The sequence below is a fragment of the Grammomys surdaster genome, unplaced genomic scaffold, assembly GCF_004785775.1.
Source record: "Grammomys surdaster isolate TR1022 unplaced genomic scaffold, NIH_TR_1.0 323, whole genome shotgun sequence".
Classification (NCBI taxonomy): domain Eukaryota; kingdom Metazoa; phylum Chordata; class Mammalia; order Rodentia; family Muridae; genus Grammomys; species Grammomys surdaster.
Genome location: NW_021604742.1, coordinates 426,183 through 480,397, shown reverse-complemented (window position 1 = coordinate 480,397; position 54,215 = coordinate 426,183). Strand labels below are relative to the sequence as shown.

Sequence of the window (54,215 nt, the reverse complement as noted above, 5' to 3'; positions counted from 1 at the left end):
TATCTATCTATCTATCTATCTATCTATCTATCTATCTATCTATCTATCTATCATCTATCTATCTATCTATCAATTATCTATCTATCATCTATCTATCTATCTATCATCTATCTATCTATCTATCTATCTATCATATATCTAAAATTTTAAATTATGTTTCTATTTGAGTAAACTAGTGCTGAAGGAAGCCTAAAGACCTCAATACTGACAGGTGAATATTACAGCCCACTGTTGGTACCAACAACTGATCCTGGTTCCCTTGTAAGAGCATTATGCTTTCTGAAACACTGACCTGCTTCTACAGTACCCCAATGAGCATTCATTACCTTTCCTTGCATGTTTGTTGCAGTTATGTTCATATCATTTAAATATCACATTGAGCTGGATGAACCTGGAGGGTTTTCATTCAGCAACAGCCAGGGAATAAGGAAACATATGAACTTCTTATAAAATGGAACCTAAAAAAAAAACTGATCTCAGATAAAGTAAAATTAGATAAAGTAAAAGTCATGGCAGTATGACTATGGCTTTGAGAGTGTACAGTGAGATTAGTCATCAGGTATTTGAGCAGGATTAACCCAAATAATAAGTTGTATGTGTGTTGGCCACAACAAATAACAATGTATTATGTTCTTCATGCATAATAAGTAAATCTTATGATTTATCTTCTCAAACAATAACTGTGTGGTCATTCAACAATCTGGTCATGTATTTGAGAACAAGATGGTTGACTGGATAAATGCCATCATTTTAAATATCAATTCAGTACAACTATAGTAAGAATGTTATTTAAAATGTAGAAGGAGAGGAGGAATACAATTCTCAAAACCTCGTTGGTAGTCCTCAGAGAAAGATTTGACAGAGTGAGTCAGATATAATATACAACAAACTCTCAAAAGAACACACAGGAGAGGAAGCGTTCAGTGAATGCAGTCAGTTCAGTTGAGCAGAGTGGAGTTTGATCAGTTGAAAGGCAACATGGTGGAGTTGAATTTGTGGAAGATCAGTTTGTGGACTTCATAAGTATTTTTATTGGCACATCTATAGAAAGACTGGTTGCAAAGAAAATAATCTAGACATAAGTGAAGTCTTTGAATCAATTAGCTTGGAGAGGAGTTTTGAACAAAACAGATGAATTGAATGAGTTGGCCAGAGTTCAAGAAGAGCTAAACAGGATTGAAATATATGTATATATATATATATATATATATATATATATATATATATATATATGAGTTTATTCACTTTGAATGTCCATTGCAGCTCCTCCCTCCTCTCCTCTCAGTCCCACCCAAACACTCTCTACCCTTCTTTCATGCTCAGATAGAGGGAAGGCTGCCCCAGGAAACCTCCAAGATGTTAGTTTTTAAATTATAATCCAAATCTATGATTAACTAACTTTCGTGAATCCTTCTCACTACTTGGAAAACTTTAGAGGTCTTAATATTTTTTTTTACCACATACATATATAACTTATAGTCTCTAAATAACTCAAACAATTTAACACAGTAAGAAGAGTAATGATATCACTTCAAATTGGAAGAAAAACATAATAGATTTGAGGTTGCCAGGTACTTTTGAATTTCTTTTTTATATCTGTTTGACTGAATCAGGATCAGCCACTTTATTTGGGACCATCTTCACAATCAATTGAGAATTGAATGGTTCCATCAATTTTGAATTTCTTTTTTATATCTGTTCTGACTGAATCAGGATCAGACACTTTATTTGGGACCATCTTCACAATTGAGAACTGAATGGTTCCATCAATATTTGTATAAAATACATTCAAAGAGAAACCTATATATGATTTGTAAAATAGCTAATTATTGTTATCTTGTTGACTTTCCATATTAAAGTAATATTTTTCATCATTATGAAAGACCATCGTAGGAAATTATTGAAACAATCCCATTAAAATTAGGAATTAGACAAGGCTGCTCACTCTCTCCCTATCTATTCAATATAGTACCTGAAGTTCTAAGTAGAGTAATTAGACAATAAAAGAGGTCAAAGGGATACGAATAGGAAAGGAAGAAGTCAAAATATCACTATTTGCAGATGATATGATAGTATACTTAAGTGACCCCAAAAATTCCACAACAGAACTCCTACAGCTGATAAGCAACTTCAGCAAATTGGTTGTATATAAAATTTACTTAAACAGATCAGTAGGTTTCCTTTATTCAAAGGATAATCTGGCTGAGAAAGAAATTGTGGCAATGACATCATTCACAATAGTCACAAATTATGTAAAATAACTTGTTGTGACTTTAACCAAGCAAGTGAAAGATCTGTATGACAAGAACTTCAAGTCTCTGAAGAAATCAAAGATGATCTCAAAAGATGGAAAGATCACCCATGCTCATGGATTGGCAGGATTAATATTGTAAAAATGATCATCTTGCTGAAAGCAATCTACAGATTCAATACAATCCTCATCAAAATTCCAAGTAAATTCTTCATAGAGGTAGTAAAAGCAATTCTCAAGTTCGTTTGGAATAGCAAAAAACACAGGATAGCAAAAAGTAGTCTCAACAATAAAAGAAATTCTAGAGGAATCACCATCCCTGACTTCAAGCTATATTAAAGAGCAATAGTGATAAAAATCTCCATTGTGTTGGTACAGATACAGGCAGATAGACTAATGCAATAGAACTGAAGACCCAGAAATGAACCCACACCTCTATGGTCACTTGATCTTTGACAAAGGTGCTAAAACCATCCAGTGAAAAAAAGACAATATTGTCAACAAATGGTACTGGTTCAACTGGAGGTCAGCATGTAGAATGCAAATCAACCCATTCTTATCTCATTGTACATAGCTCAAGTCCAGGTGGACCAAGGACCTCCACGTAAAACCAGATAGACTGAAATTAATAGAGGAGAAAGTGTGGAAGAACCTCAAACACATGGTGCATGTTATAAGAATACTTACTTTTATATCTGGTGGAGAGGAGAGGTATGAAAGAAACTGAGGAGTAGAGGGAGACAAACCTTCAGTCAGGATGTATAAGAGAATAATTTTAAAAATAGAATGTTTACTATCATTGTTGTGACTTTAATTGTTCAGGTGAGGTGTTGTGTGTGATGATTCACCATTGATGTTACCTTGGTCTCCTTCTTCTTTATAACTATTTAGAATTAAATACAGGACATACTCTAGAGAAGATGATTTCAGGGACTCTCCATATTTTATTGGTTCTTTGATTCTATTTCAGAGGTGGAACTTTGTTTTCACTTCTTTGATTAATAGTTTACTTATCTTAATATAGATGTACGGATAGTCTTTAAAAGTAGCAATAGAATCTCAATAGCATGTTACATATGTTTTGGGTCAGAATATAAATGTTTGGAAGTTAGAACCTCTAGATAATGGTTCTGATATATTTATCCAAACACTAATACTTTGGTCTCATCAGTAGTAATGTACGAAGTTTCTTAGCCAGACCCTGGGTAACATAGTAAATCCTTGTGTTCGGCATCATATAGAGTTCTTAAATTCACTATTTTATTTTCTGATATCAGGATTCTACTAAACTAATCAATTTCATCCCCAAGGCTTCATCAATCATTGCTGGTGTCACTGCAAAAAGTTCACTTAGAAGCTTCAGCTTTAGAAGAACAGGTTCTCTTTTCCTTTTGAAGCTGCCTCATGTACATGACCCATTAGCATGGAGTCCACAGTCAACACTACTCTTCTGAATTACACTTCTCTATCTGATACATAAGATACCAGGTTATTCCTTTCAATGGTAACAGAAAGTCCCAGAGGATTAGTACTGGGAGCCCTTGTAGGCAGCAAAAGCCACAAGAAAAGTACAAACTGAAAATAATAGAAATCAGCTGTTTATGGGAAGGGTTTATGAGACACAGAACCAAGTCAGGACCTGACATCAGGTGAAATGTGTGCTCTGGTGCTTGAGATTTTCTTGAATTCATGGTGCACAGTACACCTAAAGAGAAAATAATACTTGGGACTATGAAGTTCAAGGTAAATTTTAAGAGGGAAATATATAAAAATGAAATGGAATCTGTCAAAAATGATAACTAGCTATAACTAGCTATACTCTTTATACATCACCTTCCTTTAGAAGAAGAGAACAATGAATATTTTAGTTTCCCAGATACCTATCAAAAGTGACAAAACTTCAGCGAATCTGCAGTTTCTCCATCACATGTACAAAGATAAAGAATATAAAAGACAGATTACTCAAAACTCCCAAGCTTTCTTAATGAAATCACAGTCAGTAAATGTCATAATTTCAGAAACCTTTTCAAATATAAACATATATATAATATGTGCCATTCTGCCTATTAATAATTAGAAACTGTATAATTAGAATATTTGTGGGACAAAATATTTAGTAGTAGTGTATGAAAAATAGGAAGGTTGATAGAATATGACACTGGAGAGATGCCTCTAGGGTATTTACTTGCTGAATCAAATCAAATCAAAACAAAATATGTGTTATCACATTAAAGCATGCTATGCTGCACAGGCTAGAACTTGCTAGCTTCTGAAGTGATTCCAACTGATTAAGGTGACTTCACAATGATCTTTGGCACCCCCTGCTGGTCCTGAGCTTCTCTGTAGGGAGGTTTTTGTGTAGGTTCACACTGTAATTTCTTCACTGTGTTTCTAGCACAGTAGTACCTGGCTGTGTCTTCAGTTTTCAGACTGGTCACTTTTAAGAAAACTTGGCTCTTGGAGGTGTCCCTGCTGATGCTCAGTCGAGATTTTAGAGCTGAATTATAATATGTTTTGTCATCCCATCCCATGGCTCCCACCCACTCCAGTCCCTTTCCTGGAGGCTGGCGAACCCAGTGTACAGTATTACTGGTTAATGAGAATCCAGAAACAGTGCAGGTGAGAGACAGGGTCTGTGAGGGTTTCACAACATCAGGTCCTGACTCCTTCAGTTGTACCTGTGACAGGACACCTGGGAACAAGCAACATCACTGTCAGTCATACATTAGATAGATCATATACCTGGAACCCTCTCCTGAAACACCAAAACACTTACAGCTTGGAAAGGTCACCAGGCAGAGGAGCAGCACCAGGACAGCCATGCTTTGATGGAGGCTCTAGTGGGAAGGAGATGTAGTTCCACAGCTAGACCTGAGCTTTAAGCCTTGAGGCTACTTTGCATTGGGGGAGGTTCCTAAGGGGATAAAATGAAGCACAGAGCAAGGTTTCTAGTTTTCCTCCAGGTGACTTCGATTTGCTCTTTGCTTTTAAGAGGAAATATAATTATATACTAGGGAACATTTTCTTAGTCAAGTCTGAATTTCAATGTCAGTTTAAAAAGAAATTATATGTGAAACATTGTGTAGGCCTTAGGGAAAAAAAAACATTGGAATATTTACAGTAAATGAGTCAACATTCATGTTGTGCAAGAGATCTGGGCATCATGTTCTATGTGCATAGGTATACCTCTGTAAAGCCCAGAAAATTTTGGATGTAACTGGGGCTCTTATGGTTGCGAACAGATTTGTATGAACTGAACTTCTTCCCTAGTAATCAGGTCCATATATATATATATATATATATATATATTACACTAGGTTGAGAATATGTTTACCGAAACATAAATGAATTTCCATGGTTGTTTCAATCTCGTTTCTTAGGAATGAGATACCCTGAAAATATATGTCAAATTAGTAATCTCTATTAGATAGTAATTTGTGGGAGACTAACTTTTAACACTTTGCTGTAACTGAGCTAAAACCTGACATGATGTTAAACAGCATTTTTGTAACTCCCATTATTCCTTCCATTTACAAGACTCTTGCTATGAAACAATGAAAACAGGCCAAAGGCAATATTCATATTAAGTTACAAGACTATTGAGAACTAGCTGAAATATTTCGGAGAGGACTTGCTTCTTGGATCCAACCTGCCATCTCTTTCTGAAAATTCCTGTCATTAAAGACCATAGCAAGATAAACTGAGAAGTTATTGGTCACAGAACCTGATTAATGGAATATCACTGTGTGCCACCAGTACTCCTAGCTCTCTGGACAGCATGGATCTAATCAGGCATCACAGTTACCTAGTACTTTTTGAAGAAGAACTTTACTCCCCCCCCATCTGTTGGAACACCTGAGAGGCAATGCTACAGATGAAAACTGGGATTTCCTGATATATTACAAGAGATACATGTTTGCTATTCACCATCCTAAGCTTTCAGATCTTGACATTTGCCTTTTACTTCCTGTTGCTCATTTAACACAGTGATCTATGGAATAACACCAAGTTAGATTAAACATCCCTCAGTATCTATCAGGGTTTTGTGTGAGGATTTATGAATAAAAACAAGACATGATCTGGAAAGCAAATTTTCATGAATCTTATAATTCATTTGAGGCCTCTAGACCTCCTTTCTGGTCACTTAAACCTGGCTAAACTAGATCATACACATTTGAATGTTACTTTCATGGTTGAAGCAACAGATGTATTTTGTCACAATTCCAAAGTCCCATTTAAGCATGTAAACTAGGTACTATGGAACATGGTTATGTGTCAGTATGGGTATGCATTATTGTGTTCTAGTTTCATTCTTGTTGCTCATACAAAATATAATCACAAAAAGAATCTTAGTAAACTTGTCATATGATTCCTTCATGCACCATGATTTTGGGGGAATTTGGAATAGTAATATGAAACACGTAGTTCCATCCTCACCTTTCCCTATCTGACATAAAATATTCCTCATTATGACTCAACTTAATAATTGGAAGTATGATACCCTTTAATAGACTTGTGATTCTTGGGATGTATATTAAAAGTCAAGAAGGCTATAATATAAGGCTCTGGAATAAGAATGAATATTTGAAATTATTCCTCAATTTTCAAAAAATGAAATTTTACCCAGGATATCATTGATATTTCAATTCAATAGCAATCTTGCCATATCATAGAAATTACATCTTGAGTTAATATATAGATAAACAACTGCTGAAAGACATTGATCCAATTATGGTAAAAACACATTCACATCAACATCAACAGGAGCTGTAGAAATAAGTTATGAAATGGGAACACTGCACCCTGAAGCTTGTATGCAAATTGACTGGGAAATTTGTCCATAAATTGAGAATATATTCAAAGTACTTTTATTCCTATACTTGAGGAATTTACCCTATTTTCTCATTAAGTCCTCCATCTAATTCTCCCTGTCATCACAGACTCATGGAAACTCACTTTTCCACCACAATTTGGACAAATTTCATGGAATAGTGTTATTTAGAGTGTTTTATAGAGTAACAGCTAGTCCTCAGATGTCAGTCTGCTGGGCTTCTTGTAGGCTGTGCTACAGAATGTATCCCTAATCATAGAGACCCATCCTTGAAACTTCTGAGTATAACCTGCATTGTGATTGCTAAGGTTCAGCTACCTCATCTACTCTAGCCACTCTCCAGGCATCCACCTTACCCAGTTAATACTGTAGCCTGTAAAAATATAACCAGAAGCATTGCAGGATGGCTTCAGTGAGGCACCAGACCTCTTCAGCTCAACTCTAAACTGCTGTAGCTGGACCTTGGAGTGTACATCAGTGGAGAGAAAGCAAACTGATGTCACTGTCACCTGAATGTCTAGACCACCCACAAGGACTAAGTTGGGGATCCACTTAAATGTAGCCATTGTCAACAGGAAGAAGATTTTCCAGCTCTAGCCCATAGTAGAGACTTGTCAACTCAGAATATTTGGAGGTAAGGGTTTTTAGGTAGTACTGTGTGATAAGAGATAGCATTGTATTGACCAGAACATATTCACATCATTTACTTATTGATGAGGCCAAGAGTTGACATTATTAAGACTGTATCCTGATTAAGTGAGGTAAAAGACACCTGTGTCAGACTGTATGGCAAAAAGGAACAAGTCTTAATCCTGTATGAGGAAATCTATCCCATATTCCTTCCATGAGCTCTTTAAAAACAGGCTTCTTCCTTCTGAGACTAAGCTCCTGCTCAGAAAAAGTCACAATAAATGGCCAAAACTTTATTCAGGGGACAAAATATCTCTGGTTTTGAGAAAAATGCTTTGAACTGACCCTGGGCTCATGAGGCATCAGTAGAGAACGCTGAAGAGTGTTGCTGATCATACCTGGCTTGCATACACTTTGTTCATCTACAACAAATTGTTTCATTACAGATTTATGTGGGTTCTTGGGTGTCATTTTTACACTTGTAATTCAAAAATGTTTATTCATGTAAAAATTTTGTGAAACATACTGTTTATTGTAATTATTCAGTAGAAGAAAAATAAAATGTAAACACATGGCAACCTTTATACTGTTTGAAAGATTTTACTGAGATATATAACCAGTGGGAGAAAACCTATAGATATTGGAGCTTAACTCCATCCACCAAAAGTGTATATATGTATATATGAATGTATATGCATAAAGTTGTTGGAGCATATAAAACTTGTTTCAACTATCAAATTATCTGTGTGTGTTTGTGTGTGTTTGTGTGTATGTGTGTGTGTGTATGTATGTTATTACACCTTTTATTGCCCACCACAGGGACTATTTTCTGATAGACAAGAAAATTAAAAACTATCTTGAGGCAACTCTAACAAAGCAAGTGAAACATGTGTATGGTAAGATATTGAAAATGCTGAAGAAAAATTTTAAAATGCTATCAATAGATCAAAAATCTCTCAGGTTCATGCATTGATAGGATTAAGATAGATGAAATCCCCATCCTACAAAAAACAATCTACAGATTCAATCAAATTCCAATCAAAATTACAACACAATTGTTCTTAGGAATTGAAAGGACAATTAACATTGTCATATGAAAACATCACCAAAAGCCTCAAAATATCTAATGCAATCCTAAATAATATAAATGTTCTGCATGTATCATCATCATCACTGACATCACATTTTATTACAGAACTGTGGCGATAAAAAGGCATTTCAATAAAAATAAAAAGGCATGTCAATGATATTAACATAAAAGCAGACACATTGGTACACTCTGTTTTACTCACATTGAGTCATTTGCTCAATCATCAGAGAAGATTTCCTTCACTAGATGGGTATCAATGTTAGAGAGCCATGATCATAAAATGTGCAGAAATTTGGTCTGGTCTCATACTGAAGTCTTCTCACTATGTACATCTCTTGCACAGTAATAAAGGTCAGTGTCCTCAGCTCTCATGGTGTCCATCTGAAGGCAGAGGATGTGTTGGGAATTATCTCTGGAGATGGTGAACCGACCCTTCACAGATGCACTCTACTCTGTTGTGTAACCATTAGCTTTGTTTCTACTTGCAGCAATCCACTCCAGTCCCTTTTCTGGAGCCTGAGGGATCCAATCCATGTAGAAATCAGTGAAGGTGAATCCAGAAGCTTCACAGGAGAGTCTCAGAGAACCTCCAGGCTGTACCAAGCCTCCTCCAGATTCCACCAGCTTCACCTCACACTGGATACCTGCAATAGTTGAAAATTCTTGTCATACACATCTACTGTCCCTGTTACACACACACACACACACACAGACACACACACACGCACACGCACACACATACAGGAACTCTTGTTCCCCATAAATTACCATTTAAAAGTGTTACAACGAGAACCCAGTTCAGCTACAACTTCATAGTGATAGTTATGTGTCTTGTGCTGATCTCTGAATGTGAAAATTGAGAAACTCAAGACTGGATCCCACTGCTAGATTCAGTCTGGGCTAGTTCTTATGTGGTGAGGGAGACCTAATTTGCATATCTTTCTACCATAGGATCAGTTCTAGGGTTGAAGCTATGGAGAGTGAAATTATTATTACAAAATACAGGGATATAGTGAATGAGTTAGCTATCAATAACAGTCTTACGAAATTATTTCTTATGTGTATGTAATAACACTTCAATATTTTATTGTGAGTTTACAAGTTCACCTTCCTACTAACAATATGTAAGGGTTCCTATTCTTTGTATCTTTACTGATATTGACTTTATTTTCTTGTTTTTCTAGTTTTTTTCACTAAATTAATTAATTTGTTTTGGCAGAGTGCAAGACAAACCTATGTGCTCTATGATAAGATAAATAGGAATGGATACATTGTACTCATGTATGAAACTTTTTATTTTTTTAAATTTATTTTCTATCCAGCCTTTGTTCCCTTTCCTGATGCCCTGTCCAACAGTTGTTCCTCCCCTTCCTCCTCTCTTCTGTCTCAGAGAGGATGTTCCCTCACCACCAAGCCTCTCTCCTTCCTGGGCCTCAAGTCTCTTGAGGATTAGGTGAATCTTCTACTGATGCCAGACCAGGTCTTCCTCTGCTATATATATGTTGATGGGCCAAGGAACAGCTCCTGTATGCTGCCAGGTTGGTGGCTCAATCTCTGGGAGTTCCCAGTGGTAGGGGTTGTTTGCGACTCTTGGTATTCCTATGGGGTCATCCTCCTCTTCTGCTTCTTCCATCCTTTCCCTAATTCAACCATAGGAGTTCCCAGCATCAGTCATATGGATGGATGTAAGCATCTGCATCTGTATCAGTAAGCTGCTAGTTGGGCCTCTCAAATGATAGCCATGCTAAGCCCCTGTCAGTATGTGCATCATAGCATCAGTAATAATGTAAGGCCTTTGTGTCTCCCCATGAAATGTATACTCAGTTAGGCCAGTCACTGGACCACCTTTCCCCCAGTCTCTTCTTCACTTTTTTTCCTTGCAGTTCTTTTAGAGAGGAACACATCAGGGTCAGAAATTATGAATGTGGGGGATAACACAATCCCTCCTCATAAGGTGGACTCTTTGAGTTCTTTCTCTTAACTGTTAGGCATTTTATCTAAGGTAACTCCTATTGAGTCCTGAGAGTCTCTCATCTCCCAGGTCTCTGGTACTTTTTAGAGAGTCTCTATCTCCCACCTTCAGAGGCTGCATATTTCCATTCATCCTGTTGACCCTCTGGACTTCTTTCCTGCTCTCCTAAGATTCCTGATACTGTTCTCCTTCCCCCCTTCCCTCTCCCACCATAATCTCTTCCTCCCTCTGCCTCCTGTGATTATTTTCTTCCTCCTAATAAGTGGGAATAAAGCACCCTTTCTTGGTGTTTATGTTTGTTAAACGTTTTAAATTCTGTGGGTTGTATCCTAGGTATTCTGTACTTCTTGGATAATATTCAAAGTGCCTCCATACCACGTGTGACCTTTTGGGTCTGGGTTTTGTCACACAGAATGATATTTCTTAGTGCCATCCATTTTCCTATAAAGCTCATGAGAAGAGCCTAGCTAAATGGCCAGCTCATTTGTAAGTATATTTTGAGTCTGAGTCATATTTCTGGAAGCATAGGGCTGGGAGGAAGAACTGAACCTTAACTTCATAATTTATTTTATTCACATTGCATCCCAACCTCAGCCCCTCTACTTCTCTCCTCCATGTGCCACTCTTACTATTCCCTTCCCCCATTACATCCTCTACTTCTACTCATAAAATGGGAAGTTTCCATTGGGTGCAATCTTAGCCTGGGATATCTAATCCCAACAGGACTAAGCACCTCCTCTCCCACCGAAGCCAAACTACCCAGACCAGCTATGAAAATAGGATCTGTTGACAGGCAACAGAGTCAGAGACAGCCCCTGTTCCAATTGTTAGAAGATACATATGAAGACCAAGCTGCATATCTCCTAGAAATGTGCAAAATGCTATTTGTTTGGTTGTTCAGCCCATAGACAGAACAATGGGCTCAGATTAGTTGACTCTGTAGGTCATCTTTTGGGGTCATTTACCCCTCCAGCTAGCTAAGTTCTAGCTCTAACACTTGTAGAAGTTATCCCCAGCATCACCTGATTTTTGGCTATGAGTCTTTATATCTATTTCTATCCCATGCTGAATGAAAGAAATATCTCATGAGACAGTTATATGAGATTCCTGTCTGCAAGAATAGCAGAGAATCATTAATACTGCAGATGTTGGCCCTCTACCGTGAGAAGGACCCCTTGATCAGCTAGTTATTAGTTGTCTATTCCTTCAATCACTGTTCCATCTTTATCCTTGTATATCTTGTAGGCAGGAAAATTTTGGGGTTGAAGGATTTGTGGGTAGGTTGGTGTCCTCCTCCCTGTGGGACTGCATAAGTGTATCTTGGTTCATGGCTGGACATGGGCCTAGAATCCCGATACTCTAAGTGAGAACTGGCAGGAGTTTGGCCACATCCCCAAAATCCAGGGTCCTGACGCACAGTCTCATCTCCATAGACCTACATTGTTCAGTCATGTAGGCTATTACAGCCCCTCCCAAAGTGCACAGGTTGAGGGTGTGACTATAGGCCTCAGGCCCTAGGATTTACATACTAATGAAAGCCAGAGGGCAGAGCAAATTAAACATTCCTCCCCAGATCCTCCACAGATCCTCCCCCTTTCTCCCTCCCTATTTAACTCAGGACTGCCCTTAGTTTCACGGAGGCATACATCCAGATCCGTCCACCATCCGCCATGACAATAAACCCTTTTGGAACCAAGGACTTCCTCGTGTCATTGGGGCCTGGAGTCACCAAAGCCTCTAGCCTCTGGAACCCTAGACTTTCTCCTGCATGTGAGACCAGCCATGTGGAAACCCACTGGGCTGGGACTCCTCCACCAAAGCAGCCTATTATTTTCCCACACCTCCCACCACTGGAAGATCTCTCTGGCTACAGGACATGGCCACTCAGTCTTCAGAAACCCTGAAGACAGGAATATTAGCTGGGGTCACTCTTGTAGAATCCCCAAAGCTGCCCCTATTCATGATCTACAGCTGGTCCCAAAGATGCCCCCAGACGAATTTTCATGCTCACTCAAAGCTTTCTCATGCTGCCTTCCCCCACACATTACACCCATCCTCATATCTCTGTTTATCCCTTATCCCAGTTTCCTCTGTCCACCCACCTCTGTTAACTATTTTGTTTCCCCTTCTGAGTGAGATTCACAGATTCCACTTTGAGCCTTCTGTATTGGGTCTAGTTTTTGTGTGCCTCTGGATTGTAGATTGATTATCCTGCACTTCATGCCTAATGTCCACCTATAAGTAGGCACTTATCATTTAGGTCTTTCTGGATAATTTAAGTGCTTCTCTGCCATTCAAGATTCCTTCTGATCCTTTCTTTAAGGTAGCTGTACTGGCTGGTTTTGTGTATCAAAAGGCAAGTTTAATCTTACTAAAGAAGACCAAGAACTTTTTTTCTTACAGACTTGAGTTTAATTAATTTAGCAGTAAAAGGATAAAAACTTTTTCTTTACTATGAAATAAAGGTTGAAACTTATTTTTCATCTAGAGTGAGTGAGTTCTGTCTGCACTGATGCTTGGCTTTTGCTCAGTATGCATATGTATAGCTATTTTTGTGTGAGGATGTAAATTGAGTGTACAGTTTGTTGGGAACAACAAATAAGTATCTGATAATGAATGTGTATGTATGAATGTATGATCACCAGCTGGAGATATCACAGAGAAAAGAGCTTCAGTTGAGGAAGTGCCTCCATGAGATCCAGCTGTAAGGCATCTTCTCAATTAGTGATCAAGGAGGGAAGGCCCATTGTGGTTTGGTGCCATCCCTGGTCTGGTAGTCTTCGGTTTTATAAGAAAGCAAACTGAGCAAGCTAGGGGAAGCAAGCTAGTACTAACATCCCTCTGAGACCTCTGCATTAGCTCCTGCTTCCTAACCTGGTTGAGTTCCAGTACTGAGTTTCTTTGGTGATGCACAGCAATATGGAAGCCTTTCCTCCCCAACATGATTCTTGGTCATGATGTTTGTGCAGCAATAGGAATCCTGACTAAGACAATTTGGTATCAGCATAGTAGGGTATTGTGGGACTGCGTAAGGGTATTCTGGGTCATGGCTGGGCAGTTGCCTAGAACCCCGAGACTCTGCATGAGAACCGGCAGGAGTTCGGTGTGCCCCGAGAACCCAGGGTCCTGAAAAGCAGTCTAGTCTCCATAGATTTACATTGTTCAGTCACGTAGGGCAGACAGCCGCTCCCAAAGTGCACAGGTAGGAGGTGTGACTAGAGGCCTCAGGGCCTAGGGATTTACATACTAATGAAGGCCAGAGACCAGAGCAAATTAAGCATGCCTCCCTCAATACTCCCCAGATCCTCCCCTTTTCTCCCTCCTTATATAACTGGGGACTGCCATGAGTTTTACAGGGGTACAACCAGATTCATCTACCATCTGCCATGACAATAAACTACTTTGGAACCAAGGACTTCCTCCTGTCATTGGAGCCTGCTGCTGCCAAAGCCTCCAGGTCGCTGGAACGTTAGAATTTTCTCCTGCATGTGGGACCTGACACACCACGTGGAAGCCTCCAGGACACCACCACTGTGGCCTATTTTTTCCCCACAGGGTATTCCTGTGACAACCTGATCATATTTTGGGGAGGACTGTGGAAGGACTTAAGAACTTTGAGCTAGAAGAGTCATTGGTTGTTAAGAACTCTGTGGAATGTCCTTTAGGAGCTTGGAAGATAAGGTTGAGAAGAGTGCAGAAGATGAACACCTGGTTTGTGAAATTTCAGAAGGAAGATTAAAGACTCTTATCAGGGCCATGTAGATTCCTGACCTGCTTGAGTTCCTGTCCTGACTTCCTTTGGTGATGAACAGCCATGTGAATGTGTAAGCTGAATATATCCTTTCCTCCCCAACTTGCTTCTTGGTCATGATGTTTGTGCAGGAATAGAAATCTTGACTAAGACAGTAGCCTAGGGAAAGAACATCTATAGGGGCAATACTGAATTACCTCACTCCAGATGTTATTCTCAAATTCCACTAATTTGTCTGCCTATTTCATGATGTCTTTGTTTTTAAGAGCTGAATAGTATTTCATTGGATAGATGGACTACATTTTCTATATTCATTCTTCAGTGGAGGGATATCTAGGTTGTTTTCAGTTGTGACAATTGTAAATAAAGTGTTATTAACATAGTTGGGCAAGGGTCTCTGTGATAATCTAGGGCATCTTTTGGCATATTCCCAGTAATAGTATACCAATTTTCTGAGAAAAGACCAAATTAATTTCAAAAGTGGTTATAAAAGCTTACACTTTCTCTAGCACCAGAAGGATGTTCTACCTCCTTGATAGCATGTACGGTCACTTGAGTTTTTGATCTTAGCCATTCTGTGGGTGTAAGATAGAATGTGAGAGTCATTAAGATTTGCATTTTTTTCTGATGTCTAAGTACATTGAACATTTCTTTAAGGGCTTTTTGGCCGTTCAAGAGTCCTCTGTGGAAATGTTGGAGGCCACCTATGGAGTTCTGGTTCTTTCTTTAAGGTAGCCTAGGGGAAAGAGCATCTCAGGGGACAAGACTTGGTCTTGCAAGAAATTATTGTTTCCTTTTGATGTAATGATAGCTTTTGTGTATCTTTATGATAGTTTTTGCACATCTTTATTCTAAATTACTTTGCAGCAGTAGCTGCCCATCCTACCTGAGTTTCTCTGATGCAGACACTGCAGATTCTCTAGTGTTTATCAATTGTCATAAAACAGTAGGGGATTAAGTAAGGATTAATTGCTAAGGCTTTTTTCTCTCTTGCCAAGAAACCTTGACTCTTACTTGTCAGGAAGAAGGGATATTTGGAGCAATAAACTTTTATTGAACCAGGAAAAAAAGAGTCATGCTCACTTACTGCAGAAGGAAAAACATTTATACATACAAATATGCATAGACATACATACATTCATACATACACATTCATTATCAGATACTTATTTGTTGTTCCCAACATTCTGTATAATCAATTTACATCCTTATACAGTAATACCTATACATATGTTTATTGAGCAAAAGCCAAGCAATAATGCAGAAAGAACTCACTCACTCTAGATGAAAAATAAGTTTCAACCTTTATTGTATAAAGAAAAAGTTTTTATCCTTTTATTGCTAAATTAATTAAACTTGTCTGTAAGAAAAAAAATCTTGATCTTCTTTAGTAAGATTCAACTTGCATTGCTGTTACTAAAGAAAAAAAAAACCAAAACAAGGTAAAACAAGAAAACCCTGAAACAAAAGACAAAAATAAAAATAAAAAAAACAAAACAAAACAACAACAACAAAAAAACTGTTCCATCTTATAAGAAGCTTGCCTGCTCTTTCTGCTGTCTTTATAGCTCCTTCTTTGTCTTTCTTTATCTCTTTCTTATTCTTTGTTATATTTTGCCATACTCAGCTGTCCAACTTCTGTCTTAGTTTCTAATTTCCTTTGCATTCTACATTTTGCTCTCACCTTCTGCTCTCTGCCTAATGTCATAATTCCTAGTATTTTATACCTTTTCTAGGAGAATAGATAACATGACTTCTCTTAATTTTTAAATTATTTTATCTACTTATATTCCAAATGTTGACCCCCCTTCCTGGTCTCAGCTACAAAGTTTTTTTACCCCACCTCCTTCCCTTTGCTTCAGAGATGGTGCTCCCCTACTCACCTACCCATATCACTCTGCTAGTATCCTCCCGGCCTAAAACAGCAAGTTTCTACAGGATTAAGTGTATCCTTTCACACTGAGGCTAAACAAGGCATTCTGCTGCTACATATGTAGTCAGCAGCACAGATCAGCCCATGTATGCTTTTTCTTTGGTGTCTTAGCCTTTGGGATCTCTGGAGGGTCCAGGTCAGTTGATACTGTTCTTCCTATGGAGTTGCAATCTCCATCAATTCCTTCAGTTCTTCCTCTAAGTCTTTTCCATAACAGTCCCTGACCTCAGTCCAATGGTTGGCTGTAAGTATCTGCATCCGTCTCACTCAACTGCTGGTTGAGCCTCTCAGAGAACAGTCATGCTAGATTCCTGCAAGCATAACATGACATTAGTAAGAGTGTCAGTGTTTGGTGCCTGTGCTTGGGATGGATTAGAAGTTGTGCCAGTCTCTGGATGACCTTTCCTTCAGTCTCTGTTCCCTTTTAGTCCCTGCTTTTTCTGTAGACAAGAACAATTCTGGATGAAGAATTTTGAAGATGGGTTAGTGACCTCATGGCTTGAACAGGGGCCATATCACTCTACTGGAGGTGTTCTCATTAGGTTCCTTCTACCCGCTGTTGGGCATTTCAGCTAAGATCATTCATACTCACTGGGGCCTGAGAGAATCTCAAATCCCTGATGTTTTAAACTTTGTATAGAGTTTATTCCTGCCCCAACCACACACTGTTACATATTTCTATTCATTCTCCTGTCCCTCTGGACTTCTCACTAGTCTCCTCAATACCTGATCCTGCACTCTTCCCCCCTCCCCCTTTACACCCAATTTCCTCCCTCTGCCTCTTAAGATTATTTTTCCCCCTTCTAAGTGAGATTGAAGTACCTACACTTGAACCTTCTTTCTTGTTAAGGTTCTTATGGTCTGGGAGTTGTATCATGGGTCTTCTGACTATCTTTTGGCTAATGGCTTTTCCAAGCATACTTTTTTTTATAAAAGTTCACTAAAAGTTAATACATAAATTCAAATCATATATTGAATAAGAAGTTTGTAACAGAGATGTTTGCAGATGTTATCTTTAACAGTATTTATCTAATTAGATATTTATTTTCTGTCACTAGCTCCATAGCTTCATTGAAAGTTAAAAATCATAATTCTTCTGTATAAAAATGATGTTCTATAGAGATAAATGCAGTTAATATTTTATCTTCTGTACTTGCACCTACAATAAAACATTGTTCTCTTTTTATGAAATTTGATTAATTGTTTTAAAGCTTTAAGGGAATTATTCAATGTAATAAATGAATTCTGTCTATCTCAGAAGCAATTAACTAGTGACACATGAAGACTGGCAGAGATTTAATTGCAGTTTTCATATCATAGAGGGCTTTAATAGAAGTCTTATTATAAAGGACTCAATAATTAGTAGTATAATTTTAGGAATTAATATATGATTATCATTAGGAATTAAGACATTATCTGTTTTTCTCTATAGCATCAGTATAAGACAAAGCAGTATTATAGTTCAGGAGAAAATCTGCCCAATAGTGTGGGATAATGTACAGGAATTACAAATTCTATAAGAACAGAAAAGGCATATTAGCTATAGGAATCAATTCCTGAGATTTCTTCTTTGGGCCTTGCCTCTAAAGACTCATTCATTGTAGTTCTTTGGTGAAACATCTCTGGAAGATCACTTGCTAGCCCTCAACCTTTCCAAGATGGCTCCTGATAAGACTCCAATTGCCTTAAGGTAAGGTTAGAATAGCATAATGGTGTTTCTGATGTGATGTACTTATCCACTTGTTTTTTCCTTTTATAAATTCACTTTGTCTGTGGGTCTGGATGAGATGATCTTTTGCTTACTATACCATGGAAATGAGAAATAACAGAGGGAACTAACATAACTTTCTTCTTGCTCAGCTGTGAAATTCAAATATAAGCAGCAAGAATAAATGCATTTAATCTATATTTGAACAGATTCTTAATCTTTGGTCTTTCTCTGTGGATTCAAGCACCATGTCATTGATGACATTTCACCATCTGTAGTCTGTATTAGTTCTTTTGGAAATATAAACACCTAACAGCAAGGATGAAGCTTCCAATTCAGTCCCACCTTGATGTCTCTGTGTCCTGTATCCGGATTGTATGACTTCCCAAGCAACAATGTTTTACATCTAGATATGGTGAATAACCTAAAGCTATAGCAGCAGCCTGTATCATTTTGGATGCTCTGAAACTATGATTAAAATAACAACAACAGAAGCTTGATGATTTCCATTTTCTTACTGATCTTGGTAAGATTTCAAGCACTGTACTCTTACAATATCAAATTTCCATCAAGAAAAGGCCACAGGATCAGTAGTGGTGTGGAGGTTATGGGGAAAATGAATTACTTTCTGGTTATATTTAAGGCCTGTCCTGAAGGAAGGATTTCATGCTTAAGACTGTAACCCCTGTTGAAAAAAAGCCCATGGCTTAGGAGGCTATTCACAGATCCTGGAGATGGAGAAACAAGTCTTCTAATTTTGACAAATAGCCACACCATCAATCAACCTTCTGTATACATATGTTTACACACTTAGGTTTGTGCTGTCATCAATCTTGGTGAGAGAACTTTTTCCTCCTATGGATCTGGGATATGGTACAGGGATATAAATGGTTAAAGTACTGAGAGTATGTGCTGTTTTGCAATCAACAATGATGAGAAATTTCAAGTAATAAAATTGATGCTATGAGGAATTTGTTATCAACATTCTTAGAAGTAGTGTTATAAAAAATGAAAATTAGGTAAAGGAAGACTATCACTAATATGTGTTAGAAATGTTTGTAGCATAATGAAGTTTAGATTTGCAGAGAAATCAGTTCTGAAAATGTCTGTTTACCAGGGCTGACCTCCGGTGATACTCCATTCCCATAACAAAAGTAGACAACCTTAATAAACCTAGCCAATAGGCCTATATTCATATCAAAGAACGCACAACATCTCAAGGCACAGTACAGGAAGACACCATCATTAAATTCTGGTTAACAGATAAGTCTTCTTCAGTATGAGAAAAATTATGCAGTCAGAAAAGATGACTATTTTTAAAAATCAACATGGGTGTACTCAAAACATGATACTGACAATATCTTTGCTGTGTAAATTTCAAATATGCCCAAACATTTGGTCTGTTGTCTATGTTTAAATTGTCAGAGTGTTATTTATCATAAATTGCATTCTATAATAAACTAAAACATTAATTCAAATTATAAAATTCACAAATACAAAAATGAATCATAGATGGTTCCCTGAAGAAATAAGAATAGGTAGATGTAGCAGGAATGGCAGAGCCACCTCTATGTAAATACTGGGGGGGCATGCAGTTGCAAAAGCATCTCCTGCAGGGGGATCTGACTGAGGACTGCTTGTGACACCAACATTCCTATAGGAGAATTTAATTGAGAACTGCTTGAGAGACCAAGGATGGCTAGTCCAAATAATGCCCACCAATCAGGAACTGCTGTTTAGAATACGTATTTTCTTGGGGCCAATGAGGGCATGGATGGAGGGTATTCAAGTAGCTTGCAACAGTGCTCAGATGAGCTTGCTGCAGAATTTCTCACCTGCTCCCAGAGACTTGAGTCTATGTAGTTGACTCTGCATCAATTCACCCCCAACCTCCAAGAGCCGATGGGTTCAGGCAGAGAGATGTCTAGGAATCAGGCAACAGGTAAACATATATGAAGCAATGTTTAATATAATATCCTTAGATGTCAGAGAGAAGAACATGAAGTGTGTCATTGCTCCATCTGCCTCCAGTTAGAATGATTTTCTTTAAGAAGATAAATGTCACTCCTTCTAAGAAGGACTGAAGCACCCACATTTTGGTCTTCCTTCTTCATGAGATTCATGTAGTCTTTGAGTTGTATCTTGGGTATTGCGTGCTTCTGGGCTAATATCCAATTATCATGAGAGCATTCCATGTGTGTTCATTCATGATTGGTTTACCTCACTCAGGATGATATTCTCTAGATCCACCCATTTACCTAAGAATTTCTCAAATTCCTTGTGTTTAATAGCTGAGTAATACTACATTGTGTAAATGTACCAAATTTTCTGCATCCATTCCTCTGTTAAAGGGCATCTGGGTTCTTCCCAGAATCTGGCATTTATAAATAATGCTGCTATGAACATAGGAGCATAGGTCCTTCTTATATGTTGGATCGTCTTCTGGATATATGCTCAGGAGTGCTACAGCTGGGTCCTCAGGTAATACTATGTCCAATTTTCTGAGGAACCACCATACTGATTTCCAGAGTGGTTGTAGGAGCTTGCAATCCCACCAACAATGGAAGAATGTTCCTCTTTTTACACATCCTGAAGGAGGAGTCATCTGGAGAGTCTTCCACCTGGATATCCATCCCATGTGCAGTCACCAAAAGTAGACACTGATGTGGATGCCAGGAAGTACATGCTGAGAGGAGCCTGATGTAACTGTCTCTTTAGAGGTCTGCTAGAACCTGACATATACAGAGGCGATGCTCACAGCTTACCACTGAACTGATCATGGGGTTCCCAATGAAGGAATTAGAGAGAAGACTGAAGGAGCTGAAAGGGTTTCCAGCCCCATGGGGAGAGCAACAATACCATCCAACCAGATCTTCCAGGGTCTAAATCAGCCTGGGAGCACATTGAGGGGGACCCATGGTTTCAGCTGTATATGTAGGAGAGGATGGCCTTGTCAGGCATAGGTGGAAGAGGAGGCCCTTGGTCCTGTGAAGGCTGGATGCCACAGTGTGGGGGAATTTGAAGGTGAGGAGGTGGGAATAAGTGGGTTGGGGCACATCCTCATAGAAGCAGGAAGAGGAGGGATGGAATAGGGGGTTCATGGGTGTGGGGGGAATGGAGAAAAGGGATAACATCTGAAATGTAAATAAAATATTCAATAAAATACATACATACATACATACATACATACGCACATACATACATAAAATAAAATAAATAAATTGAAAAAACAATGTCTTGGACCATGTGTCCATGTGGTGTGGTGGGACATCTCTTGTGTATATGTCCAAGAGTGATATATGTGGGTCATCAGGTAGATCTATTTCCAATTTTTCTGAGGAACTGTCAGATTGATTTCCAGAGTGGTTGTACTAGTTTGCAGTCCTGCTAGCAATGGAGGAGTATTTCTCTTTATCCAAATCCTCACCAGCATGTGATCTCATCTGAGTTTTTGATATTAGTCATTCTGATTGGTAAGGTGGAATCTCAAGATTAGTTTGATTTGCATTTCCCTGATCTCAAAGAACTTTGAACATTTCATGAAGTGATTCTCAGTCATTCAAGATTCCTCTTTTGTGAATTCTCTGTTACCTCTGTTAAATAACCCCATTTTAAATTAGGTTATTTGGGTTTTTCGATGTTAGTTTCTTGAGTTCATTTTATATTTTGACTATTAGCCCACTATTGGATCTGAAGTTAATGAAGACTTTTTCCCATTCTGTAGGTTTCCAGTTTGTCCTATTGTCTGTGTCTTTCACTGTCAAAGAAAATACAAAATGAAAAAAACTTCCTAACCCAAAACATCATGGAAATTCAGACACATTGAGAAGACCAAACATAAGGATGATAGGTATAGAAGAAAGTGAAGATTCCCAATTTTAAAGGTCAGTAAATATCTTCAACAAAATTGTAGAAGAAAACTTCCATAACTTAAAGACAGAGATGCCTATGAACATACAAGAAGCCTACAGAACTCCAAATAGACTAGATGATAAAAGAAATTTCCCCTGTCACATAATAATCAAAACACTAAATGCACAAAAGAAAGAAAGACCATTAAGAACAGTAAGGGGAAAATGTCAAGTAACCTATAAAGGCAGACGTATCAGAATTACACCAGACTCTCACCAGAGACTATAAAAGCCAGAAAATCCTGGACATATGTCATACAGACCCTAAGAGAACACAAATGCCAGCCCAGGTTAGTATACCCAGCAAAACTCTGAATTACTATAGATAGAGAAACCAAGATATTCCATGACAAAACCAAATTTACACAATATCTTTCCACAAATCCAGCCCTGCAAAAGATAATAGAGGGAAAGCTCCAACAGAAAGAAGGAAATTATACCCTAGAAAAAGCAAGAAAGTAATCTTCCAACAAACCCAAAAGAAGATAGCCACACAAATATAACTCTACCTCTAATAACAAAAAAGAGGAAGCAACAATCACTTCTCCTTAATATCTCTTAATATCAATGGACTCAATTTCCCATAAAAAGAAATAGACAATGGACTGGATAAGTAAACAGGACCCAACATTTTGCTGCATACAGGACAAAGATAGACACTACCTCAGAAAAAAGGCTGGAAAATGATTTTCCAAGCAAATGGTCCAAAAAATCAAGTTGAAGTAGCAATTCTAATATCCAATAAAATCAACTTTCAACCAGAAGTTATCAAGAAAGATAAGAATGTATACTTCAAAATCATCAAAGAAAAAAATAAAGCAATATAAACTCTTAATTATAAACATCTATGCTCCAAATGCAAGGGCACCCACATACATAAAAGAAACTTTACTAAAGCTCAAAGCACACATTCCATATCACACAATAACAGTGGGAGACTTCAACACCCTACTCTCAAATCAATGGACAGATCATTGAAACAGAAAATAAATAGAGACACAGTGAAACTAAGAGAAGTTATAAACCAAATAGATTTGGCAGATATTTATAGAACATTTCAACCAAACACAAAAGATTATACCTTCTTCTCAGCAGCTCATGGTACATTCTCCAAAACTGACCATATGATTGATTGGTCACAAAACATGCCTCAACAGATACAATAAAATTGAAATAATCACATGCATCCCATCAGATGACCATGGACTAATTCTGGTCTTCAATTATGATAAAAATCAATGGAAAGCACACATACACATAAAAACTGAACAATGCTCTACTAGATGATAACTAGGTCAGGAAAGAAATAAAAAAAATTAAAGACTTTTTCGTATTTAATGAGTGAGGACACAAAATATGAAAACTTGTGTAACACAATGAAAGCAGTGCTAACAGGAAAATTCTTAGCTCTAAGTGCCTATAAAACAAACAAACAAACTGGAGAGAGCACACACTAGCAGCTTGTCAGCAAACCTGAAAGCTCTAGCACAAAAAGAAGTAAATGCATCGAAGAGGAGTAGACCACAAAAAATAATCAAACTCAGGGCTAAAATCAACCAAGTAGAAACAAAAGGAACTATACAAAGAATCAAGAAAACCAGGAGTTGATTCTTTGAGAAAATCAACAAGATAGATAAATCCTTAGCTAGACTAAACAGAGGACACAGAGTATTCAAATCAATAAAATGAGAACTGAAAAAGGAGACATAAGAACAGAAAATGAGTAAATTAAAAAAAATCATCAGATCCTACTATAAAAGCCTATACTCGACAAAACTGGAAAATCTGGATAACATGGATAATTTTCTAGACAGATTGCAGGTACAAAGTTGAATCAGGAGCAGATAAACCTTCTAAAATGTCCCATTACCTCTAAAGTAATAGCAGCAGTCATCAAAAGTCTCCACACTGACACCCCCCACCAAAAAAAGCGCCCGGGAACAGATGGCTTTAGTGCAGAATTCTATCAGACCTTCCAAGAAAACCTAATACCAATTCTCTATAAACTATTCCACAAAGTAGAAACAGCAGGAACCCTACCCAATTTGTTCTACAAAGCCATAATTAAGCTCATAACTGAACCAAAAAAGACCTAAAAATGAAACAGAACTTCAGACCAATCTCCATTTTGAATATTGATGCAACAATACTCAATAAAATTCTCACAAACTGAATCCATAACACATCAAAACAATCATCCACCATGATCAAGTAGACTTTATCCCATGAATGCAGTGACGGTTTAATAGTCAGAAATCCATCAATGTAATCCACTATATAAACAAACTCAAAGAAAGAAAACACGATCATCTCACTAGATACTGAGAAACATTTGACAAAATTCAACACCCCTACATGGTAAAAGTCTTAGAAAGAAAAGAAATTCAAGTCCCATACCTAAACATAGTAAAAGCTATATGTACCAAACCAGTAGCCAACATCAAACTAAATTGTGAGAACCTTGAAGCAATCCCACTAAAATTGCAGACTAGACAAGGCTGCCCACTCTTTCCCTTCCTATTGAATATAGTACTGGATGTCCTAGCTAGAGCAATAGACAATAAAAGGAGAACAAAGGGATACAAATTGGAAAGCAAGAAGTCAAAATATCACTATTTGCATATGAAATGATACTATACTTAAGTGATCCCAAAACTTCCACCAGAAAACTCCTAAAGCTGATAAACATCTTCAGCAAAGTGGCTGGATATAGTATTAACTTAAACAAATTAGCACCCTTCCTCTCCTTAAAGGATTATCAGGCTAAGAAAGAAATTGGGAAAATGAAGCCCTTCACAATAGTTACAAGTAATATAAAATATCTTGGTGTGAATCTAACCTAGCAAGTGACAGATCTGTATACCAAGAACAAAAGAAAGAAATCAAAGAAGATCTGAGAAGATGGAAAGATCTCCCATGCTCATGGATTGGCAAGATTAATATAGTAAAAATGGCCATGTTACTGAGTGGAATCTGCAGATTCAGTGCAATCCCCATGGAAATTCCAACTCAATTCTTCACAGAGTTAGAAAGAGCAACCCAGGATAGAAAAAACTATTCTCAACAATAAAAGAACTTCTGGAGGAATCTTCATCCCTGACCTCAAGGTGTACTACAGAGCAATAGTGAAAAAAATTTTTTTATGGAATTCGTACAGGGATAGGCGACAAGATCAATGGAATATAATTGAAGACACAGAAATGAACCCAGACACCTATGGTCACTTGATCTTTGACATAGGAGATAAAATCATTTGGTGGAAAAAAGACAACAATTTCAACAAATGATGTTGATTGAACTGGTGGTCAACATGTAGGAAAATGCAAATTGATCCATTATTATCTCCTTGTACAGAACTCAAGTCCAAGTGGATCAAGGACTTCCACATAAAACTGGACACATTGAAACTAATAGAAGAGAAAGTGGGGAAGAGCCAGGGAGGAGGTCGGAGTTGCCCGAACAAACGAGGTCCCAGAAAGCTCCACCTAGTTCACAGGATAAAACCCCACAGCAGGACTCAGCAATGGCTAAGCCCCAGGTGGTTGTGGCCCCGGTGCTAATGTCTAAGCTGTCGGCGAACGCCCCCGAATTTTACCCATCAGGTTATTCTTCTAATTATACAGAATCCTATGAAGATGGTTGTGAGGAATATCCCACTCTATCAGAATATGTTCAGGATTTCCTGAATCATCTTACAGAACAGCCTGGAAGCTTTGAAACAGAAATTGAACAGTTTGCAGAAACCCTGAATGGATGGGTCACAACAGACGATGCTTTGCAAGAACTTGTGGAACTTATCTACCAACAGGCTACGTCTATCCCAAATTTCTCTTACATGGGAGCTCGCCTGTGTAATTACCTGTCCCATCATCTGACAATTAGCCCACAGAGTGGCAACTTCCGCCAATTGCTACTTCAAAGGTGCCGGACGGAGTACGAAGCTAAAGACCAAGCTGCAAAAGGGGACGAAGCGACTCGAAAACGATTTCATGCATTTGTTCTGTTTCTGGGAGAACTATATCTTAACCTGGAGATTAAAGGAACGAATGGACAGGTTACAAGAGCAGATATTCTTCAGGTTGGTCTTCGGGAACTGCTGAATGCTCTGTTCTCTAATCCTATGGATGACAACTTAATTTGTGCAGTAAAATTGCTAAAGTTGACAGGGTCAGTTTTAGAAGATACTTGGAAGGAAAAGGGGAAAACTGATATGGAAGAAATAATTCAGAGAATTGAAAATGTTGTCCTAGATGCAAACTGCAGCAGAGATGTAAAACAGATGCTCCTGAAGCTTGTTGAACTTCGATCGAGTAACTGGGGCCGGGTCCATGCAACGTCAACATACAGAGAGGCGACCCCTGAAAATGACCCTAACTATTTCATGAATGAACCAACATTTTATACCTCTGATGGTGTTCCTTTCACTGCAGCTGACCCAGATTACCAAGAAAAGTATCAAGAGTTACTTGAAAGAGAGGACTTTTTTCCAGAATATGAAGAAAATGGAACAGATTTATCAGGGGCTGGTGACCCATATTTGGATGATATCGATGATGAGATGGACCCAGAGATTGAAAAAGCTTATGAAAAGTTTTGTTTGGAATCAGAGCGCAAACGAAAACAGTAAAGTTTGAGGATATCAGTTTTTTTTTTTTAAGTTTAGGTATGCTGATTTAGCCGAACACAGGAAAGCAAGGAACTGTGTCAGACTTATACCAAATTAAGGATGTTGAGTTCTGTTACTAATGTATGCAACTTTTAATTTTGTTTAACACTACCTGCCAAAATAAACTTTATTCCCTGTAACTTAAAATGTATATATATATATATATATATATATATATATATATATATATATATATAATAGTTTTATTATGTACAGTTAATTCACTGTTTTGGCTGCAATAAAATCGATTTTGAAATTAAAAAAAAAGAATTGACAAATGGGACCTCATAAAGTTGCAAAGTTTGTGTAAAGCAAAGGACACTGTCAATAGGAGAAAGCAGCAACCAACTGATTGGGAAATGACCTTTACCAATCCTACATCAGATAGATGGCTAATATCCAAAATATACAAAGAACTCAAGAACTTACACTCCAGATAATTAAATAACCCTATTAAAAATGTGGTAAAGAGCTCAACAAAGAATTTTCACCTGAGGAATATTGAATGGCCGAGAGGCACCTAAAGAAATGTTCAATATCTTTACTCATCAGTGAAATGCAAATCGGAACAACCCTGAGATTCCACTTCACACCAGTCAGAATGGCTAAGATTAAAAAATCAGATGACAGCAGATGTTGTGAAAGATGTGGAGACAAAGGAACAATCCTCCATTGTTTGTGGGATTGTAAGCTGGTACATTCACTCTGTAAATCAGTCTGGTAGTTCCTCAGAAAATTGGACACAGCATTACCTGAGGACCCAGCTAAACCACTCCTGGGCATATATCCAGAAGATACTCTAACATATAACAAGGACACATGCTCCACTATGTTCATAGCAACCTTATTTATAATAGCCAGAAGCTGGAAATAACTCATATGTCCTTCATCAGAGGAATGGATACAGAAAATGTGGTACATTTACACAATAGAGTATTACTCAGCTATTAAAATCAATGAATTTGTGAAATTCATAGGCATATGGATGGAACTAGAAAATATCATCCTGAGTGAGGGAACCCAATCACAAAAGATCGAACATGGTATGCACTCATTTATAAGTGGATATCAGCCCAAAATCTCAAAATACCCAAGACATACCTCAGAGACCACATGAAGCCCATGAAGAGGAAAGATCAAAGTGTAGAAGCTTCAGTCCTTCTTAGAAGAAAGTAATAAAATACTCACAGAAGTAGGGGAAAACTTGTGGAGTAGAGATTGGAGTAGGTACCTTTCAGGGGCTGCTTTACCTTGGGATCCATCCTAAGTGCAATCATCATATACAAACACTGTTGTAGATGTCCAGCTGTGCATGCTGACAGGAGCCTGTTATACCTGTCTCCTGAGAGGCATGGCCAGATCCTGACATATACAGAGGTGATGCTCACAGCTAACCATCTAACTGATCACAGGATCCCTAATGAAAGAGTTAGAAAGAAGACTCTGAAGGAGTTGAAGGGGCTTGTGGCCCCAGGAGAAGCACAACAATACCAACCAATCAGAGCTCCCAGGGTCTAAAGAGCTAGCCTGGGGACACACATGGAGATACCCATATCTCCAGCTGCATATGTAATGGATGGCCTTGTTGGGTATCAGTATGAGAGGAGGGCCTTGGTCTGTTGAAGGCTGGATGCCCCAGTGAGGAGAAATCTGCGGGCAGGAGGTGGGAGTGGGTGAATGGTTAGGGGCACATCCTCATAAAAATTGGAGGAGGGAGAATGGGATAAGTGGTTTCTTGGGGGGGGCAAGGAATGGGGATAACATCTGAAATGTAGATAAATAAAGTATCCAATAATAAAAAATCAAAAAACAAACAAACAAAAAAGCAAAAACAAAACAAAAAAGCAAAAACAAAACAAACAAAAAAAGAAAAAACAAAACAAACAAAGGAAAAAAAAACCCCAGATAATGGAACTGGTTAATCAGAGTCAAACATTTGAGACATTTTGGCAGGAATTTAACATCACTCATGTTATTGGTATTTCTTATAATTGTCAAGGACAATGGTCTGTGGAAGGGGCCCATGGAATTTTAAAACAATATTTTTATGAAGTAAAAAAGGGGGTGGTATATCACCATATACTACAAATTGATTTAAATCATGCTATTTTTGTTTTATTGTTTATTTAGTTGCAGTTCTCTATCATGTTTTGTTAGCAAGAGATAAAGTTGGAACAGGAGCTGGATTTCAAACAGGAGTTACAACATGTCTTAAGGCTCTTTTAATTGTCAAGTTAAAATTACCTTTGTTTTTCTACAGTATTTAATGTAAGTTGTATTGATTGTACACTTTCTAATAGTGTTAGTGTGTTGAAATCTGGCATGTCAATAATGGAAATCTCTCAACAAGCTTTTGTTTTATTGCCCTGAGTATCACAGAACCTTAATTTTCAGAAAGAGCTTGCAAGTGCTAGAAGGCTTTATGCAGAAGCAAAAGCGTAGTGGGCTTGATTATTGCTGGTATAACAGCTTTAATTACAGCTAGCAGCATTGCTTCTGCAATTGCTTTGACACAAGAAGTTAAGACAGCTACTTTTGTTATCATTTAGCAAAAAACTATTACTAATGTGTTGAATATACAACAGGATTTAGATAACCATTTGGAAGAATGGATTGATGCTCTTTATCCTATTAAATTTATTGGAAGGAGTTTCAGAGTTTAAGAGTAAGGAACCATCTTGAATGTTATGCCAAATAGCATTGAATTCATGTTAGTTCTAAAATTTACAGTGGTAGTGTTTATAACTAGGAAAAAGTTTAAAAAAACTTCCAGTGTATTTCACATAATTCTAAAACCTTTCTGGAGGTTTTAATGATACATAGGGAGCTTATGAATTTCAACAATGCTGCTCTGCTGATCATTGATGTGGTAAATACTACAGATAAAATTATCCATGGCATGAGGTCAGTATTTCTCTTTTGGTCAAGCTTCAAGAATGTCATATATAGCTTGATCATGCTAGATCATTGTGTTTAAGCTTATCTTTAACAACATCAACATTTTTGGCAGCCAAAGTACATGGCTTGAACCTGAAAATGGACCCCTAGGCAGAGTTATTAAATTAATGGGCGACAAGCCAAGGACAGGTAAGATTCTGCACAAGAGCCTTGCCAACCTAAGACATAAGTTCATTGCTTTTTGATAATGCATATTCTATGACGGGTAAGGAAGGCATTATTTTCAGAATGACCTGAGACATGCTCAGTCTTGTTTATGAAATAAAAAAGGGGGAGAGGCAGAGAGCTTTTGGGGCTGGTTAGCAAGAACCTGACATGGGACAAGGACAAGGAAGTGGGCTTCAGGAAGGAATCTGACATTAGGCTAGAACAAAGAAGTTATTTCAGGCAGGCATCTAAATTATAGGCTGGAACAAAAAAGTAATTTCAGACAGAAATCTAAATTTTAGGCTAGAACAAGGAAGTAGGAGTCAGACATGAAAATGATTTTGGGCTAGTACAGGGAAGTTGACTCAGATATTTTGGTCATCCTGGTAAGCCCTTAGAAATAGTGATCATGGGTATGTTCATGGAATTCTGTTTATTGCATTGATTATTTGTATTTATTGTCATGCTTGTTCCTTGACTATTTGCATCTAATGTATTGCTAGTTCCTCAAACTAGAACTGACCTTAATACTTGCATGTAATTAAAACAGTATAAAAGCAAAAAGGAGGAAGAGGGATTGGATATAGAAATTCTAGGGAGGGGAAATGGGGGAAAGGGATGGCATCTGAAATGTAAATAAATAAAATATCCAAAAAATTAAAATAAAAGAGTCAAGAGACATCTGCTTACTGTTAGGAATCCCACAAGAACACTAAGCTAGTCAGCTATAACATATAAGCAGGGGCCCAAAGTAAAAATCCTATAGGTTCCCTGTTTTCTGGTAGACTTCATGTGTCCTGGTCCATTGATTTTGTTTGTCACGGTCTTACAGTATCCCTGACCAATCTGGTCTTCTATCCCCTGTCTTCTGTAGAACTTCTTGAAAGCTAAGGAATGTTTGAATATGAGATTCTTCATCTGTTCCCTACAGTAGCATACAAAGTCTCTCTTGTCTCTTTGATGACAGTGCTACCGCTGATTCCAGCAAATTCTGTAAGCAACACAAACTCTATACTGAAGGTTTTATATCTGAATTTATGACCCAATCTCTCAAATTGAGGCCTTTGCTGGTTCCAGGAGATGGTCAGTACAGGCTTCCTGTCTTGCATCACTAGCAGTTTTTTCTAGGGTTACTCTTGTAGATTACATGTAGTTTCAATTGTACTATGTTTGAGCTTGCCTCTAAAATAGCTCCAATTCCAGTCTTTCCTTTCACTATCTTCCCCATTCCCACATGTTGCCAACCATAGGCAGCCTCCACTTATGACATCTGTTCTATTTTCCCCTCCCAGAACGACTCTTGTCTTCTTATTTAAGCCTTCCTTACTATTCAGCCTCTCTGGTTTTCTTGATGGGAGTACAAATTTGTGCATCTACTTTGGAAAATAAAATGGTGGTTTCTTAGAAAAGACCCAGATATACCACTCCTGGGCATATACCCAAAGAGCCTCCCTTCTACCACAAGGATACTTGCTCAACTATATTCATATCAGCTTTATCAACAATAGCTAGAAATTGGAAACAAGCAAAATGTCCCTCAACTAAAAGATGGGTAAGGAAATATGGTAAATTTACACAATAGAGCATTATTTAACTGTTAAATGCATCATGAAATTTGCAAACAAAACAACAAGAACAGAAACCAAACATATAGAACTTGAAAAATTATCTTAAATCAGGTAACCCAGACCCTGAAAGATATGTATTCATTTATAAGTGGATATTAGTTATAAATTTAAAAGTAATCATGCTACAATCTAAAGATCAGAAACATGGAATTTTAATAGAATGTAAATGACAAAGGACTCACAGACATCTAACAAACATTACACACAAACATGATAATTTTAATGATTTTGGGAGGGACACAGCATGATAAGCCTTGGGACTGTGTTTTTATGAGAAAGTTCCTTAATGTCCTACTTTCCTATTTGAGTATTTTATTCTACTATGACATGAACTGTCTTCATTGTGATTGAGAGGGGCTTTGAATTGTGTCATTTCTCTTTCTGTAACTTCCAATACATAGTAGGAAATAACTGCAATTACCTTTGTCAGATCTTGTGCCCTTCAATACAAGGGTTCTGACATAGCACATGGTATCCTAAGACTAGTATGAGGTTAAATGAAAAGAATAAATTATGTATAGATTCAGGAAATACACTGGCTGACTCCACTCTGCACCTGCTCCTCAGGTTCTGCATGACTGATTTATCTTTTTTTTTTTATGCTGTTTCAGTTCAACAAGAATTTAGCAAAGCTATTGATTATACAATCTTGATGTCATTTGTAAATCATAGTATACAGTAGTAGAGTGTCCTTCTTTGTTTACCTAATAATATATAATCTCCATTTAATTAATCACATGCCCACTTAGGGGTTGTTGCACACTAATTTGTAGAGAGTATTAAAGTGTTTTATCCATATCTTATAGCTCAAAAATGTCCTATGAGTTTTGTGTTACTGTGATATGTAAGGGTAGATATAACATTTAATTTTATGAAGGACAGAACTTTAGTTTTCCTTGAAAAATCAAACCAGTTCCAATTGAAGTCACCCTATGATACTTACATTGGCCTGTACAGTTCAAATCTAATGATAACCGAATCCTCATACCATGCTTAGTCTTTCTGTTGACCATCCCGATAAATTCACAGATAAAGGAGTCCATCATGCTTTTAATTATTACTTTGTGGTTTATATTTGAAGTGCATAATAGTGTTGACAGTGTGTATATTGCACAGAGAACATTGGAAAGACAGTGAACTCAGGAGAATAAAAATATCAGTCTACCTTTACCTAATGAGGAGACCTTTCCTAGGTTTCAATTGATCTACTGTGAAAAGGCCAGAAGACAAGGAAGTGTAATGCTGAAGGATAGGAGTACAACACAAACACCTCAATCAGCTCTTACTCTAAGGTACTCCAAGGTGTAAGAGGATCCAGGTCAGATGGGTTTTCTAGTCATTGGGAACTTTTACACTGATCTGTGTCAAAGCAGTGTTTAAATTACAGAATCCTACTGTGTGATAGCAATTTATCAACTGTTACCATGCTATCAATGGTAGAATCATATCTGTAATCTCAAAGTGAAATTCTACCTTTGTAGAGCCTATTCATGTGTTTTCTCAGTTAGTAACGAAACAAAGCAAGTACTAGTACACATTGACAGAAAATATCGGACTAAGACAATATTATGCTATAACAGAGCCAAAAATCAAGAGCAGTCCTAAGTTGCCTTGCTGAATCTAAGAACAGAAGTGTGTGTGTGTGTGGGGGTTCTTTTTGGCATTACTGATATCTCTGCACTGTGTCTCCTACTATAATATACAGCAGCCACCTGTACCATTAAAGATGTAAAACTCAGGGAGAACTTGACATTGTCTGAGTTTCTGGAGGTGGAGATGAACCTGACAAAGCATGGGTTTTGTTCCTTGACTCCATAATGTCTTCATTTCCCAGCAGTGTATCCCATCTTTTGGAGCTTGGGAAATCTAGAAACAGAAGGTATAAGCTCATGATAGAAAAGCCAGAGATAGCTGGTTAAGCCAACAAGAAAAATAAAACATGTTTGTCCTTTGAATGCACAATACAAATCACTGCACACATATTTTTAGGGACCACTGATTTTCACAGTACTTCTGTATGGTGATTATTCAAAATTAGCCTCCCCAGAGGCTTAGGTATCAGCCTGGAAGAGGGCAAAGAAAGATTAGACGAACTAAAGACAGTGGAAAACTATACAAAAACAATGTTTTCTGTATGCAACAGAAAAGTTGTACATATGAACCTACAGTGGTTTTGACAGTAAGCACAGACCTCGAAAAAGTTAAGCCAGACAGTATTGCATCACAGTGTTTAAGGTGGTAGGCATGAAGTCCTATCATCGAATAACTATTGGTTTTTGATAATGTTGAGAAGAGTTGGTATTCTTTAGGGATGTTGGCACTGACAAGAGTCAGTATTTTCTAGGGATGGGGCTAGCTTGTCAGTGCCCACATACTTAAAGATTATTGACTCTATTCTTCTTAGCAGTATCAAAAACCTCCACTACATAGTTCTATGTCCAGGTATACACTGGCAGCATAGAGTAAATTCAGCCGTTCTTTAAAAAAAAAAAAAACAGAAGAAAGAAACACACCTGCAATTAGGAGGAAATCTTGATGAGTGGGTAGAAAGGGAATCAGAAAGAATAGAAAAACATTATATTCTTGTAGTACATGTATAAATTCTAAATGATATAAATATGAAAATATATGTTTATTTTAGGAAGCAAATGAATATTTATTTTAATTATGACATGTGGGGCAGTGGACCATGAGGGGTAATCTGGTCCTTGGTTGAGCTAAGGGCTTTATAGCCTCAGAGACCCTGAAGGAATGGTAGGAGCTTTGCCTGCTTCCAGGCACCAGGACCTTGTCGCATAGTCACAGCCCCCCCCCAATAGATTTTTGGCCATCAGTCACATAAGGGCAATTCCACAAGATATTCCACATGTAGGTGAAGCATCCCTAACATCCCAGACCAATACAATAGAAAAGAGGCATGAATTGTGGTCACATAGACTCAAGACAGATATCAAAATTAAAAATTGCTGACTTATGTGTCTGATAGCTGTGACATCTAAGACCTATTGTTAATATAATCCAATCACATAAAAATCTCATCATACACAATACAACATTGTATAAGGTGATATAAATTACATTAAAATTTAAATTTCTAAATAATAATATAACCAAGCAAAAAGAGTTTGAGCATAATCAAATGGAAGTTTTGAGTCTTAGTGTCAAGCAACTCAAATATCCAGCCTTAGTCAGAAGTGAGATCAGATTATTTCCAAATACAAATCAAGGAAACAAAGAAAAAATTGACAGATATAGTATTGGAAGAACCCTCTAGTTTTTCAGATGTAACACTGATATAAAAAGTAACAAATTGCACAAAGTATAATTTTAATCATATCTGCTAACTTGTATTACAGAGGCATCAACAAGTCATATATGGCGGGAAGAAAAGAGATGAGAAATTTAAAACAAGGAAGTCATTACTTAAAGAAGTCTTAAATGTAGGAGTTATAGGTATCAATGCAAATTTTGTTCTCCATGAACCATTACTGAGAGACAGAGGCCTTCAGCTATTAGAAATTTCACTACTTCAGTGTCCCATCCTTTGCATTAATTTAAAGGATCAATGTCACAGAAAACTATTTTTGAATATATTTTAAGTGTCTCAACTTAATTTTTTTAAAACTAAATTTTTGTCAAATTTAGGTTTCATTAGTCATAAACTGTTACTCATCCTTGACTGGATTGCAACTTCAACACATATGGCTGACAAGTCTGATTAACTGTGCAAACAAGAACCTAGTGTCTAATTATATGATCTTTAGGTATCCTGTGTCAAATACCAGACACTCAGGGAGTCGAACAAGGCTTATTTTTCATGTGTCCATGTGCTGCATGCAATCTGATGGGTTTGAATCAATTCAGAGCATGATATGAGAAATGTAAGATCTGGTCATAGATTTTCTTCAGGGCTATAATGCCTGAAATCAACCTGATGTTCATGTTCCACAGACATAATGACCTTGTCAGCCTTCCTCTGTATCTTTCATATTGTCAAGAGCATACTATCATTTTTTAGGATATGACATGTCTCTACCATCCTTAAAAAAGCAGATACAGCTGATTAAAGAAGAATGTATACTTCTGTCCTGTGGAATATGTGCTTGTGTGTGTGTGTGTCTGTGTGTGTGTTGGTGTGTGCATGTGTATGTGTGTGTGTGTGTGTGTGAGTCTGTGTGTATATGAGTGAATGAGTGAGTGATAGAGACAAATAGAGAGAGAGAGAGAGAGAGAGAGAGAGAGAGAGAGAAATAGAGACAGAGACAGAGACACAGAGAGATTTTAAATACGTCACTGAGTGGTTGCTTATATAACATGCATGTTCCAGAAATTCATTCCAAGCACATTCATATCTACAGATTACAATCAGGTTTGTGCTTTGTGTAATTTTTTTAATCCTCCTTCCCAGTGACATTTATGATCACAGAGTGAACTGTTGAGGGGCTAGTATCATTGACAAATATTTGGCACTCTTGATAATTTCTAAAATTAGTTCCCATTAGTACAACCCTTTTCTTAATCATGACAATGAAAGCTGTCTTCAAACATTGGATAAAGAGCATGTTTATAACTTGACAAGTAATAGTATAATAAATCTTTTTAGAAACAAAGACTCAATCAATTATCCCTGTGACATTTAATCTGATGTCAGAAATCAGCCATATTTGACATCAATATAGTGATATTTTAAGTTTTAAGACAAAAGGAAAGCCTGTAGAACTTTTTATGGAAGTGTGAGGGGCTGAGATACCAGGATATAAAACAATAGCTTCAGAGTGTTAATCCTCTCTCTGTGACTGTTCATGGAGGGGAACCTATACTTAGTGGATCCTGTTAGTTCACTACTGGTCCTCAGGACTGCTGCAGGAAGTTTATGTCTGGGTTCACACTGAAGCTCCCTCACTGTGGTTTCCCCTGGCACAGTAATACATGGCTGTGTCCTCAGCTGTCACAGAGCTCAACTGGATAGAGAATTTGTTCAGTGATGTGTTTCTGGAGAGGGTAATGCGGCTTTTGAAGGATGGACTGTAGAAAGTGTAACCATCATAACGTATGCACCCCATCCACTCTAACCCCTTTCCTGGGGGCTGACGGATCCAATTCCAGCAATAACCACTACTTGAGATGGAGAGAGATGGAGAATCCAGAGACTGTGCAGGTGAGGGTCAGTGACTGTGATGGATTGGTGACAGCAGGTCCTGACTCATTGAGATGAATCTGAGACAAATGCCTAAAAACAGGGTTGTTGTCTGTCAGTAACCTGGAGTCACAAGCCCCCAAAGAACACATGTGTGACTTAAGGGACTCAATTAGTGACACTCACTTTTCAGAGATGCTGCCAAACACAGGAGAAACCCTAGTAGTCTCATCTTCTAGATATTAACACTTGGTTCCCCAGAGAAGCCAGCCTTGTCTGGGCAGAGACTTCTGAGCTACCACAGGAAAGAGTGGCATTTAAATCTAGAGCTTGAAGATTAATTTGCATGTGGAACATTCTTTTCAAATACTCAGAGAAAGACTGAGTTCAGGCTGCCCTTTGTCCTTCTGTATCCAGTGAGACATGTTTCCTTTTGATGTCTTATAAATGTTAAGAGTTGAAAATATGCTGAACATCACATAAACAAAACCCAGAATTAAATGTTTTAACTGTGGTTTATTCTGATAGAAAGTACTTCGGGAAATCTAAAATCTTTCCCAGGTCATTTCTCATGAGGACTTTGCAAAGAACCATATCAAAGGCAGAAAGATGCTTCCAAGTTCAATTTTCCTCCCCTCCTTTTCTTGGATTAGTTTCTGAGAATCCACCCTTCCCACCAATGATAGCTTTTCCAGACACAGGCCACTGAATCTTGTATTTCTTCTGATCTACAAGTTTGGATGACACACAGATTTAAGGATAAATTAGATCAGACTAACATTTAGTGGTGCCACTGTGTTGTGAAGATTCCTTTCTACAGAAAAAAGCATTACCTTATAATAAGGACTATGAAGTTTCCTTATTAGTAAAAGGCAGATACCATTCAGGAGCCAGCTATTCCTCCAAGTCCCTTCTGCAATCTCTATACTCAGCCCAATCGTCCCTGACCTGCTCAGGCTCTGAATCTTGCCCCTGACCCCAGGGCTGATTCCAGCACTGCTACTGATTTCTCTTCATTTTTCCTGTCCTTGGAAGTGATGCATGTCCCCTGACAATTTGTTAAACTTATTATGTACAGACTTCACTGTACTCTCAGAATCTAGGGAACCAAAATGTCTGCACCAGATTGGTCCAAGACCAAATAAACTGTTGTTTCTCTCTTGCTTCACTTCAACCATTTTAAGCCTTTGGGAGGATAAACGGGCAATCTGTGTGCAGTGTTCCATTCCCCAGAGGACAATGCACATCAAATATGTGATCCTCACATAGAAATCTCAGCTTTTGCTCTTGTTTTTCATGTGTGATTCCTGGATCTAAACTCAACTCATCTTAGAGATCACTTTTGGAAAACCCCTCATTATTGGCAGAATAATAAATTTTATAACACTCAACTTAGGCACATGGTGGATGCATTCACTTCCCTCAATCCAAGAGTAGAATTTTACTTTATAGCCCTGTAAGCACAAGTGCTTTTGTTCTGAGATATCATGTTACAATGATCTCTCAAACCGTGTTGGACTCCTGGGTAAAGATAATATATACTAAGTACATGGAAAGTATTGCAAATCTGTCAGGCAATGTTTTGTAAATAAGATTGCCAAATATAATAGCTGGATAAATATTAAACTGTATAAATATACATGAGTTCATTGTTTATTGATCAGTTGATAAACATATATGCTGTTCCTATTTTCTGCCTATATGAATAGCACAGAAATGACTATAGAGGAACAAGTGTCTCTATGGTACGACATATAGTCTTTTTGGTATATGCCCAAGTGTAGTATACCTAGATTACACAGTATACGTATTTCCAGCTTTTTGAGGCACTTCCATACTGAGTTCCATGATGGTTGCCCCTGTGAACTTTTACCAGCAAGAGGTAAGTGTTCTTCTTTTTCCATATCCGTTTCAATTATTGCCATGTCCTGATTTCTTCCAACATTATCTATTGTTTTTAATTCTATCATATTTTCATATAAAACAAGTTTAACTTTATATTTTGATCATGCGCTTCCCAAGTTCCTCCCAGATCCCCTCCCTATCTGTTATACATCCAACTTTATGGTGTATTTTCTCAAAAAAAAAAAAAGAACACAAAACAATAAATACTACAACAAAACTCTTAAAACCAAAAAAAGAAAACCATGCCCTTGAAGCTAACAAACAAACAAACAAACTACCAAAATACAAAAAAAAAAGTCTCCAAAGTTTGGACGACAGAATATTACTAATTGTGTCAGGGATTGATGCTATCCAAAGGGATGTATCTGAAGTTAGGCAAATTATTGGCTAACTTTCATTCTCTCAGGTCTGATCCACCTTTGTTCCTGCATTGCTTTAGAAAGGAAATATTTTGTGTCAAAAGTTTTTTGGATGGGTTGCTGTTATTATCCCTCTACTGGAAGGGATATCTGGCTGTAGAGGGTGGCCTCTTCAGGTTCAATATCCATGCTGCTATGTGTTTATGATAAAGTCACCTGTATTGACTTCTGGGAGACTCCCCCATCCCAGATCTCTGGAAGTTCCTAGAGATTTCCCCAAAACTTGTATCTCTGATAGCTGTAGATTTCCATTCTTTATCCTAGCCCTGTCTCTCCCCACACCTGATCCTATATGCCTCTCAATCCCCTCTCCCACCCAATTCCCTTTCTTCCTCTGCCACTTGTGGATGGAATTAGAAAAGATCATACTGATTGAGGTAACTCAGACACAAAAGGACATGCCTGGTATGTAGTCACTGATAAGCGGATATTAGCCATAAAGGATAGCATATCCATGATATATCTCACAGGCTCAAAGAAGCTAATTAAGAAGGAAGGTCCAAGCAGGGATGCTTGAATCTAACTTAGAAAGAGGAAGAAAAAAAATTTCTCTTCATTTCTTAATTGTTTTCTGGTCCTCTAGTTTCCAACCACTATCTTTGATTAGAGTATTCAAGCAATTTCTATCCCAAATTTACAGTTTTTAGTTCATGCTTCCAAATGTTTTTGCACAGAATTAGGAACACCTAGGTCAATTCTATAGCAGCAAATGGACTATCTTTCTGATATCAACTTCTTGTGCATTTATTTATTTATTTATTTATTTATTTATTTATTTATTTATGGAAAAGTTACTCGGTATATCTCTGGGTTTCTTTGAATACACTCTGGCAAATAAGCTGGCCTCAAACTCAGAGATTTTCTGATATACATGTTGGGCTCCAGCTGTGGTTCTTTGTGTTTTGTTTACTTCTTTAGGGTATCCATGCTTAGCTGCAAACCAGGCTGAAAGAATGAAAAGGAGTCTCCCTATCTGGTTGGGTGTGAGAGCTGTGGTGGAAAGGGGAGAGAAGAAAATCCTCCAAGGATCTTAGTGTTATAGCTCTTTTAGACAGTACTCAATGAAACAGTTCTCTTAGATGATATTCAGTAAAACAGCATGTGTACATACCATTTATTCCATGTGAACAAAGGCTATAAATGAGCCTTGGAGAGTGGGACTGAGTTGTCATGTAAATGTAAATTGAATGAACCTTTGATGTCTATGTTATTTCCAACTCTGAGCAAGATTCAAGCATCCTCTCTTGGGCTATCATTGTTGTTTGGCTTCCTTGGGTCTTTGAATCCCAGCATTGTCATCCTGTAATTTATAGCTAATGTTCACTTTAATTGAGTATATAACATGCATGTCCTTTTTTTTCTAGATTACTCCACTCAAGATGATATTTTCTTGTTTTGGGCTCTAGTGTGTGCTTCGGGGCAATTTGGTATTCCTCAGTTGAGAATTCTTTCTTTAGCTCTGTACCTCAATTTTTAGCTGAGTTATTTTATTCTCTGGAGTCTAGCTTCTTGAGTTCTTTTTATATATTAGAAATTAGCCTTCTATCTGATGCAGGGTTGGAAAAGATCTTTTCCCAATCTGTTGGTGGCAATTTTGCCCTATGACAATGTCCTTTGCCTTGCAGAAGCTTTGGAATTATGTGAGGTCCGTTCTTGCAGTTTTAAAAATAGTAGTTATCACCATGAACCTTAAGGTATTTATTAAATATGTTCCTTTAAAATTCTAATACAAAATGATATATCTGCTTGCACAAAATATTTCTTATTTTAGAGGCAGTAACCACTGACCACCAAGAACTTGTACATCAGCCATACACACCTGACACCAGGAAATCCCTTACTGTGTATTGTAGGGTGGAAATAAAGTTGTCATGATGCATGGATTCTTATATAACTCTCTGTCTCATGTCCTAGGCATCACAGCAAATGCTTTGTGTAAGCAGTCTAGAATGTGCTCCAACATGCATATGTCTCTAAGGGGCAAGGATTTGAGCAATCAAATATGGCATTAAAATTTTAGTGTGACAAATACGGCCATGGCAAGGGCAGCTGACATTTAAAAGGCTGTTTTCATTAACATATATATGCATATATAGGTATATATTTATATATACCAAAAACCAGAGATGTGGCTCAGATGGTGATATTTTAGTTCACAATCAAAGAAATAATCTTAAGAAGCATAGTGGAAAATAAACATAATGAAGTTTACCAAAGCACACTATTTCATGATCAGAGAGAGATACGACCCCCAAGGATGGATGTTATTAGTAGGATGAGAAGCACAGTCTGAATAAAACAAAAATGAATAACAAAAGCAAACAAACAAATAAACAAACAAAAACAGCTGTTTTTCTTTCCTTGCTCTGAAGTAGCACTCCCGGGCTTGTTACATGCTCCATGCCTTCTAGTATTCCTGAGCTTCTCAAATGGAATCTCTGTTTCTGGGCTCACAATGAAGTTCACTTACCATGTCTTCTTGCAAAGTAATACATGTCAGTGCTCTCATTGGTCACATAATTCTATGGCAGGAGGAACTCATTCTTGGATGTTTTTTGACATGCATATCCATGCAGGGTGTTTCCCTTGTCTTAATACATGGTGAAGGTAAATTGTGTGTCCTTTTACTTATTGCAATGTAGGCATCATTGTCTTTGAGTTTGTACAATTTTAGTATGGAATAAGAAAACTTGAGGAGTGTAGAGATCACAGGAGTACATCTTGGTATGAACTCACTTCTACTTCCTAGCAAAATGTCCCCACTGACATTCTTCCACAACTGTATTTTTATTGTCACTGACCAGTGACAAATTTCTCCTGGTAAGAGAACAGTTTCCTAGTTTTAGTTTTGTACCACTAAGACAAAAAACAACAACAAAAAAAAACAAAACAAATGAACAACAACAACAACAACAACAAAAAACCCTTTACTCCGAAGTACTGTTTATCTTTGTTTCTGAGGTATCTTTCTTATATGTGCATAATGATGGATACCCTTTACACATCCATTCTATTAGCCTGTCCTTTTTATCAACCAATTGAGAAAATTGAGGTTGAGACATATTCACGATCAATGATTGTTTGCTCCTGGTACACTCATGTTGAAGGCGTTAGAGATTCTCTCTTCCATCTCTTGTGTTCGGTTGGTGATGCTTGTGTCTATAGTTCCTTTTCTCTTTCTTAGGTTTTCCATCTCCAGAAATGTCCCATTTTGTGGTATTTTATTGATTATATTTCTATTTTGAGAACTTGAAAGATTTATTCACTTCCTTTACCTGTTTGATTGTCTTTTTCATTATTCCTTTATACTTATTTGTTTCCTTTTTGAAGGCCTCTAATTTTTTTATTGTATTTTCCTGTATCAGCTCAAGGGATTTATTCATATTCTCTTTATTGGACTTTATCATCTTCATAAGATTTAAGGTTATTATTCTATTCTTCAGATTCAACAAAGTAACTGGATATAAATTTACCTAAAAATTCAGTTATAGAAATACTAAACTGATTGAGAAAGAAGTCAGGGAAATAACACCCTTCACGATAGTCACTTAGATTTAAAATATCTTTGTGCACAACTGTTTATGTAACTTAAAGACCTATATGACAAGGACTTGAAGTCTCTAATGAAAAAATTTTAACAAGATATCTGAAGATGGAAAGCTCTTTCATGCTCACTGATCAGTAAATTTAGCATAGTAAAAATTGCTATCATAGCACATTCAATATACATATTCAGTGCTGTGGGTAATATCCTCAAACTCATTCTTACAGAAGACAACATCCTGAACAGGGCACCAATTGCTCAGGTACTAAGTTAAACACTTAATAAATGAGACCTTGTGAAATAGTAAAGCTTCTGTAAGACAAAGGTCACTGTCAATAGGGCAAAATGGCAACCTAAATATTGAATAAAGATCTTCACCAACCCTGTATATGACAGAATCTGATACCCAAAATTTGTAAATAACTCAAGAAGTTAGACCAAAAAACCAAATAAGCCAATAAAATTGAGATACAAAACTAAGCAGAGAAATATCACCAGAAGAATCTTGAGTGGAAAAAAGCTCTTAAAGAAATGTTCAGTCTTTAGTCATCAGGGAAATGAAAATGAAAATGACACTTACATTCTATCTTGCTCCAATCAGAGTGGCTAAGGTCAAACACTCAATTAACAGCACATGCTGATGAGGATGTGGAGACAGGGAATGGTCATACATTTCTGGGAGGTGAGCAACATTTTGCAACCATTCTAGAAATTAATCACATGATTTCTCTGAAAATTGGGAAATGTTAGGCCTGAAAACCCAGCTGTACTGCTCCTGGACATATATCCAAGCAATGCTCCGCCACACAATAAAGATACATGCTCAACTATGTTCATAGAACTTTATTCATAATAGCCAGAAATTTGAAGCAATCTATTTGCACCTCAACTGAAGACTGAATATGTAAAATGTGATTCATTTAAACAATGGAGTACTTCTCATGTATTAAAAACAAGGGCATCATGAATTTTGCAGGCAAAAAGATGGAATTAGAAATTATTGTCCTGAGTGTGGTAGCCCAGACCCCAAATGTTATGCTTGGTATTTACTCACTTATAAGTGGATATTAACCATAAGATAAGGTTACATGTTATAGTCAATAGACCTAAGAAAACTAAAGAAGTAGGAAAGCCCAAGTGAGGAAGCTTACACCTTTATTAGAAAGGGGAATAAAATAGTCAAAGTGGTAGATAGAGGGAGGAGATTTTGAGGAGAGGGGATGGGGAGGGAAATGGGGATTTGAAGGTCAGGTGTGGTGAAGAACAGGTGAGATGACTAGATCACCCATGCTCACGGATAGGTAGGATTAACATAGTAAAAGTGGCCATCTTACCAAAAGCAGTCTATGGCTTCAATGTAATCCCCATGAAAATTCCAGCAGAATTCTTCAAAGACATGGAAAGAACAATTCTCAGTTTGATATGAAAAAAAAACTAAGATAGCAAAAGTCTTAAGAATGAAAGAATTTCTGGAGGGGCTCACTATCTCTGACCTTAAGCTATACTACTAAGCAATAATGATGAAAACTTCATGGTATTGATACAGAGACAAACAGGTTGATCAATGGAATAAAATTCAAGATCCAGAAATAAAATCGCACACTTAGAGACACTTGATCTTTGACAAAGAAGCCAAAAATATGCAATGGAAAAACGAAAAGTATCTTCAATAGATGGTAGTGGTCTAACTGGCAGTCTGCATGTAGAAAAATGAATATAGTTCCATATTTGTCACCTTGCACAAAGCTCAAATACATGTTGACCTAAGACTTCCACATAAAAGCAGATACACTGAATCTAATAGAAGAGAAAATGGGGAAGAGCCTTGAACTCATTGGCACAGGGGGAAATTTCCTAAACATAACTCCAATGGTTCAGGCTCTAAGATCAAGAATTTATATATGAGATCTCATTAAACTGAAAAGCTTATGTACAGCAAAGGCCATAGTAGTCAATAGGACAAATCTGCAACCTACAGATTGGGAAAAAAATCTTCAGTAGCCCCACATCAGATAAATGGCTAATATTCAAAATTTAAATAGACTTCAAGAAATTAACCTCCAAAAAATCAAACAACTCAATAAAAATTGTGGTATAGAACTAAACTAAGAATTCACAATAGAGGAATATCTAATGGCAGAGCAGCACTTAAAGTCTTTAGTGATCACAGAAATACAAATTAAAATGACTCTGAGTTTCTACTGTATACCAATCAGAACAGCTAAGATCAACATATCAGGTGACAGCACACATTGGAAAGGGTGTCCACAAACAGGAACACTCTGCCATTGGTTATGGGATTGCAAACTGGTACAACCACTATGGAAATCAACCTGGAGTTTCCTCAGAAAACTGGAAATAAATCTACCTGAAGACTCAGGTACACAACTCTTAAGCATATACCCAACAGATGCCCCACCATGCCACAGGGGCCCTTGTGCACTATATTCACAGTGGGCTTATCTGAGATAGTCAGAAGTGGATATTAACCAAAATAGTATAGCATACACCATATAAAATCCACAGAACTCAAAAAGGTTAACAAGCTGAAGGGCCCAAGTGAGGATGCCACAATCCTATTTGGGATGTAGAAGAAAGCATCATGTGGACAGATGAAGAGAGGAACCTGAATATGAGAGGGGGCAGGAAAAGGAAAACGGAAACATGATCAGGTATTGGGGGGACAGATGCGAAGCCTTGTGGGCCAGCAGAAAGAATAGGAAGGGGCAACCTTGTGAGGTAAGAGATGAGGGGCCCTCTCTAGAATGTACCAGAGACCTGGGAGGTGAGAGAGTGTCCACCCACTCACACACTCCAGCCTCATTTCCCTTGCATTTCCCTCTGCTGGGACATCATGTCTCCACAGGAGCATTTTAATAGTCTATATTACGTGAATTTGTATACTGAAACAATCAGACATTCAGGCATTTCTCAAAAATAGAACCAATAAACAAACTAAGAATAGCAATGAGCTGCACCATAGATATATTTCCATAAAGCAATGTTAGCTATATTAAAATAAATCAAGAAATAAAAAAACAAAAGAAATGCCATACTGCCCTCATGTCTAACTCCCAAATTCCTGGTCTCCCCCTTACTATTAGCTATTTTCATGAGAGAAGGAGAGGGAAGGAGAGAGAGAGAGAGAGAGAGAGAGAGAGAGAGAGAGAGAGAGAGAGAGAACATAGTTTGCTTTGTCTAGTGTTTCATTTATATGATTTCAGGGCTGAACACTTGGTATCTGATCAGTATTTGGAAATATTTGCACAGCATAAATATGATTATGAGCTTATGTACAGATATGCAATTAACTCAACTCAATTACAAGAAAAGAAAAATTCAAATAAATTTTCAAACATATTACACACATATTTTTATAAAACATATGTGTATTTTCATAGACATGTAAAGAAATTCCATCATGGAAATGAAAATTAAATGCACACTGGAATGTCCACCACATATTTAATATAACTTGTCAGAAAGATGAAATGAAAAATGCTGAAGACAGTGCACAGATACAAACATTTTGTTGGACAAGCATATATGTATATATATATATGTGTGTGTGTGTGTGTGTGTGTATATATATATATATGTATATATATATATATATATATATACATATATATATATATATTACATTGGTGTGTAGTGTTTGACAAACAAAATACAGCAATATCATAACTTCTTCCACCAGGTGCAAAATTTATGGAATTACTAACACTCAATGAGGTATGAAAGGAAAGTATATCATTTTCAAGTTGAGAAAAGTTTGCTGATTGTGGAAATTTAGGACTTACTGCAAGGAATGACAGGTGAATATGATCAAAACACATGGTATATGAATGATCAAAGTTGCAACAAAAATGATTGCGAAAAAATTGAATTATTTTTAGAAGAAAGACTAGATAAAGAAAATGAGAATTTATGAAAATACTTTCATGTGGTCTTGAGATGAAGAAAATGCTCTCCTGTGAGAGAACAGGGTTGGCTCTGAGTAGGTTGCACTAATTAAGAAAATCCAGATACATGAAGATAAAAGCGCCTGAGATGAGTTATATAGGGTATGAAGTGAAGAAAATTCTGGAATGTCTGGAATTATTCTCATGATTCCAAGGTCCTGCAGAGAGAAAGAGAGGGGATAGAGGAAAAGTAATTCCCAGCCATACAGGACATACTGTACACACAGTTTTAAATTTGAAAATTGTTTATTCACTATATGTTTAATATTTGGGCCATAAAATTTTATGAAAATCGGCATAATTGCCTGCCCATATGTTTCCACACTACATAAATGAAGCAGAAGTTAAGAAGTTATTGATCTAAAATTAATCATTTCCCAATTTGTAAGTTTTAAATAACAACTGTCAAACACTCATGATAATACAGAAATATGTTGCTAATGTATACTGGATTTTCTCATGATTTCACTTCAAAATGATACATGAATGTAATTACTGAATTCATCATATTGGTGTGCTTCACATATGTAAATATTGGTTTTTTATCTTTTAATTCAACTTAATTACATTTTTCCTTCTCCCCTAACATCTCAGATTTTTTTTAATGCACCACTTTCATGTTCTTTCTCTCATCTAGAAAATAACTAAGGCAGACATTGTCAGCTTTTTGTTCACAGTGAAAGTAATTCCTTTGAAAATGAAGCTGGAATTTCTGTGGCTTTTGAAGAAATGAGCTGGCTTTGTCAGTGTTAAGGTGATACCTGATCTCCATGTTATCCCTGATATATTCAGAAAAAATGACAAATTGTGTGTGAGAGATTTTCTAGGTGAGTACATTTCACATCTCACGAAGGGGAGCATGTTCTCAGATGCATATATTGAATACCTTTCTAGAGGTGTAATTCCAAATTCAGGTCCTGTAGAAGACAAGAAACCATGTTTGAAAATGTCTTTCTCCATGTAGACACAAATTTACTGAATAAATAAATTTATATAATCCTATAATAAACAGTAATAAAGGTCATAGAGTAATAAACTGAATTATCCAAAAGAGAGGGTCAGATCTCAAATGTGGTGTACACAGTCCCCAGGGAGAAGGGTGGAGGTTTATGATTTACTTAGGTTTACTATCCATTTATCCCCATTTCCCTCTGGATTTTCCAACCAATTTAAGTGCTACTGTAATCAAGAAATTTGACCATGGCTCTGTCTTGAATCTGAGAAAAACCAACCAACCAACAAACAGAGTGTAGTGGTTTGAATATGCTTGGCACATTGGAAGTTGGATTATTAGAAAGTGTGGCCTTCCTCAGAGAGTTTTAGCCTCTTTGGAGGAAGTGCATCACTGTATTGGTAGGCTGTTTTGGTCTTTTCCTAAGCTCAAGCCCTACCAGTGAGAAGGAGACTCCCTTCCTGGCTTCCTGCAGAAAACAGGAATGGATGTCATCATATCAACATGTAGAACTCAAATTTCTTCAGGACTATATCTGCCTCCAAGTTGCCATCTTTTCATCATGATGAGAATAGTGTGAACTGTGGAAACTGCAAGCCAGGAGTGATTAAATGTTTTACTTTGTAAGAGTTGTCTTGAATACTTTGTGTCTTACTGAAGTAACGAAACCCTAACTACAACATAGGGATATTCATGAACTTCCTTTTGTGATTTCAGTGATGAAGACTGAAACATTTATGAACTTATAGTTGTTATTTTGCATTTTCTTCATGTGAGAACATGCATCATATTTTTTGTAAGAACAAGAGAAATAGTAGAAACATTTTGAGCACATGAGTTTCCTCCAAATCAAATATTTATAAAGACTTTCTGGAAAATTAAGCAGAAAGGCAGCCTAGACATCTTAGAAGAGTGTTCTATTAAGTGTTTATGATCAGAACCACAGTTCTGTATGTACTGTGCACCCCCTGGTGGTTCAGAGTGGCCTGACAGTGTGGTTTATGTCTAGTTTCACACTGCAGTTCATTCATTGTGTCTCTCGCACAGTAATAAGTGGCCGTGTCCTCAGATCTCACATTGCTCATCTGCAGGTACAGGGTGCTTTTGGAATTGTCTCTGGAGATAGTGAATCGACCCTTTATGGATGGTGCATAGTTTGTGGTACTGCCACCATAATTAATATTTCCAATCCACTCCAGAGCCTTCCCAGGAGTCTGTCGAACCCAGTCCATCCAGTAATCACTGAAAGTGAATCCTGAGGCTGTGCAAGAAAGTTTGAGAGAACTCCCAGGTTTCACCAAATCTCCTCCTGTCTCCACCAGCTGTACTTCACATTGGACATCTGAAAGTTCAGAAAATACTGGTTAACAAATTGCCCCATATACTCATTGTTCCTCATATTCATGTCAACTCACACATTCAGCTTCTATTGCTCTTCCAAAATAGTACCTTTTAAAAGAGCAAAAATGAAAATTAAGCTCAGTTCCAACTCCATATTGAGTAGTGAATAAGAAGTCTTGGGATGCAGAGAAGAGAGTCTTTGCCTTAACTGTAAGGTTAGGTTGGTCTGCTTTTCAAGAGTAGAAAGAAGCCCTATTTGCATGTCTTCCTGGTATATGTCATGATAAATAGTGGGAGCCAAGAGATGACAAGTCCTAGATTATTTTTAAATGTGTTAGACAACCCAGGTTACAATGTTAATGTTGGAAAAGGTAGCATCAGATTTCATCATTTTCCTTGAGAAAAACATTAATTATCAGCTTATTTCTTTTATACTTCCAAACAAAATTTTGATGTTTACTTCAACTCAATTTTCCAGTTCCTGTGTTACAAAAGGGGGTGACATTGGTTGGTAAAATGGACATTTGTGTAAGATTTAGTTCCATATGCCTATTCTTTGATGAACATGCTGATCCCTGAGTCAGCTCCAGGTCTGAGTGCAGCTGCTTCCTGAGGTCAGCAACTCCCTTTCTGTATTGAAGTCAAGTGACATGCCTGTCTTTTAATGTTCAAATTAGAAACTGCAAAATGTAGTCAAGACCCATGTGTACCCAGGAGTCTATGAAGTTTTTGTTATTATGTATTTTATTGCTCTCCTGCATATTTCCTACTTGTTCATTAGAAATATGAAGTGACTGTTAAGCTGAATTTCAGTATAGAGTTCATAATTGCACTTCTATATATTCTCAATATGTACATGCCCTGGGTACCAAAAAGAATGGCCTTGGCCTCGCTCTGAAGACATCGTCCCTTAAATTTACTTCCCACAATTTGTTTATGCCACACCACAGGCAGTTACTAGTCCAAATCTTAATTTGATTTCCTAAGTTTGGTTCTCACTTTCTAGAGATCACAGTGATAGACATATAGGATGGATTTCTGTTTGACTTCTTACTGAAAAAAATTCATTATGTGACAGAAACTTATTCTGTTCTGCTTCTCTGCTTTAAGGGTGATTGATATTCTGACTGCAAAAATGAACAAAATATTTATTATCATTTAATTAGCTGATTCAGGTTTAAACATGCTTCAGTTACCTACATGCAGATAAACAAACTAAGCTTTGGGATATCATCTGAGAACAGTATTCATCTCATTATTTAGAAAAAGGGGCAAAAATGAAATTCAATATCTGTTCATTAGATCATGCACAAAAAAGAAAAACACTGAATAGGGTAAATAGGGACAGTGGGGTATGGAAGCTTTGAATAAAAATCAATCAATCAAACAAACAAACAAAAAAACAATTAGAAACCCAGGGTCACAGTAGAAATTCTAGAGCATAAACTGACTGAACCTGGTGGAAACCAAGTCTGCTAAAGGGTCAAATGAAAGTATAAGAAAGATTTCAACAGCACTGAAATTATTCCTTCCCATTAGCCCAAGGTCATCTGTGATAACAAGTAGAAAACTTAGTATGATTCAGTGTATAATTGCACAAAAAATGGAAAGAGACCAGATGATATATGAGGGTGGGAAGTCAATATTGGAGCTCAAAGTTATTGTGTTAAAATCCCAGAATATAAATGAGACTAACATGACACATATGGACATTTCAGGCACAAATATTTGAAAAAGAATCTATTTGATGATAATTATCTAATATAAGACTCAAGAATTTAAGAAGAACCAAAGCATTTTACACACACACACACGCACACACACACACACACACACACACAGGCCACATAGAAATGAACAAAATAATGAAACTGAAAGTATTGTGGAAAGCAGAAACAGTAACAATTTTATACTGCAAAGAGATAAAATGAAGAAAAAGATCTGATATACAGTTATACAGTACTGGGCCACAAGAAAGCAATTAACAAGGGATAAAATAGTACAATAACATTTGAAAACAGCAAGTAAATCAGTAAAATTGATGAAGAAGAATTAATTGAATAATTCATGAAACCCATGCATTATAGCAGCCTAAACTAAAACAAGTGTTAATAGAAAAATCAAAAAAGAATCAAAGGAGAAATACATATTTTCATTTTTTATTTTAATGCAGTTAATGTTTATGGAAGTGTCACAAATCATCAGGTAAGAATCCTTTGTCAAATTAATTGGATGAAAAAATATAAAATTTAATGTAAGACTTTGTCCAAATAAAACACCATTTAAGTGAAAACAGGAAGAATATAGTACTAAAAGCTTATACAATGAAAATGAAGACAGAAAGACTTCAAGATTCATACTTATTTCAGTTCAAGATGGCATTATCAGGGAAAACCATTATCAACCAACAAGAATTATTATTTAGGCTATAAAAGACTGCTATTGTAAAGAATAAAACTTTGTACTACAGTCCTCACACAAGAAATGATCCAGCCATCCTAAGAGCTGGAGGAATGTGCAATAGAGTGTGTTCAGCTAACAGACACTCAAGCAGAGATCAATCAGAAGACCATCAATTAGAATATGGCCATAAACCTCGGTTGCTTACACTGTGAATGACCCTCAACTAAGTGGGCCCTACCTCCTCTTCCTACTCCCCTTTCCTTGGTCTGCCAGCAAGAGACAGCCCATCTTATTGGTAGGTGAGATAGTATCAGAAATTTCTCATGAAATCCAGATACCCTTGGGCTGGTCTTGTGGGAAAACACAAACAAAACACCTCCACATTGTGAGGGGGATCTGATCACTTCCAAATCAGATCCAAAGGATCATGCCATCATACTAGAATAGGAAGCATTAATTTTGGTGTATCCAATGGAGGGAGATGGGTGGTGTTTGGAGTTTTTGTAGAGAATAGTTTAGTATAGTGAGAACTATCGTCAATTGTACATTGGTGGTTAGGTGTTTGTCTTTTTTTCTAAAAGTAGTGCTTTTAGAGTTTGATATGTTCTTTCTACTATTTCTTTCCCCTGTGGGTATTTTGGGTAATTTCCCATTGTGATCAGAACTTGTTGAATTGAGATATAGTGAAGGCAAGTTCATTATCAATTTTGTCATAGGAATAATGCCAATGATGGTAAAGGTAGAAATGATGAATTAACCTTTATGAGACTTCATTCTTTTGGGCTGTGGCCCACATAAAGTGTAGCTATGTATCTATGGTAAAAAAATATATATTTTTTCATCTACTGAATTGGAATGTATGGGTGACATAGATTTGCCATAAGCCATTGGACTTGAGGCCTCAAGGATTTTGCCCATTACTTATAGAGCTGGGGTAGTAATAAGGGATGCATGAGAGGAGCATGTTTCTTTCATGCTTTAGAGTTGAACAAGGGGATGTTGGGGAAGCAAGCATATAGCCCCTTTGTGTTCGTGCGTTTATGAAAGTGGTCTGCTTGCTCAGTGGAGGTAATGTATGTTCCTGTTAAGGTGATTTTTTTTTCAGTGAGGACATTTCCTTTGGATTTGGGCATGTCAGGGGACTATGAATTCTGACATGCTAGATGTAGATGGATAATCTCTTTCCTGAAAGAGTTTGGAAGCATCTGGTTTGGCATTTAGTTTGACAAAAATATTGACAGCCAGCAGAGCAAATTGACAGCATATACCCTGTCTGAAAAAAATGTTAAGGGACACCTTGTCTTCCTTTAGGGCTAGACAGATAGCATAGAATTTTTCATATTGGGGCAAGTGATGGGGCAGGTCTCTGAATCAGAGAATGAGGATTTCATCCTGAGCAGAGTACTGCTACAGCTCCCCCTCTTCCCTCTATGAGTAAATATGAAGAGGACTCCAATTATGGGTTTTTAAAAATATTTTGAGGGGCAGTCATCACAACAGAGGGAGGAAAGAGACCCAGATTTCATCAGGATGTTGCCTATATGTCCTGGGAATCCTACTAAGCTGAGAGCAAAATGGAAGTACTGTTTGATTAGCAATTGAGCATCAGAGAGGAAACAGGCAGTGAGAAGAATGTCAGGTACTTTCCTAAAGTTTGTAGGATTCTGTGCCTGCCACTTTTAATTATACTAGTGAGTTCATCTACCTCATTTAGAATTCGGCAAATGCCAACCATCTGGGAGTGGAACCATTCCAGCACCTACTGAGGTTGTTAAATGGCTCCCACAAGTGTAGGGGAGAAAGTGAAGATAAGGAGCTGCATGGGCATTGTTGGGTCACATATAGCAAGAGCCATGCCTTTTAAGGCTTCATTGACAGAATTTAGAGCTTGGATGATTCAGGAAACAGCATTCTCTGGACATGAGCATGAGGGCCCTTTGTTTCCTTTTAGGAGGTTAACAAGAGATTAAAGGATGCTTGTGGGAAGGGAGAGTCAGGGTCTAAGCCAATTAAGGCTAATCAAATAGTTCTGGAGTTAATTTCAGAGGGAACGAAAGGGTGTATTTGAGGGGACATTTGAGGGAGATTTCTGTCCAAAAAAAACCAAAAAACAAAAAAAAAAATTGGGCAGAATCCATAGTACTTTTAAAACTTTTAAAACTTTTATTTATTAATAATTACTTTCATTTACATGTCTGATGATTTCCCACTTCGTGGTTACCCCTCCACAACCCCCCCATGCCAAATCTGCCCCCTCTTCCCTCCTCTTTGCCTCTATGAGTATACTCCCCCACCTGCCCAACTTATCTCACCCCAATGCTACAGCATTCCCCTATGATGGGGCATCAAACTTCTACAGGACCAAGGGCCTCCCCTCCCATTGATGTCAGAGAAGGCCATCCTCTGCTACATTTGTATCTGAAGTCATAGAAGCCCCCCTGCACACTGCTTGCTTGGTGGTCTAGTCACTGGGACTACTAGGTGGTCCAGCAAGGTGATATTGTTCTTCCTATGATGTTGAAATACCCCTCCCTCCTCTAGTCCTATTACCAGCTGGCCCACCAGGGTCAGGACTGCCCCATGTGGGGATGCATCCTGTCTGCAGACACTAACTCCCTACACTGTTGCCAAGAGGCACTTGCTGACAGAAATCTAGTTTGGCTGTTCTTTGGAAGGTTATGCTAGCATCTGACCAATGCAGATGTGAATGCTTAGAGCCAACCATCAGACTTAGCTCAGAGACCCTGGTGGGTCAGCTGGTCAGATACAAATGTAGCAGAGGATGGCCTTCTCTGACATCAATGGGAGGGGAAGCCCTTGGTCTTGTGGAGGTTAGATGCCCCATCATAGGGGAATGCTGTAGCAGTGGGGTGAGATAAGTTGGGTTGGTGGGGGAGTATACTCATAGAGGCAAAGAGGAGGGAAGAGGGGGCAGATTTGGCATGGGTGGTTTGTGGAGGGGTAACCAGGAAGTAGGATATCATTAGAGATGTAAATGAAAAGAATGATTAATAAAAAGTAAAAATAAAAAATATATTGACTATGAATGCTCTGCTGTTTGGAGATTCTTGCT

The 54,215-nt window shown here is 37.4% G+C and overlaps 2 pseudogenes and 2 gene segments (V, D, J or C); 1 reads left to right on the top strand and 3 right to left on the bottom strand.

Annotated features, from left to right (window-relative positions):
* Nucleotides 1-4,539: 4,539 nt before the first annotated feature.
* On the bottom strand, nucleotides 4,540-5,099 carry LOC114629972. The segment is given in 2 exon segments: nucleotides 4,540-4,943; nucleotides 5,028-5,099. Coding segments are annotated over 2 exon segments (450 nt in total).
* Nucleotides 5,100-9,105: 4,006 nt separating this feature from the next.
* Nucleotides 9,106-9,616, bottom strand: LOC114629971 (annotated as a pseudogene).
* Nucleotides 9,617-25,522: 15,906 nt separating this feature from the next.
* Nucleotides 25,523-26,883, top strand: LOC114629941 (annotated as a pseudogene).
* A 21,435-nt stretch (nucleotides 26,884-48,318) lies between these two features.
* Nucleotides 48,319-48,932, bottom strand: LOC114629970. The segment is given in 2 exon segments: nucleotides 48,319-48,740; nucleotides 48,848-48,932. Coding segments are annotated over 2 exon segments (468 nt in total).
* Nucleotides 48,933-54,215: the final 5,283 nt, after the last annotated feature.